This window comes from Citrus clementina, unplaced genomic scaffold, assembly GCF_000493195.1.
Source record: "Citrus clementina cultivar Clemenules unplaced genomic scaffold, Citrus_clementina_v1.0 scaffold_2, whole genome shotgun sequence".
Classification (NCBI taxonomy): domain Eukaryota; kingdom Viridiplantae; phylum Streptophyta; class Magnoliopsida; order Sapindales; family Rutaceae; genus Citrus; species Citrus x clementina.
In genome coordinates this window covers 27,072,656-27,142,357 of record NW_006262688.1, presented here as the reverse complement: position 1 = coordinate 27,142,357, position 69,702 = coordinate 27,072,656, and the positions used below count along the sequence as shown (strand labels likewise).

At 34.5% G+C, this 69,702-nt stretch overlaps 8 protein-coding genes and 1 pseudogene across 13 annotated transcripts; 3 read left to right on the top strand and 6 right to left on the bottom strand.

Moving 5' to 3' along the window:
- Nucleotides 1–447: 447 nt before the first annotated feature.
- On the top strand, nt 448–1,322 carry LOC18052368. The gene has a single exon (XM_006448111.2). It carries the CDS (start codon nt 561–563, stop codon nt 894–896), a length of 336 nt encoding a protein of 111 aa, XP_006448174.1. The 5' UTR covers nt 448–560; the 3' UTR covers nt 897–1,322.
- Nucleotides 1,323–1,749: 427 nt separating this feature from the next.
- Nucleotides 1,750–5,313, bottom strand: LOC18052367 (histone-lysine N-methyltransferase setd3). The gene is made up of 5 exons (XM_006448107.2): nt 4,992–5,313; nt 3,799–3,965; nt 3,179–3,472; nt 2,789–3,052; nt 1,750–2,466 (listed from the first exon to the last, which is right to left on the bottom strand). The coding sequence occupies exons 1-5, from the start codon at nt 5,311–5,313 to the stop codon at nt 2,089–2,091; spliced, it is 1,425 nt and encodes a 474-aa protein (XP_006448170.1). The 3' UTR covers nt 1,750–2,088.
- A 3,408-nt stretch (nt 5,314–8,721) lies between these two features.
- On the bottom strand, nt 8,722–9,741 carry LOC112101135 (probable calcium-binding protein CML25). The gene has a single exon (XM_024191512.1). The coding sequence runs from the start codon at nt 9,557–9,559 to the stop codon at nt 8,921–8,923; it is 639 nt and encodes a 212-aa protein (XP_024047280.1). The 5' UTR covers nt 9,560–9,741; the 3' UTR covers nt 8,722–8,920.
- Nucleotides 9,742–13,384: 3,643 nt separating this feature from the next.
- Nucleotides 13,385–17,096, top strand: LOC18052365 (ankyrin repeat-containing protein At2g01680). Its single transcript, XM_006448104.2, has 3 exons — nt 13,385–14,032; nt 15,028–15,437; nt 15,926–17,096. The coding sequence occupies exons 1-3, from the start codon at nt 13,717–13,719 to the stop codon at nt 16,802–16,804; spliced, it is 1,605 nt and encodes a 534-aa protein (XP_006448167.1). The 5' UTR covers nt 13,385–13,716; the 3' UTR covers nt 16,805–17,096.
- A 688-nt stretch (nt 17,097–17,784) lies between these two features.
- LOC112101024 lies at nt 17,785–18,000 on the bottom strand (annotated as a pseudogene).
- A 3,606-nt stretch (nt 18,001–21,606) lies between these two features.
- Nucleotides 21,607–30,019, bottom strand: LOC18052364 (protein VAC14 homolog). Of its 3 annotated transcripts, none has more exons than XM_024190325.1 (20): nt 29,562–30,019; nt 29,360–29,473; nt 29,201–29,266; nt 27,369–27,458; nt 27,165–27,284; nt 27,050–27,078; nt 26,781–26,923; nt 26,571–26,665; nt 26,218–26,304; nt 25,957–26,064; nt 25,764–25,855; nt 25,486–25,567; nt 25,177–25,242; nt 24,000–24,115; nt 23,723–23,876; nt 23,334–23,495; nt 23,029–23,157; nt 22,784–22,852; nt 22,386–22,682; nt 21,607–21,950 (listed from the first exon to the last, which is right to left on the bottom strand). In XM_024190325.1, the coding sequence occupies exons 1-20, from the start codon at nt 29,649–29,651 to the stop codon at nt 21,834–21,836; spliced, it is 2,226 nt and encodes a 741-aa protein (XP_024046093.1). In that variant the 5' UTR covers nt 29,652–30,019; the 3' UTR covers nt 21,607–21,833. The 3 variants fall into 3 exon arrangements, with proteins under 3 accessions (XP_024046093.1, XP_024046094.1, XP_024046095.1); XM_024190326.1 differs by having other exon boundaries at nt 21,607–21,935; XM_024190327.1 differs by having other exon boundaries at nt 23,756–23,876.
- Nucleotides 30,020–34,802: 4,783 nt separating this feature from the next.
- LOC18052363 (nuclear pore complex protein NUP155) lies at nt 34,803–44,943 on the bottom strand. 2 transcript variants are annotated; one of them, XM_006448102.2, is made up of 13 exons: nt 44,494–44,943; nt 44,000–44,169; nt 43,508–43,634; nt 43,134–43,396; nt 41,182–42,835; nt 40,889–41,101; nt 40,473–40,720; nt 39,970–40,384; nt 39,517–39,722; nt 38,568–38,925; nt 36,209–36,427; nt 35,633–35,961; nt 34,803–35,076 (listed from the first exon to the last, which is right to left on the bottom strand). In XM_006448102.2, exons 1-13 carry the CDS (start codon nt 44,650–44,652, stop codon nt 34,959–34,961), a joined length of 4,479 nt encoding a protein of 1,492 aa, XP_006448165.1. In that variant the 5' UTR covers nt 44,653–44,943; the 3' UTR covers nt 34,803–34,958. The 2 variants fall into 2 exon arrangements, with proteins under 2 accessions (XP_006448165.1, XP_024046388.1); XM_024190620.1 differs by lacking the exon at nt 43,508–43,634 and having other exon boundaries at nt 43,134–43,383; nt 44,494–44,584.
- A 4,408-nt stretch (nt 44,944–49,351) lies between these two features.
- On the top strand, nt 49,352–53,174 carry LOC18052362 (probable UDP-3-O-acyl-N-acetylglucosamine deacetylase 2, mitochondrial). Of its 3 annotated transcripts, none has more exons than XM_006448101.2 (8): nt 49,352–49,458; nt 49,559–49,873; nt 50,020–50,226; nt 50,418–50,519; nt 50,864–50,928; nt 51,639–51,783; nt 52,626–52,675; nt 53,011–53,174. In XM_006448101.2, exons 1-8 carry the CDS (start codon nt 49,399–49,401, stop codon nt 53,030–53,032), a joined length of 966 nt encoding a protein of 321 aa, XP_006448164.2. In that variant the 5' UTR covers nt 49,352–49,398; the 3' UTR covers nt 53,033–53,174. The 3 variants fall into 3 exon arrangements, with proteins under 3 accessions (XP_006448164.2, XP_024047205.1, XP_024047206.1); XM_024191437.1 differs by lacking the exon at nt 53,011–53,174 and adding an exon at nt 52,751–52,764; XM_024191438.1 differs by lacking the exons at nt 52,626–52,675; nt 53,011–53,174 and having other exon boundaries at nt 50,418–50,565; nt 51,639–51,692.
- Nucleotides 53,175–53,337: 163 nt separating this feature from the next.
- Nucleotides 53,338–68,154, bottom strand: LOC18052913 (cleavage and polyadenylation specificity factor subunit 3-II). The gene is made up of 19 exons (XM_006448096.2): nt 68,096–68,154; nt 67,795–67,972; nt 67,616–67,688; nt 67,141–67,258; nt 66,468–66,541; nt 65,626–65,762; nt 64,066–64,129; nt 62,875–62,940; nt 61,817–61,886; nt 61,200–61,295; nt 59,834–59,975; nt 59,616–59,706; nt 58,556–59,359; nt 57,676–58,043; nt 57,005–57,178; nt 55,251–55,370; nt 54,604–54,736; nt 54,341–54,499; nt 53,338–53,960 (listed from the first exon to the last, which is right to left on the bottom strand). The coding sequence occupies exons 1-19, from the start codon at nt 68,118–68,120 to the stop codon at nt 53,799–53,801; spliced, it is 3,054 nt and encodes a 1,017-aa protein (XP_006448159.2). The 5' UTR covers nt 68,121–68,154; the 3' UTR covers nt 53,338–53,798.
- Nucleotides 68,155–69,702: the final 1,548 nt, after the last annotated feature.

The following is a 69,702-nucleotide window of genomic DNA, read 5'->3' as shown; positions in this document are numbered from 1 at the left end:
TACATAACTTATAAAATGTATTAATTATATATTTAATACTACAAGTATCAACACATCTAGTGTATGCAATGTAATGATGATGCCCTAAGAATAAGATTATAGCCATTTGGTAAGCGAAGTGATAAGAGATTAGAGAGCAGTCAAATAAAGGAATCCATGTAATCTGGCAGTTGGCCGGCAACTAACATTACATTATGATTCTTATCGAAGCAACTGACCAAAAGTCAATATAGTGACTCTATAAATTTATAAATTTATAAATATAACTATATAATTTTATTTTATTTTTAAAAAAAAGTTTAAATAAAATAAAAAGGGTGGGATTTTATTAAATTATTAAATTATAGGTCTAAAACTGTTGGTATCAGAAGACACGGTTCTGAAGTCTTGAAGAGTCGTCTCAAATTGAACTATATAACAGACGTACATAAACAAACAAATAGAATTTTATTTCAAAAAACGGAGTCTTTTTCATCATATAAATACTCATCAATCGGCTAACTATTACCATTCCTTCACACATACACACATACAGAGACACATCACACAGAGAACCAAAAATGGAGCAGAAGAAGAACAACAATATTATGATCATCATCAATAACAAGAACAAGAAAGACGGAAGCGGCGATGACTATCATCATCATCATCATCATCATCAGGAGAGTGATGAAGATGAAAACGGGCAGATTGGGAGGTATTTGCCAATCCACAGCCAAGTCATGAAGATAAAGAAAGAGTTTGAGAAGGTTAAGCATCCGTCGCTGCAGCAGCCTGAGATGAGAAGAGTGCTTCATGGTCTCAACAGGCAGCGCCGCTCTCGTTCTCCGCTTGGCTTGCCTGATCATCATAGGCCTATTTCCGTTGCTGTTGATAGAAACACCTGCCGTGTCTGATCGCACACATGCTGTCTTGTTTTTCAAGATTTTAGTTCTCACCAGTTTCTGTGTTCTTCTTGTTCTTACTTTTTTTTTTTTCTTTTACCTCTGCCTTTCTTTTTAATTTTTATATTTTGCTACGGTTGTACATATTCTTGGAGTAGTAGGATAAGGAGGAGGAGACTTCTGGGATATTATTAAACCCTTTTCTCTTTTATTTTTATTTTTATTTTCTTGTTTGCTTTCCGGGTAAATATAACAGTTTCATAGATACGGAAATAACTTGAAGAAAAGTAAGCACCCTTTGAAGCAGGTGCTTCTGTTTCTTTGCTGTTAAGTTTTAAAGACTGGGATGGAATACAAAAGTCTTTGTATGAACAGACCACATCACCATCTGAATTCTCATCTGAGCCCTGAGCATGTTAATTGTCAGTATTAATTTAATTGTCTTTCTGGAAGAGATTTTATCTTTGAATATGACAAAATCGGGTTACCCTTCTCTTCTGGACTTCCACTCAAAAGAATCAAAACTTTCCAGCGAAGTAAGTGATGCGGAGAAGCAAAGATTGGTAAAAGATGGAGAATTAAAGTTTTTGAATAACTGAAATATTATTGAAGTTCTGTCTCTCACAGAAAAGGCTGATAATAAATTTTGTTTTTGTTTTATGTTTGGTGTCTCACAGAAAAGGTTAATAATAATTCGTCATAATTTAGTTCTCAATGACGTATTATGTACGGCTTAAATACAAAGAAATAGTCCTTAAAGAGCGAATACCATGATTGGTTGTAAGCCTGGCGAAATTGTGCTCATCCCTTCTAAAAGAAACTCTAAAGAAACTCATCCTGATTCCTGATTCTAAATGAATATACGAAACGAATAAATTTGCATCCACTTGCAAACTCAAATTATACAATTCACTCGCAAACTTAAATTGTACAATTTGTTTAGTCGATTCAGGGTAATTCACATGGAGAACTATAAATAACATGATGGAATGCAAATTTTCCATCAGTATGTTGCCAAATATCAATGAAAAGATAAGCTGAATAAAAGTTCAACTGTGAAAAAGGAATCTAAAAATCCATTGCACAGAGGCTGTCCCTTCCAGTAAACCAGTCAAAATTTTCAAGGTGCATAGCAAAACATGGGGATAATGGGAGATCAAAACATACATGATGAGCAGAGTAATGACCCACCAGCCATCAAATATCAGCCTTGAGTAGCGGTTGTCTCCTTTGATGATAGTAATTTCACCCGCCTCGAGAGATTTCTCATAATATCTATAATCAGAGTTTTCTTCTGGATTCTGAACTGGATGGCCAAAACAGTAGAAGCTGAAACTCCCTGCTCCAGTAAAGATTCATCTTCCATTATTTTTGTCGGAAAATGTTCTAGTGCAATTGCACATAGGGCAATAATCGTGCGAAAAACAGCAACTTCATTTGTGATTCCAAGAGGAGCTTCAGCTGATAAAGATTGGAGTGTGTTCAAATCATGCTTCTGTACAGTTTCTGAGTCACTTGCAAGTAGTACTCTTAAGGCTGCCAACAAGCGTCCCTCTACTAATTCGGGACCTCCTAAGCTAACCTGTTGAGAGTTAAACAGGTCACTAGTAATATTCATGGCTTCTATGAAGCTGCTGGTGGCTGATGCCTAAAAGGCTTGAAAACAAGATGGAAGTTATAACTGCAAATATAAGGAGGTGGATTACAAATTTTTTACCAAGGCTAAATTCTTATAAATAACCAAAGATAACACAAGTATCTTGGCCATAATTGGGAAGGCACAAAATAGAAACTAAAGCTACCATCACGGAACTCATCCTGGAAAAACGTGTGTGTCCTCCAATTTGTTGAAAGCAATTCAAAAAGATAAATAATTAATTAACCAGATGAGAGTAAGCTGAGACCTTGACAATTGCAGTTTCTCCAACCAAATTTAACTGGGATAAAATTTGCTGCTGCCAAGCAGCTGGTGAAGAGAAGTTTGGTGAAGACACCCCAGCAGCCATACTAGCAGCATCCATAAGTGCTCCCTCATACTTGAGCTCAATGGTGTCATAGGGATTTGAAGGCATTACGAATCCATAATCCAGTAAGAAGAGATCATTGCTTAGGCACCCATAATTAAGAAGTAAAGAATCATTTTGTTTAATCTCTGTCTCTGCAACAACCTGACTTCAGGGAAAAAGAGAGAGAGAGAGATTGACATTAACCTTAACACAGCAAAGAAAACAAGGGATATTTCTTTTCAGAAAATAAAAGGAGTCAAAGAATAAAAGCAAAAGATTAGGACCTGCCTTTATCAGAAGTTGCGAATCATCTTCTTCCTGGATAATTTGGGCATTCGGATTGAAGCTATGGTTGCACATATCAATGAGAGGAAGCATCATAGGGACCTCATTGCGTGTCCCAGCTGCTAGCTTTTTCCCATGCAAACGAAATGCCCGAGATGAGACGGCTGACATTGCCCATCCAAGAGATGATGCATTTAATTCCTGTCCTCCAAAAGGGTGATCATTTGGTTTCACACTTGCAAGAGCATGTCTGACCTCTTGATCAAAATCAAGAAGAAAACGGCAACGTTTGTTTACCTGTTTTTATAAAATAGAATTAAACAGATCATTATTACCTTTGAAGCCATGTATATCTAAGGCTGTTGAAGAATCTAAACAAGAACATGTTTTGCCTTCGCCTAGCCAGCGCACGAGCCAACCAACAATATTATAACATCAGCCATTTGCAGAGGTCTTAGAGCACAAGAAATAATAATTGTAATAACAATAATTCTTAGTTTAGTGTCAGAATCATGCAGGCAGAAGGAATTTCTAAATTTCCAGCACAACCTCAAAAGTTTGAACCCAAAACCCATTTTTGTTTAGTGGGTGATATTTGCTTTTGAGTTGGTTAAATGGTATACCTGGTACAGAAGTGGCGCATATTGCAAGTTCTTAATGTCCTCCCCTTGAAAGAAGATTGGCACACTGTAAGTTTCAGGAAGATTGCTAATATATGGCCACCAGAAGCTTCCCAACCTCGCTCTTTCTTGCAGCAGCTTCAAACCCAATTTCATCGCCCATAGTTCCTCTGCCAAATGCTCCCACAATGTCCAGTTTACTCATATTCAAAACTCTAAACAGCCTAATTTACAGAACTTGAAGTTACTAGCCTATATTGAATAAAATATATTTATGTGACATCAGACAACAGCAGAATTTTACTTGATCAAAGATTCACACAAACTTTTTATAGCCACACATACCCCATGAACACAACTAATGGGCATGCTCAAACTGAATAAAACAGAATTTCTATCTATAGTATTCTTCCCATTCCCTAAAACCATAAGAAAAGTTGGACACAAGTTCAAGCACTCCCAAAATTGAGCGTGCCTATACGAATGAAATGCTTTTCATGTCCTCTTTCCTCTCTACTCCTCAACCACCTTCCAATTCACTCCTTAATCCATTGCCAATTTGCCGTGACATATCAAAATACACTGTCGTGAGATTATAAAATAATAATGTCATGACCAGTCACCATAAGAAAATGTTGACTTAAGATGCCTTCATGTATTTCCAAATTATAGTAACAAGAACCTAATCTGGTCGTTTTTAGTTGGCAACAGAGTCTATGCATCTTTCAGGTGGTCTATCACACAATGAAGTCCTAGACTTGTAACTTAAAGTCCTAAATATTATTCGTATTAACAAGGAAAAATATTGGAATAGTAGCATTTGAATAACATGGAAAATATACAAAATGAGCTTAAAATCCTAGAAATAACCTTATTTGACATTACAAAATCAAAACTTTTGCATTGAATTGCATTCAGGGAGAAAGATTTTCCATTTCCTTCAAATGAACACTAGTTATCTACAGCTACAAGAACATTCAAAATAAATCCTTTCTTCACCCATTTTCTCTGCTCAGATAAACTCAAAACACAGCCCAATTAGCAATGTCACCATATATCCAGTCAAGCATCTACTCTTCCAAGAAAAAAAAAAAAATTTGGTGGGGGGGGGGGGGGGGGGGGGGGGTGGTTGGCGGGGGTTGGGGTGGTGGTTGTGCGGTTGTGTTTCAGTTGGAGTAGAACCGAAAAGCACATACCAGGAACTTGGGAAGCCAAATCAACTAAGACAGAATCAGCCCCATCTCCAGCGTCGGATTCAAACTTCAACGGTATATGATCAGGAAGAGCAATGAGAAGTGACCCTTTTGGAATATCTTGTGAGGCGACCAATCCAAGACCGTAAGTTTCATTATCTTCTTGAGGAAATAACTTGACCGCTTGGTGCACGAACCCGCCTTCTTTCTTGACCCACTTGACCAAGTCCGGTGGGTGAGGTACCAGCCGTGTATGGTAAGAAGCAGCGCACGTTATCGGGCGGATGTGGATTAGGGACGATAGTACAATCTTTGAGACTGCCATGGTTACACTCTACTAACTGTGTCAGCTGCTTTTCAACAATTAAAGAAAAAGCTTTTCCTGGAAGGCTCCTGGACTGGGCCGGACCCACCACGCCTATGAGTCCATTAAGGGCTTGGCTGCTTTTCACCGAAACTCCGACCAGCCCGATTATGCCTATGAGTCCGCGTGGGCTTAACTGATTCAGCTAGGCTAGCCAGTAGATACCTCCATTTGTGGGCTTCTTTTTTTCTCCTTTCTGCTGCTACAATTTTTATTTTGTTTTGTTTTAATTTTTAAGAACCGGGAAATGTTATTATAAAAAATGGTAATCCCTATCTTACATACATGTAAGATACATCCCTCTCACATGAATAGTATATGGGTCCCTATAAAAAATATATCGTATTAGTATGGACATAATTGTTCACAAAATGATGTGTGTATCTCTTCGGTAATTATCATTTTTATTAATTTATTATTCCTCGGATTTAGGATTTAGATCCTCTTCTAATCTAAATTTTTTCTAATTTTTTTTGAGATCTCACTACATGTGGCAATTTTATGATGAATGATCTAAATTTATTTCTTTTTTTTTTCATAAATTGATATATTACTATATTGATATTTTTTGTCTTCCCTAATTTTAAAAGATCGAGTATAATTAAACAATATCAATCATAATGGTTTTGTAAAATCGCTTTTGTATTCTTTATGGATCTTCTAATCAAATTAGCTGGGAAGAAGAAACAGCCCGATAAATGTATTAGAAATCGAATTTTGAAGTAAATCAAAAGAAAAGCAGCAAAATTGCACAATCAAATAACAACAAAGTGAGTTTATAGTTGGTGGGAGATTTACACACAATAAACTATTCTTGTATGACCTTTTTTTTCATATTTCTTTATTTATTTTTAGATTAATTTCAAGTTCCCAATAAATTTGTTCTGTTTGATGGATTTTCTATTAGTTTGGAGAAAAGGGTTCATGAAAGAATTTGAAGAAGAAGATGATAGACATTACGAGGGAAAATAATCATTTTGAAATAATTTGAAGAAGAAGATGATAGACATTAGGAGAGAAAATGATCATTTATGGAAAATAAAAATTAAATAAATTTTGTCTATGGAATACAAAACTGCTACATGTATAGAGATCTCCAAAAGATTAGAAAAAGATTAGATTAAAAGAAAATTCGAATCCAAAAGGACAAAAGAAAATGATGGCATTATGAAATGATATGATAAAGATTTATCAGTCATCAAACACTTATAGACTAACGAATACTACTATATATATATTTATTATATAAAAAAAGTTGTGAATTTTAAAACTTTCAAAGTTTCTAATTTTCATAGTTCTCAAAAACTCCTATATCATCTCATCCTTCCACATTTTTTTATTTCCGAAGTATACCTTTTTCGGTGATGAGTTGAGAGTTGGGTGACAAAAATTTAGATGATAACGTGCATTACAAAGACAACACCCAAAGGCTTCACCTTAGTTTGGGTGATTTTTCAGTTGAGTCCTCATGATTTCTAGAAAAATATTCAAGAAACCAGAAGTTTATAAAATGAATCAATTAATCCATTTAAATTCAAATTTATATTATATCAATTTCTTGACTTATTTCGTCCATCAGAAAAGTTAGTAAACATTTTTTTTTTGTATACGTTAGTAAATATGTTAACTTATACATAAAAAGATAACTATACGCCCATAATATTAGAAAATTATAATAACATCTAGTAAAAATGAAATAAAAAATAGTTAAGTAAATTATATTCAAACTAACAGACACCTAAGAATATTAAGATAAATTAAAATTCAAACACAAGAAATAACTTCTTTTGTTGAGATTGACAAAAAACGATCGATATTATTGAAAATACATTTGAATTCATACTGCAACTTAGTGAATGGCTTTTAAAGTTGGATTCGGACACAGTCCAATTTGTAATCAGGTAGAACTTAAAGATTGTGCAAGTGTTCAATTTAGTTTATGATTACTTTATAGACTTCATGAAAACTGAATCTTTTCACCTTTAGACCAATTTTGGATGTGTTGATGAAAATCAAGATATATTATATCAATTCATTGACCTAAGAATATCAAGATACACACACACACACACTAAAACAGATTTTCAAGTTATACCTTTGTAGTTCTTGTAAATTGGGACAGCCCCTTTGGTTGTGTTCAAGACACTTACAAGCAATACATCTGATGCTAAATTTTTTATCTGTTAGTTTGGCCTCACCAGGTAGCTTTCTTCTAGATCTCCCGTCCTATATATACAAAGAATGCAGGCAGTTTTTGAAGCATTAACCTAAGTTAATTACTAGTTGAGTTAATATAAAAACATTAATTAGTAGGTATAAACTATTTGATGCCTGTCAAAAACAAAATAAAGAATAAGGAGGTGGCTCAATTGTTTTTGGTAAAAATGCCCTTAGCACGATTAACTCTTTTAACGGGAGAATTAAATTAAGGACGTGAATGACATAAATTCTGAATTTGAAAGAATTTAATTGGTTCATTTTACAAACTTCTGGTCTCTGAATTTCTTTTTTTTTTCTTTCCCACAATTAGTGATTCAACTAAAAATTATCGCTTAATTCACTTAGTAACTGAACTAAAAATTACCTCTTAATTTTTAATTTAAGGGCACAAAACTCCACAAATTTGAAATCTTTCATCTAAAGTCTTTTGTAGTTTGGCCTTCACAATAAAATTATAAGATACAAATGAATGAATTCGTATAAATTTTGATAATCAGACTAAACATTGATAGTTCATGATACTATGATAGTATCCTTATACCTTAGGCAAAAAAAGATGAGGATTAATTACAATAGGATCCATGGAAGTACAGTAAACAAAATAACCCAATTGCATGTATCCTGAGCGTCACCATAATTGAGATTTTGAGACTTAACTAGTGTTCGCATTAGATTATTAAAGATTTAAAAATTTTCAGTCACTTTTCTTATGTATAATCCTCTTCCCGCTCAGCCCTTTCTCCTCCTCGTCCGTAGAGACAAGCAAAATGTAAGGTGGAAAAGGAATTTAATTTCTAATCATTCTATATATGCTTATAAAAAAAAAACAAAATTCTAAAACGTACTTTTGAATTAGGACTGTTAAAATCGAATCAAAATTCCTTTTGTCTGAGTTTTTACTAGATGATGAATCAAGACGTATTTACAGTAGTATTTCAAATAATAAAATCTCCTACAATGTCAAATCTCCTACAATGTCGTTCATATAAGTAGGGGGGAGATTCTATTTCCATAATTAGATTTCCATTTTTTTTTCATAATTAAGACTCGTTAATGATAATGGATAAAATGATCAATAACTGTATATATAAAACCAAAAAAAAAAAAAATCACAGAAAATATATACGTAGTAATCATGAAATGCTCTCATAACCAAATAAATTCATGACGAATCCGGAAAGTTAAAAAAGAAAAAAGAGGAAGAAGAAGAAGAAATATACACAGAAGAGTCAAATTCGGAAAGAAGACACGTTGGATTAATTCAGGAACACATATGAAGCAGAGGAGCACCCAGAAAGAAATTAACGCTAACAATTTGGTTTGTTTTGTTTTGTTTTGTTTCGGGAAGCTAGACAGCGACTTGTCCTTGGACGGGATCAGCAAATTCATACCTAGAACCCGCCGTCATCATAACCTTAAACTCCTCGAAATCAATGGTGCCATCGCCGTCACAGTCGACGCCGCGTATCATTCTCCTGCACTCAGCGAGGGTACAGTCGTCCCCCAGGCTCCTCAACACCTGGTGCAGTTCCTCGGCGGTAATGGATCCGTTCCCGTCAATGTCGTACACCGAAAACGCATCTTTCAGATTCTCCATCACCTCCGCGGAATCAACGCCCTTGGTGTTCAGCTCCACGAACTCGTCGAAGTCGACGAACCCGTCCCCGTCCGCGTCTATCTCCCTCACCATCTTCTGCAGCTCCTCCTCCGTGGCAGCGTGTCCCAGGCTGGTCAGGATGGACCCCAGCTCCGACGCCGAGATCTTGCCGTCTCCGTTCGCATCGAATTTGTTGAAAACCTGTCGGAGTTCATGCACGTCCGGGATGATCACATTATTATTATTATTACTACTGCTGTTGCTCCTGTTGCTGTTGCAAGCAGCGGAGGTTGCCGTTATCAGAGGATGCGGAGAATGCTGAGATCCATTAGGTGACATCGAGGGGAACGAAGATTTCTTCTTCAGGTGGAAAATGGAACCCAAACCCATGTAATATATATGTAAAGGTCGGTTTCAGGGATGTTATACGGAGAGCGAGAGATTTGATATTTGATGGGAGGCGGTGGCAGAGGAATCTTTAGATCGAAAAATCGGAGGATTTATAGTGGTTGTTGTTGGCGTTTGGAAGAAAAAGGACGATGTGTTAATAAAAATTGGGAGTAAAAATTAAGGCGGGGGGGTTATATATATTTTGGGTGGTTTACGGAGAAAGTTAAGGCGTGATTGGCTGACTGCATTCCCCCAACAACGGGAGAAGAGGGTTGGCCGCATGATTTCTAATTACAGTTGGTCTAACTAGCTACCCTGCCTCGTACTGCTGTCACGTTTCCCATTTTTAATCAAGTCTTCTTCTTTTTTTTCTTTTTTTCTTCAGTTTTAATTTGAATTCATCTTTCATGATTGATACGGCAGTGTACCACCGGTTTTGACTAATGTTTAATTAATTACGCTTGTTTTAATAAATATTAGACGCGTACAAATTTTGTTGTACACAATACGAGGGAAATGCCAAAATAAGTACGTACTTGGAAGGACATATGCTTTTGAATGTATTTGAGTTGTGAATTATTGGAGTATATAAGGATAAATTTTAGAATATATCTGAGGTACCATGTTACCCATACAACAAGCAATGATGTCATGACATGTGTAGATTTATTTTAAACCACTATCATACAAGTGGTGATTATATTTTAGAATTTCTGCTATACAAGATATTTGGAATCCTTGACATTATCGTGTTTTAAATCTTCGAAAACAGTTTCGTTATCTCCTTTTATCTCTTTAATTTATTATCGGTACGCAACTTTCAAAATATAGACGAACCTAAGCGTAATCACAACCGTATATCACGAAAACATCATCTATAGATAAGGTAATGGATATGGAAATAAAAAATTGAACACATAAAGTGGGAGGCACGTCCTCACTTTATTCTTAAAGTTAAGGAATTTTTATTATAAAGAAGTTAATTTTTTTTTTTTTCTAAATATTTGCAAGTATATCCAATATATTTTTGGTCCAATTATTGAGATTGCATCATCCAACGAAGAAAGAAATCGATTTTGTTGTATAAACAAGTAGGGAACTTCGAGAGTTCTCTTTGCGTTTATCGCCAAAAAGACCCATTACCTATGGACTAAAGTGCACCTGAAGCAGGTTTTTTTCTTTCCCTTTTGTTAGCTCCAAAATGACTCACTCTCGAGCCATTATGAATACAAAATGACCCTTAAAATTATTATTTCCCTATTTTTTTAGTCATCAATGTGATATAATTTTTGTCTTTAGTTGAGTACTATAGATTGAAAAAAACATAAACACCTATGTCATGTTATTTATTTAATTTAATTTTTTTTGGGAACATTGATATTATAATAAGAGGATTGGTGATATTTATTATTAAACAATTACTAGAGGTAATCGAAATTAAACTTATGAAACGCAATTTAAATTTTTCTCTCACTGATATTCAAAAAGATATTTACCACGGACCTTTGCATGTTTAATTTGTTAACAACATATAAATAACAAACTTGGTCTTCTATTTTTTGTTCATATTTTACTGTAGCACCAGCTAAGTAAATTAATCAGATGTGATGCATGGATTGCTGTTTTGGAATTTATGTCGATTAACTTATTTAATAATTTTGACCGAAGCATAACAAAACGCTCACGGTCACAGTCACTTTGAAGATCATGTGAAAGCTTTGTATTTTAATAAATGGCGTGGAAAATGGTAACGAGAGCTCACGGGCAACCCCAAAACAACAAGTGAAAGAGCGCCTCGTGATATTGATTCACGGCCCTCAAGAAACTCGCCTTCGACCCCTCTCGTGATTTAATCAAAATTTGGACTCACGCTACAGTGAAATGTAATTAACAAAGTTTATCAATAAAATCGCCAGAAAATTCTCAATTATTTTATTTTTAGTGATTAGGTGTCGGGTTGACATCAGGCCCAATGGAAGCCTTTGACCTGAAGGGCTTTCTATGATGTGAACTGAGTGGCATGAGGCCCATTCTAGAGTAAGCCCTTGAGCTGAGCCCAAATGGGATGACCTTGCATCTCTTCAGTCAGAATGACAAATCACAAATGGAGTGGTGCTTGCTGCTCAATCCATATCTAGTACTGTGCTCGTGTCTATTTGTTCATTGCTCGCCGACGCTAACTAGGCCAACTTTAATCAGACTGCAATAGAATGGACCAACAAACATGATGTAAATCCTTGTGCTGATTAATTATTATTAGTTATATTTATAAATAAGCAAAACGAGAGATGCAAGGAGTGAGAGTAATACTATATTCATTGAAAATTGCATAAAATTTGATATAAAAAATACAAAAGACAACATTATTGAATAATTAAAGTTTGAAATTTTAAATTGTTCTATCTCTTGGGTAGTTAAGTGGGAAGGAAGGATTTTATCAAGTGTGTCAAACAAATAAAATTTAACTCTTAAGAAATCATAAGTTTAGTAAGTTTATATTACAAGTCTATGTAATACTACCCCTGACATTAGTAATCGAATAATTTGGTCACTGGATGTTTAAAATTAGGATCTTGTGTATATAACGATGAAGAATGATGTGATCATCCCCAAAAAAAAAAAAAAAGTTTATTGTAACCCACTTCACTTGTATCAAATTTATTTGTGGCTTGCCAGTTGCTAAATCACTTGTGGTTTGGGAGTACGTTAGTGAAAATTAAGTAGGTAAACTAAGCTGGGTTTATAGTCATTTTAATCTTCTTCTTTTTTTTTTTAATTTAATATCGGTGCTCATTATCGTACTAGTATATTATAACGCTTCACCAAGAAAACAAATTTATCTTAGGTTGATGAGTAGTGCAAGAACCCACTCTGTGTATTGAGAGATTTTTTTTTTTAATTTTTTTTTTAAGAGGGCGTGGCGGCGTGCGGTGCGAAATTATTGCACACAAATGTGAGGGGACGACTGATGCAAAATGGATCCCCGTTTGATGTAAGTTACATCTGTCCTGTACAATTTCATTCAGCTCTCTATATTCTATATTATTTACAATTAATTTATAAGTATTAAATAACTTTCTACATTATAAAAATTAATTAAGAATTTTGTAGTAATTTGTTACAATTTAACTCATTCTGATTTTGATTATAAGACAAAGTAAACACATAAATGGTAATACAACTCATTCTAATTATGATTCCTGTAGTTCAAGTAAATAAATTATTTTGATTCCAATTCTAGTTATTTCGATTCTAACTTATTATGTTTTTAGATAATTTCGATTCCTATTTAGTGAACGCACTATACAATTGTAAACTATTCTATATTCAATTAGACTACTCTATATTATTTACAATTTATTCATAGATATTATGAATTTAATAGTGCATTCACTATAAAATTATAGGGGACGAATTAGTACTGTAAAGATTTTAATGAAATAAAACAAAGCACAAGGGACTTAATGAAATTTTTATAATGCAGAAAATTTTTTAATACTTAAGAATAAATTATAAATAATATAGAGCATAGGGGCTGAATAAAATTTTATAGGACAGCAACAACTTACCTCAGCTGTAAAACTTAGGCGGACCCATGTAAAATAAGGACACGGCTAACTCCGTGAAATAAATCCATATACAAACTCAGACACATTGCTCAAGTAACTGCTGTCAAAGTACTGCAATACTGGAATCTAGTAAATCTAGGCAGCGCATAGGCACACTACTCACAAGACTAAAAGTCTTATGTACAAATTAGCTGGCTGCATACAAAACAAAACAGCATTGCCACTGTGAATTTGTTTTGTTTTGTTTTGTGTTAAAAGAAAAACAAAATGGAATTCTATGAAAGAGTCAACCCAACACCCCCCACATGGTGTTTTGCTGTCAAAAGCGAGTAGACTGTAGACCCAATTAATTGTTAATGAAAAACTTTCAAGAAATTCAAGGCCACCCACTCAATCAATCCACCAATTAGTCATATCCAAGAAGAGAGAAACGATACATGTGTCCCTTTATATCATCAAATCCTTCTCGCATCTTATTAAGTCTTCTCTTCATTGACAAAGAAGAAAGAAAACACAAAGTGTACTATAGAAGAAGAAGATCATTTTTATTATGCTTGTAAATTGGATTTCAGTTCTTCAAGTCTTCTGATGGATTCATTAAAGTCATTCAGGTTCATTACCCACCAATCTTTTTTCTCTGCCGTTCGATCTGGGGACCTGGAAACCATCAAGAATATTATTGATAATTTGACAAAGGATGAAGCTCCTGATGGTTCTTCTTTGGTATCTGAGCTAATGGCTATGCAGAATGATACAGGGGAGACTGCCCTGTACATCTCTGCAGCTAATAATTTTCAGGATATTTTCAGTTGCTTGCTTAAGTTTTGTGATGTTGAGATTGTCAAAATCAGGTCCCGGTCTGATATGAACACGTTTCATGTTGCCGCTAAGAAAGGCCACTTGGGTATGATTTTGGCTCTCTGAATTTCTGTCCCTTTTTATCTTTTCTGAGTTGTGTTTAGTTTGATCGTTTATAATTTAGCCGTTGATCGTTGATTCGGATAGTGATTTTGCATTCAGATGAGAGCCTTATATTTGTTAAATATATCTGGAATTGCTATTGCATTTGCTGCTCCTGATTTTTATGGATTGGATTAATTGGATGCATAAAGGATATTCACACGCGCTCAGATTTTGAGCTCTTACTGGGTTTTTGGCTGTGGGAGTACCACTGTATCTTGTTGATCCTGAATGAATATAAATACATGAAATTGAAACTTGAAATCATTTACTATTTGTAATTTCGGATCACTAAGCTGGCTTCCACCTTAAATGTACTCCGAAGTTTTTACTTCTATCATTCAGTACTTTTTTATGTTCACAACTCGTAACTGTGTTTAATTTGCTGTATTCGGGGGTATCATGGTGATACACTTGAATTTTGGTTTCAAGAGCATTCTATAATTGGTGTAGCTGATCATTATATTAACATGCTGGTGGATTTATCGTTGCTTATGTTTATGGTAGAAACAAATTTTGATGAACTGTTCGGGATGATATAATCACCAGCAGATTTTATTTTCATGATTCAGTCATGTGCGAATAGAAAATCTTTCTAGAAAGGTTTATGACTATACATCCTTTATTTAACAATATACTAGTTTGTACTTGCTCAATATCTACTATCTTACAGGGCAAGGCCAGAAATAATAACTTATTTGCTTTGGTTTCTTTGAGTCATTGCAGACCATTTATGTCAACTGCTTCCTGTATATTGTAGAGGCCAGCACAACTAATAGAGGGTTGTATGTAAATTAGAGAACTATGAGATCTTGGTATTGAATTTTGAGCTTTTGTCCTAGAGTCTTTATTGAAAGTTGTACTTATGAACACATCTTGCCACCTGTACTTTGTCTTTTAGAGCTTACCCAGTTTTGAACTTTACATTATTTTGTTCAGGGATCGCAAAGGAGCTTGTGAGCATTTGGCCTGAGCTATGTAAGTCCTGTGACTCCTCAAATACTAGCCCACTTTATTCGGCAGCTGTACAAGATCATTTGGATGTGGTGAATACCATCTTGGATGCTGATGTCAGCTGCACGAGAATAGTTAGAAAAAATGGAAAAACAGCGCTGCATACTGCTGCGAGGTATGGTCTCATTAATATAGTTACAGCTCTTATAGTCCGGGATCCAGAAATTGTCACAATTAAAGATAAGAAAGGTCAAACTGCACTCCATATGGCTGTAAAGGGTCAGTGTCCTTCAGTGGTAGAGGATATATTATCTGCTGATCATTTAATACTAAATGAGCGTGACAAGAAGGGCAATACAGCGGTGCATATAGCTACAAGGAAATGCCGTCCTCAGGTATCCTTAACTGATGTTTTGTTTTCTCATGAACTTCTTGTCATTGATGATATTTCTTTTTGTTGTTCTTTCATATACTTTTGGACTTTTCAATCAGTTTTAGCCCTAACAGTGAAATTATGAACTTCTGACACGGAAAGGGAAGATTAACATTGCACTACCCTAGAGTATCTGATTCATAGCATGAAAATGAAACAATTCCTTCTTGGTTGATCTTTGTCTCAAATTTGAAGAATCCATTTAGAAACATGGACCTTGGAATTATCCTGTCTCAAATACATAAATCTAGCATTGTAAAAATGTGAATCTATATACATAAAAGGTTGTGAATTCCAATGTAGCAGATAAAGGCATAAGCTTAATTAAGGTGCTAATGCCTCCAAAGAATAATGGTGCATGTTGCTGTAGTTTCTACATTAAGATTAGCTACAGATAAGGAAAGTTCATTTTTACTTATGTTTGTGTTACCGACATTTTGCAAATTTCAGATAGTATCCCTATTGCTAAGTTATACATCCATTGATGTCAACGCCATCAATAATCAGCGAGAAACTGCAATGGATTTAGCAGACAAACTCCAGTATGGAGATTCTACACTGGAAATTAAGGAAGCTCTTGCAGAGGCTGGTGCCAAGCATGCAAGATATGTTGGCCAGGTTGATGAAGCAATGGAACTTAAGAGGACTGTGAGTGACATTAAGCATGAAGTTAGTGCACAACTCATACAAAATGAAAAAACCAACAGAAGAGTTTCTGGCATCGCCAAGGAACTGAGGAAACTTCACAGAGAAGCTGTCCAAAACACCACCAATTCTATCACAGTTGTTGCTGTTCTTTTTGCCTCAATAGCTTTCTTGGCTTTGTTCAACTTGCCAGGCCAATATTTAATGCATGGACCAGAAGTAGGAAAGGCTAACATTGCTGACAAAGTAGGTTTCCGCGTGTTCTGCCTTTTAAATGCAACGTCTCTTTTCATATCTCTAGCTGTTGTAGTGGTTCAGATCACTCTGGTAGCCTGGGATACTACCGCTCAGAAGCAGGTTGTATCAGTAGTGAACAAGTTAATGTGGACAGCATGCGCTTGCACTTGTGCAGCATTTCTGTCTATAGCTTTTATGGTCGTGGGAAACGGACATTCATGGATGGCTATCACCATAACCCTAATGGGAGCGCCGATTCTTGTTGGGACACTTGCAAGTATGTGTTATTTTGTTTTCCGACAACGTTTTGGGCTTTTCCGCAACGATTCTCAGAGACGCATTAGAAGGGCAAGTGGAAGTAAGTCATTCTCATGGTCAGTATACTCCGCAAATATGTCAGACGTTGATGAGTATAACTCTGACATGGAGAAAATATATGCTCTGTAAACACACTACCCTATGGCTAGATGCTAGAAAAAGCTGGTTCAGCTGCACAAGTTTTATGTTGTTGGTGTTTGCTCTGTGTAACTGTTGTTCACCGGGATTAACCACTATTATAAAGCTTATTATGTATGCGCCTTTGAGCTTCAATGTTATGTAAAGAGGAAGTTCCACGATTTTCTTCTGCTTGAAATATAATTGACAAACAGAAGAGAGGAATGTAGATTCATGTATAAATTAGTCATGTTTTGGGGCATTTAATGATGGAATAAATTATCTAGGCATATTGATTTCTTCATATTTCGACTTCTATGAAGTTTCTTTTTTTGCTACAGCTGATAAAAATTGTTTTTGCACGATGCATATATAGAAAGCCCATTTTTTTTTCTAGTATTTATTAGTGTATTTGCTTTTTACCCCGCTTTCTTTTTTTATTTTTCTTTTTTGTTTCTATAGTAGAGATAGTTGTATCTAATGATAGATCACAACCATATTATTAAAAACTTGTGGTAAGAACGGATTTTGTTCTAGTGTCCAAAAATAATAGTCTAAAGCTTTTGTATGTTCTCCGCTACTTGTGTGGATAAGGCCTATGTTATAGAGTTTATAGCTTCGATCGTAAGGATCAATTTCTAGTTGTATAGCTTCATAATAATTATATAAAGCTTAGCATAATTCCCTTCAAATTGAGCTGACATCCGTTACGGTCGTCATTCAATTCAAAAAATTCTCCGTTTCAAAACCGTACATGAGATGAAAATCTCATACGGCTCCTCCTTTATGTGCGTAATGAGAATAATCCATCAAATAAAAAAAGATGAAATATTCTCATTATGAACTAAGTGGAGCTAGTGTTTTTACAAGAAATCTCTAGCTAACCTTCCTGCAAAAGCTTTTTTCTTAATATCACGCGTGTTTGTACTAGATAAAACTGTAAACTCCAACAATTTCTTTGTTCTCAATGCCCCTTGATTTATATGAATTAATCACTTCAATAGTTTTCGATGGTTACACGGGTATCCACAATACGAATGAGATGGATGTTAGTCATCCCAACCATTCTTCTTAGTCCTGATCCCGCTAAGAAATGGGGTAGTTTATAACAAAGTTTTTGTGTTGCTGATTCTTAGACGTAGCGCGTCTTCCCCTATGCTGCCTATTAGTACTAGTGTAGAGGGGTTGACTTGCAATACAGAACCCATCGGTGTAACCTTTCACTCAATACTAGAATTGACAATTAAAGCATAGATTTCTTCAATAATCTTTTTTTTTTGTTCTTTTCTATTCCAACTCGTCTTTCTTTCTTCTAAGACTAAAAGCAGTAAATGCCTCTTTTTCTCCTACAATTGTTGGAATTATTCGTAATAATATATTGGCTACAATCGAAAAGGTCTTATCAATCAAATTTTCATTTTTCCGCGATCTAGGCATAGGTAAAAATCCATTCTATAATTTGTTTCATTACCTCTTGTGAGAAAATGATCCCATGAACGAAGGAATTGTATAGTATAAAATAACATAAATGTAAATGCATTAAAAAAATAGATTGATCCGTTGATTCGTTCCAACTCATTGATTAAATCAGGTAGAAATATTAAAAAAAAGGAGCATCATCTTCGCAAACAAGATATATAGTCTTATCGTTTTCAACAATTCCCTCACCAAAAAAAAAAAGTTATCCTTTTCCCTAGACTCAAAGGAAGAATTTTTTCTTTGTTGAAATGGTTTTTACTTTTCTGGTTGGAACATATTCAATTGTCTGTACCCATCTACCAATCGAATTTGAACAACTCGCTATTCACGCAGGTTCTCGGTCATAATCATTGTGTAAGAGAGATGGCTAAGTGTTTCAAGGTATGGCATTGGAACTACTATGTAGACTTTTGTTTATCGAGTGTTTGAATCCCTCTCTTTCTATACCTTGACCTAATTCATCAATGTTACCGACCGAAATGTGTCTAAGCAAAAAAGAATGAATAGCGAGCAGTCATACCTTTTTGAGCTAGATTCTTAATTCATATGGAAAACAAAGGAAATAAAGGGAAAGTGCATGCGGGGGATAAAAATCTACCCTTGGATATATGATACATGAATGGGATTAAAAAAAAAAAAACTCTACCAATCAAACTCCTTACCTTGTATCCCTTTCCTTAAGTTAGGTAAAATGGGAAATTTGTACGAGCCCGTTACTTTAGTTAGGTTTAAGTTTGATGAGAATAATATTCTACGACAAGCAATTCATTTATTTTCAAACCAACCCATTGACTATCTATTATTTGAGTATATTAGAATTCGTGAAGAGTCAAATGCTTTGGAAATTCCTCATGGTGGGATGAATCAAGATAATTTTGAACCAAAGATCTAGATTTTGGGTCATACCTTACTGTAATAATATCTCAAGGTTTGCAACAATAACTTAGTATATCGACTATACGACCATTAACTAAAATATGTCAATGGTTAACCAATTGGCGGGCTTGAGGAATAGTTTAAACCATACTCAATCAAAAAAGAATGTTATCCAAATGCATTTCAATTACTTGAAATAAAACCAGACCGATTGACCCTTTGGCTTTTTTGGCAATACGAATATATTTAAGTAATTGTCATTCTATGAGACCATAATGAAAACACAATTTTTGTTTTTCTTCTAAACAAATTCGATATTGAGATTTTTTCACAGAGCACGATTGGTTTCTAAAATCACTTCCGGCTGTAGGCCTTTTACTCATTATTCCCGGCAAAGCCCCCAAACAGCGTTTTTTTTTTTAAACGAGGCCCTCGATAATGTGACATAAAGACTTCTTATTTTATTGAATTTCATAAACCTAAAATAAAATTGAGTTAAGTGATAAATGAAGCGAAATCCGATGAAGTATTGTACTACAAAGAATATTAAGATGATTTGTATCAAATTTCATACCCCTTTTTGTATTATATATGCATATAGAAATATAAATTAAAAGGGGGTTCCTTTTCTTGATTTATTCTGCCGAAATCGAACTTCCTCCAACTTTTATTCATAATTGGAAGCTCCTACAACATATTGGATCGATGATCCTTGGAAGACGCCTTTCCAATGTTCTTTTCTTTCAAAAAGACATTATGAATCATGTAAAAAATCAAGCAAATAGAGAAAAGCCGGCTAACATAATCGAACCGATGACCATTGCATTACAAATACATGCTCTAACTTCTGAACTAAGCGGGCTTGAATAAGAGAAATTGTATGTGTGTAGGGATCCTAGGATTTTATCTATTAACCTTTTATTCTTAGCTATTCATAAAGAATAAAATAGAGAGTTGAATTTCAAAAAAATGTTGAATACTATCGATACAGAAGATAACGATTAATCTAACAATTAAGAAAATCTAGCGATGATATATTAGTGAATTTGAATTTTTTTTTCTCAATTCTATATTTATCAACAATAAATATCTTACTCTTAATTAGATAATAAAATAAGATTTTTTTTTTATTTTTGAATTCAAGACATTTAAAATGCTTTTTTTGTTTCTAACCTAAGATTATTAATATATTCTATATTATAGAATATACATAATATTCTATTATTATTCTATATTCTATATATATTTAATTATTCTAAATAGAATATTATATTCGATTCTTATTATCCATTTTCAAAATTCTACATTTGCTGTCATCTAATTCAAAATAATTAGGTTTTAGACTAAATAATTAGAATTATCTTTGAATTCTTATTTAATTGACTGAGTAGTTATAGCTATTCTATTGATTAGGTCTAGCTATTATATTCTAAATAATTAATAGAAATGATTTATTTTTATTTAATAAATTGGAATTTGAGTTATTTTTAGTTATGTTATATAGGGTAAATAATCGCAAAAATCCAAACATTTATCTATCGAACTATAGGGTAAATCAACTGCCAATCCTCCGATACGAAAATAATTATGCATCATTCTTATACCAGTGGCAACTTCAAATAGATCATATACTAATTCTCTTCTTTTGAAAATAATTTTATCCTATAGTTTGTTATTGTAATGTCTTTTACCTGTGATCAAGTTGGGCAACTAGCAATTTGCATTTTCTGTAAGTTTATCTATCCATTATTTCATCAATAATGATAAAACCACAAATAGTTTTATATAAACTAGTGTACACAAAATTGATGTAGCATGAAGAGATTAACTGAAATGTAACAATTATTTTATTACCCACGTTTGATTTCACTACCATAGACGTGAATCAATTGGCATATACTCAAATCCATCGACGAACAATAAACCCATTGAATGTATATCATCCATAACATCACAAGTCTTTTTATATGACGGAATCAATTCATCACTGCAAAATATTGTGAAATGTCTGATTTCCGACGAGAGTATATGAATTTGGTTAGAAATGATCACAACAGCATAACGTTCAACTTCTGGCCATGCACCAATCTCCAGCCGGCCGGTGATCAACTTGTCCCACATAATCAATTTCAACCATATGCACACTCTGGACTAGTGGGAACAATAGGCAAACAAGACTCGCGAGAGCCACATTATTGAGTGCAGGCACATGCAAACCACAGAGAGAGCAAAACAAACAACTCTGCTCAAATAATACAATGAACACAACAATACTGTAGTTGAAACATAAGCAAATCAATAAATAAAAGATGCATAATTTTTCCAAGGTCAATGTGTACATGAATTAGTTGACTCCTTATTTTTATATAATTGCTGTAACAGATTTAACAGTAAAAAGAAAAAGGAAATTAAAAGAACAAACTGCATTTCTAAATTATATATATCTCTAGCCCATATGGTTCCCAATAAAAAATAACACAACCACATGGGCAAGTCCCTAATACATCAGGAAAAAAAGAATAGCTCAAGGGGAACCCCCCGAGCATCACCTTAATTCAAAACCCATTTTTCACCATCCCAGCCTCCAGATGATCCACAAAAACAATCTACTAAAAATATACAATTTTACAATTTATACCAGATCTCATTTGTTGCTAACACTTGATGAGATCAGCAGCAACACTAATTAAAGTTGTAACTGCCCCGGAGCTTTCCTTGATGATCTTGATGATGGCCTACTTATGTCCGATGGAGGAGGTCGATGTTGCTCTTGGGGTCTTTGCACCTCCTGCACATCCAGCAACTGATGTTGTAATCCGAAGGTTATTGGTGGACAATGAGCAATGTAGATTAAAAGTTGAAACATCAGTAGACAACTTATGGAAAAACTAGTAGAATTTAATATTATATGAACAGGATACAGACTTCTCCACTTCATCAATGCATCCCAAAAAAGATTAGATTACAATTAAGGCATACCAATTTTCATCTCTTCTTACTAATGATGCCTTGGTTCCAGTCCCTATGCCTCGTGTTCTTCTAAGTTTTTGAAAAAAAATTCACAAAATCTCCAGCCAATTCATCAATATCTACAATTTCTTTATTTTTTTATTCATTTATTTTGGGGTGGGTGGTGAAAAGGGCAGGACTAGCAAGCAACTGAAGAACGAACAATAAATGAAGCAGAGGACAAAGCTCAACAGAAATAGAAATAACATGAACAAGGAGATCCATTAACCTTTGATGATGAAGTCGAACTACTCCGCAACTGAGCTTGAGCTTTTCCATGTATCCGATGCTGGTGCTGCATCTGCTCAAACTGTTGCAGCCTCGAAGCAAAGTTAATCCCACCGTGTGAACTGCCCGCATCTGAATTTACATCTCCATCTTCACTGAATTGAGATCCACTTGGCATGCTATGTAGAATCTGAGAGTAAGGGTTCCCAGAAGACGTTCGCTTAATTTGTTCTCCATTGAAAGAGAATGAAGGTACCGTCTTCAAACGGGTCCGCAATATCTTAAAGGCTGCACTTTGCTGCATCAATGTGTCACGTGAAAGATTAAACATGAAACTATGTAATTCTAGCAAAAATACACAGAATAATTGCGCTGAATTTTTAAATAAAGCATGGATACCTGGGGAAGTAGCATCAGAAGACCATACAAGGCTTTTAGTAACCATGTATACCTTCCTGGTTCAAGAAGCTGCAAATGACAAATTGCTCAGCGACTCCAAATATGTATTAAATCTTAGACAAACAGAAATATTTCCCAAGTCAAGGCTTCATTATAGAACGGTTTTCCAATATAGTAGGTATCAAGAAACCAGTAAGACCAAATAGTAAGGCAAATAAGTAGTCTTCAGTCCTCAGCTTAAGCACCTGCAATCTAAGGTAAGCGAAGATTGGAGTTTCCAGCAATCGAATCAATTTATCCAGCTGGACCAAAAATTTGACATTAATATCTTCCTCCACCAGAGACTGAATCACAGCACTTGCATGATGGTATGTCTGTCAAACAAGAAATCAGTGTGATAAAAAACATTCCATAAAATGACCATGAAATGTGGAGGTGGTTTGCTTAGAGGAAAATAGTAAAAAACATTCATAAAATGATCATGAAAAGTGGAGGTGGTTTGCTTAGAGGAAAATAGTAACAAAACTACAAATAGACAGCTATATCTTACCTGAGCTAATAAGCAAAGACTTATGATTGCCATGGGTGAGTGACACCATGAAGCGTACAGGGAAACAAATAAGTCTTTTCCAGCGGGGTTAACCAGTGATTTTTTTAAAAGATCTCGTAACTCAGATAATTCGGAGGAAGTAAGTAAAATCAAATTCAAAGCCTGAAAAAGAATAAAAAAAGATTCGGCAATAGTTAAAAAGATGAATAAAAAACTACTTAAGCAAAGGAATGAACGAAAAATCAACATTTTGAAACTGTTTCAATGAATATTTTGCCTATTCTACATCTCAGTTATCTCACAAGCCATAAGCACACACTCAAGACTTTCTATGTCTACCAAACACAATCATGCCCGAGTGATCATAGTTTCATGGCTCAATACTAAACTACTGCTTTGTTTGTTCTGAAATTAAGGACAACCTGGACCATGGTACATGCAAAATCCAGATCTGCTTCTCCCTCAAGAATTGTTGAGAGTTCCCGATAGACCCTTTCAGCATCTAAAAGTACACAAAGTCGGCGGATTATCAAAGCACCACGCCTAAGGAAACAAGAGCATAGTTTGCAAAAGAAAGTAAAGTTACAATAAATTGAGAGAGTCAGCAAGCATACTACTTGCCAGCTAACTTACAAGGCAAGAAACAGAAGAAAGAAAGAGACTCACTTCTCAAGAAGAGAATTATCAACTCGGAAATTATGGACAAGGAAAACAACAAGCTGGCGGAAGTGTTGCAGATCTTTTGCAATACATGCATGAACCTCAAGAACCAAAAGTACTACCTGAGGGAAAAGCAAATTCCATATTTAGACGCAAAAAACAAGCAGAAACTATGGAATCAGTATTTCACAGCCATGTGAAAACAGAAAAAGCACTGTTAAGCATTAAAAGAAAGTATGAAATTCAAGCCAGTAGCAAAGTCAGAGCAGAAAATTCTTGTATCCATAGTGAAAGAAATAACAACGAAATTTCACCAAATGATATTTTTGGGAATCAAATTTAAGACATTGTCATATTCAAAGAAAATTTTGACCATTCCACGTATACTACTTCAGATTGTAGTCAGAGCGCAAGATATTTGTCGCACCTCAGATAAAAAGGACGGCATTGCATACATGAAACAACATTCATGTACCAACCAACAAGAAGTCAATTTCGAAAGAAAAAAAGTCCAAAGAGATACCCCATTCAAAAACAAATGACCAAGGAAATATTACCCAGTTTAACACAACTATCAATCATTGAACCATTCGAATCTCATTTATACCTTTCATATTTATGCCGTCTGAACTAAAATATGTCAGCATGCAAGAGACAGCTAGCTACCCTATGCCCAAAAAGTAGATTGGGATCTGTTCGAAGGAAACTGCACAATTATTGACCAACCACAACTAAAGCCAATGGTCAGACCTCTTACCATTAACATTTTTCAACTTTTACCGGGGAGGCGGACTCTCAAAAACATTCTCAATGATCTACAGTACTCTTAGATTCTCTTGAGATAGTGCAAGAAATTAAACAACAGTTTCAATTTTTCTGTTCGTTTTTTCCCCTATTTCTTCAATAATAGCTTTATGTTTCTGTTATAGCCCAGTGCCCAGACATTCATCTAATCATAACTTAAACCAAAATACTGCTGGTATTCTACCCTAACAGTAGAGACCAATAGATGGGTTGTTAATACAGCACAATGAGATGAAAGAAGACTAAATACAACAGTTATCACATACATATAAAAGAACCATGCTCCATATTAATAACTGCCAAACAAAAAACTTAATAATAATGAAATAAAATTAGAGAAATGAAGCTGAAGGAAGTACTTCCAAAGGAACAAACGTACCTCATCAGAAGGATCAGACAGTGCTTTTAAAAGCGTATCAAAAATGTCATTCAGAAAATGTAAGACCTGTTTCAGAAAGAAATTGCAACTATGCGCGATCAATGCAATTAAGGCTAATACCCAGAAGGAAAAAAGAAAATAAAACGCAAAAAGTTGTGTTATGATAGCTGGATTGGGGTTTATGCGGACAAAAAAAAAGAATCAAGCCAAAAGGCCAGAAGAAAGTGTGTAAATGCAATATCAGCTAAACTAACAAGAAAAATATAAAAATTAAGCAGGGCTTATAAGTTCACCAATGGTTCTCATTACCTCAGTCCGATGCCGGTTTAAAAGGGTTGATATCCAGTGCAATGCTTCAATTCGCGTTGCCTCCCATTCACTAGATAGTTGCCTGACCAGTTAAAAGTATCAGCAATCACCAACTAATCATTTGTAGTTGAACGTCATAACTAACTCAAACAAGAGATCCTTGTAAGCACTTTTTCCAGCGCTCTTCAAGTGCATGAAGTGCTATGTATACCCATAAAGGTGCAAACTACTATCAATATTTCAAACCTAGACCTTTTCGATGGTAACAAAAACTACACCTTGTTGCAATAGAAAGTATTGGTCCTACATCAAATCCGTCTGCTGGATCAGCTTTGATGGCACGAAGCTCTTCATTGGTCTCACGAGCAACCTAATTCACAAACAAAAGAGAAGAATAAAATCAATCCCAAGTGCTCAAAGAAACTTCAAACTGTTCTTCAAAATAAGAAATGGTCACGTAAATTGTCTTACCACTCTGATTTTTTCTTCCTTATCAGAAATGCAAGGCAGAATAGCTCCCAATATATCAGCATAGTAAGGAACTAGCTGGTCCCCTCCAAGTTTTACAAATTCATTTATCTGTTGAATCAAGAAATAGGAAACATTATCTATGTTAAATACAATTACAATTTAACATTGACTTGTCTAAAATTCAAGAACCAGCAGCCAATATTCAGTCTACTAATGTTAAAAAAGGGAAAAAGATTGGCAGAAAAGCAGCTTCAACTTTACCCAAGTGATGGCTGTCAACCGAGTAAACTCATCTGGAGAAGCTGCCCTCTGCACCAGTATTTCAGCCATGCGACCATAATCTACAGACTTCAAGAGTAGCACTGCTCGAGTCAGAAAATTACAAATGAACAAAAGAATTCATTTTCATGACAAAAAATACATCAGGCAGATGATGCAATCAACAGCTATTGTCCGATATAAATCGTAATGCAAAATACACAAATTCTAGGATCACAAAGCTGATACAGAAAAAGAAATAACACCAGCACAAGCTTTCCAAGGAGATAATCAAGCACCAGATACCACAGCCATGAATAGTAAAGTCACCAGTTTGAAGTTCTTAGAAGTCTTACTGGGGAGTTCTTAATCTCTTGAAGAAATTCCCATAGAGCTGAATCAGCTTGTTGACGAATTTCATGACTAGAATCACTTAACATGTTAAACAAACCTGAAATTTATCAAGACTTTCTGAGTTGAAGGTTATATAGCACAACAGAACAACACTTGAACAAAACAACAAAGGACGAAAGCTTTTCAATTTAAAGATAGTGAATATCAGTTACCATCAAGAAAATCAGGAAGAAAACCCAGCATGTCAATATCTGGAACACTGTCCAAAACAGTGATCCATCCTACCAAAAATTGCCGGACATAAGGATTTAACACATTCATGCGCTCTCTCAACAGGGGTATAAATTCTTCTATGCTGGGGGAAAAAACCACATACAACAAAGAGTTACAAAATAAAAGCAGATGAAAAATTCTTGTCCCAGTGTTTGCCTTTTGAAATATAAGAGATTCCTATCTGGAACTGGAATAGAAGATTGCGCACCTGAACTGATCACTTTCAGTGACAATGTCCTGTTTCACATAGTACAATCAAAGAATTAGTCCAACAAAAAGGAATTCTTATCTTCAGATTATTATCAGAAAGAGAGAGTATTCACCTTTACAAGACGATCTAAAAGATGTGCAGCACTTTGTACATTGGCATCTGAATCAGCCGAAAGCTTACATAGTGCATCAAATATTTGATTAAAGAATATGATAAAATCTCCCCTTACAACCTGTGTAGCAGTAAAAGCTAACATATCAATCTCAGTACAGAGTATGAAGGAAAAAAAAAGTAAAATCAGCCAAACCAACCTTACCTTTGCAATGTTATATAGAGCTTCACAGGCATAATAACGAACTCTACTATCTTGGTCAGAAAAAGAATTAAGCACAGGTGGTACAATTTGCTGGAGGATTGTTTCAGAATAGAAAAATAAATCAGCATATAGAAGAAATTGTTCAACAATAATTTCAAACAAAAAAGAATACCATTTATGCATATTAAAGCCTAGAATGATAAGTGGTCAACCTAGTCCATGGATAACATGGTTCTAGAAGTTGATAGCACAACAATAATACCTCTTTCCACTGTTTGAGGGATAAGATAATTCTTTTCGTGAAAAAATGAACATTTACTAATACACCATTATGTCAACTACGCGTGATTTGTCAACCAAACACCATCTACTCACTCATAATTCTTCTGATGAAGCATGCTGTCCTTAAACAACCCCAAAGAGAGAGACTGAACAGGAATTCTGTCCTTCTGCTCATTGTTCTGTGAAATAAGTCTTAAACTACCCACAGAAACCCAATCACAAACAAATAATTTTCAAAATGATGCTGAAGTTAAGTCTCCCCCGTACGAATACTGGTATGAATGATAGAATGTATGAGTGAGTACGAAGATTCAAAAGAAGTTTGAGAGATAGGGAAATTCAACCATTCGCTTCTCTAATCGAATTGTCAGACAATGTAGTTATTGATGCTTTCAAGAAGAGTACAATAGCTTGGGTTGGCCAACATGAGGATCTATTCAAGTAAATCTTATCTTGAGTGGTTCTTTGGCTAAATTCAAACCCTTTAAAACAATTTGAAAGCCTGCAATACCTTCTAAAATTAAAGTATTTGTTTGGACATTGGAACATGGAAGTAATAATATCAAGAATACTTTTCTTGAACTAATGGAACAGGCCGATACAAAAGGAATTCAAGTACAAATTGCAGAGCATTTTTCAAGAAAGGTATCAAGGACAAAACCATTTGTAAATGCACTGTTTCAACTCTATTTCGAGTGATTCAGCAGAAACAAAATAATTGCATAGTTCACAGGGGCAAAAAAAAAAAAACATTGTCTGATAGGTTGCAAGGTAGGGATCTTCCTTTGCCTTTTCTTTGGGCTTTGGTCTCTGAATAGTTCCAAGATACTTCTTTTTTCTTCATTCATCTAAATTAGGTGAGAGGCTGATTCAGCTATGTAGAGAGGTGGCTGAGTTTGCATTGTAAACCTCATTAGAAGATTTTTGCAAAAATGTTTTGGTTATTCCATAGGTTATTTTCATGATATTGTAGATAACACAACAAAGAGAGGAACATTTCATCCAAGAACCACTTATATGAAAAGAATGCCCAACTTAATTATTTGAAACGGTAATTCTTTTCCATAATATTTCAAAAGAGATCATTAGAAGTGGTACAGTACCTATAAATGTGATTGGCCATGGAAGATGCATCCTCGTCTAGCTACACATCTAAAACATACTAATGTACTAAAAAAGTCCTATAGCTAAGAAAAAGAAAAAGAAAATTAAACAATATGATACCAAAATCATCATGCCAATTGCCCAAACCAGTGTCACAAGGATAACAAATTTAAAACATAAGCCTAAAGGTATTCTCTGGTCAGCGTAAAAGCTTAAAATCTTTTGTGGGAATTACGTATAGACATGGATTTTAAGACAGTATAGAAAACACTTCAAGCCAACCTCAAGTAGTGCAGATTCTAAATGTCAAAGAGATAACTCAAAATGCTTGCCATAATAATGAACACTAACAGCGACTACAAAAACACTAGTGATTAAAAGAAACTTAATCAACCTACTTCCAAAACATTACAACAGACACAACTATCATTCCATCCATAGCTTACCTCGAGATGCTGAGCTGCTTCACTAGTCAACCCAACAGTAGCTGCCGCTAGCCCAATCAATCCTCCCTATAAATTAATTACACACAAAAAGAAATTATTTACAAACAAAATACTAGACAAAAATCCTCAGTTCTCAACAAAACTAAAACAATCAAAAACCTTTCGGTGATTGGCTTGGGGGGAGTAAGTGAACTCCGTGGTCAACAAATTGATCACCGCCGATATCTTTTCATGATCCCCCGCCGCAGCCAATTGCTTCACTATACCCTCAACCTACACAAGAACGAAAAAGAAAAAAAATCACAAATAAACAAAAACCAAGCACAAAACCCTAAAAAGACGACGAATTGGGGATACACACCTCGAGTGCGGCATTCTTACGCTTCTCATAGAGCTTATCGGCGAGATTACGCAGCACCGCTGATGGAATCACAGAAAGCGCGTCGGCCATGTAATTTAAAACCAAAACCAAAACCCTAGCAATTTCAATTCTTCAAATTCAAGCGATTGAACAAATCGATCATTTTCATCCTTGAAATGCGAACACACATCAATCTTTATATTGGTTCAAATTTTCTTAATTTGGAAATTTGAAAACTTTCAGATCTGGTGAAATTTGGAAATTCAAATCGAATCCGAATCGGTGGCTACTTATTTTATTTATTTTAATTGAAAAGAATATTTATGTATGACTTTTTTTTTCTTTTTTTTTTAGGGTTTGATGAGTCTTATTTTCCTTTGAGTTTCCAAACTGACGCAATTTTGGGGTGCTTTGTGTACGATCCAGTACTAGGAAAAGAGCGAACAGAGAGAGAGAGATGCAGGTTGGATGGGAAATTACTAAATACCCTTATTATTAATATTTATTATATTCATTGATTCGGATAATACATCTCACTGCCAGACCGCCACGTCATTGTAAGGTGTGGGAATTTTATTAGTTTTTTTTTGTATTTCAATTAAAAGTATTTTCTACAACAAATTGAAGTATTTTGTGAAAAAAAAATACAAATTATTATTTAAGAGAAAGCTAAATAAAAGTTTGTTTATTTTCTATTTAATGTTAGTCTAAAGAGAAAAGCACCCTTTAAAACGTTTCTCTTTAAAGTGATCTTGGCATTTCCTTTTACTAGGACATGTTTGTATATTTAAGCCAAATAAAGCAATATTAACTTAATTACGCTTTTACCGTATGAGTTAAGGATCGATTTAGGGTGCATCAAATATTTTTTATCTAAAAAAAAAAAAAACCAATTTGTCTTAAAGTATACGAAAACTAGCCAACCCATTTTTCAACTTTTTAACTTAGTGTTCTTATGGGAAAAAAAAATTCCTATCAATTTTCCCTAATATGATATGATTTTTTTATTTAGTTTTTCTTATTTATTTTACCTTGTAAAATAATGTTTTTGTTTTAATATCTCTTTTAAAGGTAATGGGTGGAAAAAATCTAAATTTATTTTTTAGTCTCTTACCTCTCCAAAAATTTAAACCTGGATGACTAATCAAATAAAGTTATTTAAAAACCATTTAACTACATTAGGACAATAAAATTATAGGGAAAAAAAACTCTTTTCACTCCCAGAGTTTGATGCAATAACTCATTTTATCTTTGTTATATAGACAATAACACATTTTATTTTTACTTTTTAAACAATAGCCCAAATTACCCTTCCGTTATTTTACCGTTAATTTACTATGTAAATTATTGAGGGCGAAATATAATTTTTCAATTAAGGATATACAAACTATTTTAAAATAAAACTCTCAACACAATTAAATAACATATGACTTTGTACATAAATTTAAAATTTAACTTACTGGATAAACAATAATAACACTAAATAATATTTAAAATAAATATTTAGGACAAAATAAAAAATAGATTTCATAAGCACTAGATTGTTTTCTTTTAATTCTTTAACTTGTTTTGACTTTAACACAATCAAAATATATAAATAAATAATCAATCAATACTATTATTTTACGAAAAGTAAATACAAACTTTTTCATTTACTTAAAAGAAAAAATACACTAAAGATATAAAAACACATATTTAAAACACTACATAATAATTTAATGAACACACACTCACACATATATAATTTTTTGTAAAAAGTCATATGTTAATGTGTGTGTATACGTGTAGTTTCGTTTTAAAATAGTTTATATATCCTCAATTAGAAAATTCTATTTTGTCTTCAATGAATTAATTAGTAAACTAACGGTAAATTAATAGAAAGCTGTTTTGAGTTATTATTTGCAAAGTAAGAATGAAATGGGTTATTATTAAAAAATAAAGATTCAAATAAGCTATTGCATCAAATCTAAAAGTAAAAAAAGGGTTTTTTTTTCCTAAAATTATATTTCTTATTCTGTTGCTTTTCTTTACCATTTGCCTTTGCATACCTATATATATATATATTACTGTTAGTTTATAAGTTAGTTTTAATTCTAATCAATTAAATCAACAATGATCACATGTGTGTAATTTCTTTGAATTTGATAGTTGTAATCTGCAATAATCGCTAGCACATTATTGTGCCGTGCTAAATTATAAAATGTTATAAAAGCTACTTCTCAATAATCATAAAAAAAATTTTTAAACATCCATAAAAACTTTAAAAATTTTCATCTGAAAATCAGTATTAATTATCAACAAAATAACGTTTTCCCTCTAAAAATTGAGGAGAAATAAAAATTATAACGACTATATTAAGTAATTTTACAAAAAAAAAATCAATAATAAAATAAAACGGACAATACTTTTATTAGATATAATAAAAGGTTGGAAGAGACCGAGCTTAATAAATTTAATAAGGAATAATGTAAATTGTAACAAAACATACACCAACTAAAATTAACGAGTGAAATAAATACGATTAGGACTTTATAATTATAATTAAGATGTCTACCTCTTGAAAAAACTAATAATGATATCTGGATGAATTGCTATAAGATAAAAAGGATATTAATAATAAATAAATAATTTAGTAAGTTGAAACATAAAATTTGTAGAATATGTTTGGATTTAAGGTGCGTTTAGGATTGATGTTGGACAGAAAGTTACAGCACTAAAATATTTGGTAAACATTAGCTGCTGTAGTTTGAAAACTATGTTGATATGATTTTTCATTTGTATAATAGAAAATTTATTATATATTTAATAATTTATCAAAATTGTTATTTAAAATTTATATTTACTACATATTATTAATTTTTATTTAATAATTATAGTTTTTTTCCACAGCAACTGTAACTTAAAAGTTAAAACACTTCTATCCCAAACAAGACCTTAAAAGTTAAATGTCATATTTTACATTTACAAATTCTATGCTACAGGCGGTAAAAATGACATATAATAAGCAATATTAGTATATTTTACAATACTATGGTACTCTGAATATCATATCAATATAGTAAAAAATCATATCAACATAATTTTAAAAAATTCATTTCCGGATGACAACACAGCATTGGACAGAATATCTTGAAATGTTGTGGGAATAAATCACAGCCCTTTTTCTTGATATTAAATGAGTCCTCCTTTTTATTACGTTCTGCTGTGTGTGCACAAAGTCTTATTGGTCTTCATTTTCAACTCCCGAACAACACTTCCGCCACAACATTGCCAGAGCTTTCAATCTACAGAAACTTTCCGTTTTAAAGTAATAACACATCATTATCATTAAAACAAATTGGGGGCGGACCCAGCTAATAATACATCCAAGTAAGAGAGTTAAAAATAAAAAATAAAAAGAAATTAACCACATTTTAAATAAATTAAAATATCTATAGTCTAGTGGTAAGAGTGTCATTCAATAATTTTGAAGACTTATTCAAATTCTAATAGTTACATATTTTTATTTTTTAGATATTTGGATAAATTTCACAAGTATGACTATAATGGAGATTTAAAATAAATAATTTATTAATATTTTTTAAATTTTATAGGAAAAGAATAGAATTTGGGGTTTTGAGACTTTAAATTTTTTAAGTGAACAATTAAAAAAAATTCAAGCCCCTTAAATTGAATTAATTTTTTGTAAACTAAACCCCCTTAATTTAAGTGTCCGGATCCACCCTTGTAAACAAGCCTTTAAATTTGATTTTGATGGTTATTAAAAGTTTGACCATGTGATTCATGCATTATGTGTGGTGACTAAAAGTTTAGCTTCGCAAAGTCTAATTAAGGAATTAGTTTTTTGTTAGGGAATAATCAAATGATATGATAGGGAAATTATGGGCTTATTTGGGATTGCGGTTGAAATTTAATAAATTGTTTATTTCATGATTTTTTATAAAAATATTATTTGATAAATTTTGTAAAATTAGCTAATTTCATAATTTTCTTCGTTTTATTAGCAACTTTTAAAAGCAGATAGGGGGTTACTTTTCATAAGCAACTTATTTAATAAGTTACCACACCTTTTTAAAATTCCTATTATAACCATATATTTTAATAACACTCAAGAAGAGTGTCACAATTCTAATGGCTCTAGATCCCAAGAAATGAAAAATCCGAAGAACTTTATTGCAAAAAATTCATTGTGAATGTAATATATATTACTTTTTATTTTATTTGGATTATGTGTGAGTATGAATTTTGATCATGTTTTATGTAACAAATTATAAAGTTCTTTAGATTTTTTTTACTTGAGTTCTTTTAATGTAATTTTACATATTTAAGAAAAAAAAAGATATGTCTAAACAATTTATTAAACATAGTCTAAAAATGACAAGCAATTAAAACTTATGTCTATTTTGATCATTATATAATAAAATAACACTTTCATAATAAAATTTACCCAACACATGTACTATATATTTCAAAGTCACAGCATCCGCAACAACATAATTTACCAAATACCAAACTACTTTTTTAATCAGCAGCTTATTTCATTTGCACAATACAAACAATTTATTTCATCAACTGCCACAATCCCAAACTAGCCCTATGTCTAATTACAACTATATTGTTTAACCCTAACCATTCATGTCCAAACTGAACTAGAATTTCCTGAGCTAAAAACAAATTTAGAAAATTGAATAGTACTAGAAGCCAAAGACATATCAAGTATTAAAATTAGGACACAAACTTAAAAAAATCTTGGTAAAATGATTTAATTGTTTTTTGATTTACAAGGTCAATACCATCACAAAATGCCGATCCTGTTATTATTCAAGGGGAAAGTTTTTGGAAAAAGATTTTTGTTTTAACAAAAATATTAAGAACTTAATAAAAACTTTTGTTGATTTTCTAAAAACTTATTTTAAACATGTCTCCGTTAGCCCAATTTTACCCATAACATATATTTAAAACTTTAAATCCTTTTAGCCCAACTTTTAATGCCCAATCTAATAAAAACAAAATTTTATATTATAAATTTATAAAATACAATGAAATTTTTTTCTGAAAAATACAACACATAAATTCAGATGTTAAGGCCTGATCCAAAGAAACCCAAACCAATCCGACCGTAGACGTGCTTGGCCCGGACAAAGGTTTTTGCCAAGCCCAACTTCAAGAAGTTATTCTTCACTTTGAAGGATGAATACCTGTCATTCATAATACAGACATGAGATGCTCATTTCTCAGAACTGAAAATAAATGGGGGCCGCTTTCACATTTGAATTGATTACAGTTAAGCATGATGTTGTTACATGAACGTCTCAATGCTGAACTTTTATGTTCTTATTTGCAAAACTAATGCTACAAGAAAAAATTCATTAACATAATACATGAAACAAGAAACACTCAAAATCGATCCAAAGGAAAGGGACTTATTAGGGACTCTTCGAGTTCTCGAAATCCTCGGTAAACAGCCCCTGTCTGGCTCTGTGGCAAAGGCAACCTACGCACCTCCGTCATATACCTGCCATCCCAAATCAAGGAGGATGTCACTAATAAAATCTTCACCTCAGAACATGATCTGTGTTCACATATGATACTAATTCATGAATATGAGCAACAATTTTGTTCACCCAAGTTAGATCATCACCACACTGCAATAGCTAAACAAATCCTCAGGATTTCAAAAAGGAAACGAGAGAGAGATAGAGAGTGAAAAAAGACGAAAAACAACATCATCTACACATACGGTCACCGTACCAAACCAACATGCTATTCATTTTACACACATCAGGTTATCAGGTCCCATTTACAATTTACAATTTTATTTGCCCGTTATCCTAAATTGAAGCCATTAACTGTTTAAAATAGCATAGTAAGGTTATCTGTTAAGAAATTTAAAACTCTTGAGACTTTGCATGCATGTAACAAAACTACATTTACAACTTGTTAATTTAAACCAGACCATAAGCCAATCTTGCACCTTCCACAGGAACACTTCATTCAATCTTTGATAAAAAAGAAACATACATTGCAAGCTTGATGAAACCCAAAAATGGATGAAAAAAGTATAAGTTAACCTGTTTGCAGCACTGGTGATCTTATCTCGAATCCCTTGGTTAATGACTGTTGTTTGATCCGCTGAAAATGTTCCACCTAATATTAAAGATGCTCCTGTAGCGCTTGTACCCATTCTTTTTGCAAATACAGACATTGCCCACTCTCTAAGTACCACGAGCACTGATCGAAGAACGCGTAACCTGAGGTTTGGTGACGGCAAAATAGCTCCACTGGATAATAACTGATCATAAGTGTTCAAAACAGGTTCTGCGGCTCCTTTACAAGCAGCCAGAAGAGCCCTTGCTATATCTTCATCTCCAACAGATTCAACCTGTGAATCTAATCTCTCCTGCACAAAGAGTTGTAATTTTGAAAGGAAAGAAAAAAAGGTAATCATCAGAAAAAGTGTAATGCACAAAAGCAAACATACTCAACTGCAAACCAAGCAATACTCTTACAGCCATAAACACAAAAAGGGTAATCTTTTTCTCCTTTTTGTGAAGGCAAAACAAGTAATCATTAATTAAATAAACCAGTTTGCCATAAACACATACAAGACAAAGTGTGCTTAAATATGCATAAAGGGAGAAATGTACCAGTGCAGCCTTTTCAAGGTGAAGGCATAGAGTATCCAGAGGTAAAACGGCTCCATCCCCAGGATACATATGGGAACCAACCCTCTTCAGTACAGAACACGCTTCAGCAATGCCACCCTTTGAAAGAGCCTGATCAATTAGTCTAGCCCAAGTTTCTCTAATAATACTACTATCAGCATCCCCAGTATAGTTTGCAAAGTATAGCATTTCCAGACATATCTGAAAGCAGTGCAAAAAGGAAAGAAATTTATGCCATGAAATTTAGATTCAAAAGTATGTTTAAAGTAGTATAACAGTACATCTCAGAAGATTAGAAAATACAAAAAAAAAGAAATCAATGGACCTCCTTTGCCATGAAATAGGCAAAGGAGGTCCATTTGTCAAACCATATATGTGGGACCTGATAATTACTGCAACATACAAAGAAATTGGCATGACAACAACAACGCCAAAGAGGCAACAAATGCTATGGTACCATAACTCTATTTCTTACACCAAATGTAGAACCTTCTAGTATAATAAAAAAAATGGAAAAGGTTCCACCAATATCAATCAGGTTTCCCGTAATGCCTATTCCATAACCCATAACAATAGCACTATCAAGAAAAAATGGTCAATATTTTCCACTAACTTCTTTCACATAATACAGAAATGAAAAGACAAGTAAACAAAGGTCCTTATTCAGTTATTCTGCAATATAACACAAGTATGAACCCTCCTTGCGGTAAACTGCAGGATAAAACTTGGTTTTTACAAGGCAATTCTACTTCTCAAATCATATCTACACTTGAGCAAAAGAAGGGAAAGTCAGATCATCAACTAAGCAAATTAAAAAGATTCAATACAACAATAAAGAGACCAGCAAATAAAAGGCCTTAGACTGCACTATAACACAAGTATTATCCCTCCTTGTGGTAAACTCCAGGATAAAACTTCGTTTTTACAAGGCAATTCAACTTTCCAAAACATCTATCCTTGGACACAAGAAGGAAAAATCAGATCATCAACTAAAATAAATAAATAAATGAACGTTCACCAGAGATTCACGAATCCAAACTCTATAATCCTTCCAGAGGCAGTTCAAAGAAATGCTTACAATCAATGACAATAAGAAGCATATCAACCAACCTCTTTGTCATCCACATTTTTAATAGAGTTAAAACTCAATCTTGCTCAAGAGAAATCCAATTCTTCTCATGAGCACATTATGAGAGGAAAGAATCTACAAAGAAGAGAGAAAAAACAAACAGAAAAATAAACCTCCTATTATCACCTCCCTATCACGCACATTAAGCTACTAAAGGGAGGAAAAAACACTGCAGAGTGCCCCGCAGATATCTCGTTGAGCATCTTACAAATCCAAAATCCTCCTATTAGATTGTATCCTTATTTACTTCTCACCATGACATTCCAGAGGAAACTTCTTGAAAAGGAACATTCACTGTCATTTACCAATTAACACCACTCAAAAACTGCCTTTTGTTTTAGATCAGAACAGTTACAACAGTAAGGTGAGAATAAAAATGGTAGCAACAGCTCAGGAACAAAGATAAGTTCAATCACTTGAGGGATAATTATCCAACCACTACTGCTCCAAAAGCTTGAGTGAGCAAGCAAATGCACTTCAAAGTAGTTAGAAACTCCTCTAGCTTGATTCATAGACCTTACTCACTTCAATTTACTAAGTGCCGGCCAATTATCACTTCATTCTTCATTTATTTACTCATTGATAAGATTATTATCACTTCTTGCACCATGTTTGAGGAAAACCCAAGCCATTTCTTTAAAAAAAGACCTTTATCTGAACCAACTAAATAAATGTCTTCATCATAATTTAATCATGCACAAATAAGACGACCATGAGATTCCACCTTCAGCAATTTGTACATAAACATATGTTTGAACGGGAGAAATGCAAAATTTTTTTATGCAACTTAAATTTAGAAAGTAAACAGTAATTCAAGCCAAAAATTCATTGTTGTGACATAACAAATGAAAAAAAATCATAACACAAAGTACTTTATAATAATATTGAAGATTCCATAAATTTATACTAAGTTATACAAAAATAATAATAGAATTCAGACAAAGGAAATCATGAGTCTCCTAGCAGGATAAACCTCTGGATGGAATAACAGGAGTTATCGTACTTATTATACATAGAAAACAAACTAATTCACACAATAGGTACAGAACTATGGTAAAACTTTAAACAGAAATCCAGTTTTCCAGTAAGCCATCCATTAACTGAAGCTCAAGGGACCAGAAAGAAAAAAGACAGACAGGAGCAACTTAAATGCTATAAGTTCATCTTGTATTTATTTATTAAAATGAGAATAGATAGAGAAACAAGGAGTACCTCCCAAAGTTCAAATGGCACTGCATATTCATTATACAGTTGAGTGATGCTCTTTAAATCTAATGACAGCTCTTTGGCTTTCTCTCGCACAATTTTTGCATAGTTAGCATCAGTTGTTGAACTGCTATCAGGGGCTGATCCATTTTGAGTAGACTCAGACATATCAACTGAGGTTTCTAAACTGGAAGCTATAGCCTCCAGTTCCTCTTTGATTTTTGTTTGGAACCGAAGGACAGCAAGCTTCCCTTCAAGTAAATCTAACAATCCATTATCAAAAGCACCCCGAGTTGAACCCACCAGACTGTCACTGTTGGTTGCATTCTTGGCCTGTAAAATGGCATTGCTTAGGTATTGACGCCTGCCAGTGACAAGAAGAGAACAACTATCAGATGATAAGCATGCTGGGGCAAGAGATGGAAATTTGAACTGGGCAACCGAGGAAACAACCACATGCAACCTAGTATAAATTTGGTTAGCAGTTTATCTTGACAAATAAATCTAATAATGGGATCAGAAATCAGAAACTTAAATTGAGTGATCATGGGTCCTACGTGTGTTAGTCTCAAAATGAGATTCTTAGGTATACATGTATACTCAATCTATAAAAGTTTCTCACACTTTTACTTATCCACGAGAACAATACAAGCACTCAACTGATCAAATCTGGCCAGCACAGGTTAAATGAGGCCAGGGAAAAAAACTAGTTTAAAAATCAATCTCCCCTCCCAACCTAACTCCATCTATTTATTGGATATCTTGAAATAGTTGTCTAATTCTGGATAGTTAAAAACCAAGAATCGCATTCATTTTTGAATTGATGCCATCTCGGCCCTACCCAAAGCAAGTTTCAATACTGAATCGAGCATCAATTGCCCAGAAAAACACAAGACCCATGGGAATTTTAGAAACATAATAAAGAGTATAACAGGCAAAAGAAGAAACTGTAGACCTCTGATCAAGAGTAGGAGCATCTTTCTCGTCAGTTGATCTTCTCTCAGCAAGCCTTAGCAACACATGAGCTGCAAGTAAATGTTGTCGTTTCAAGACATAATATCGTGCCAAAAGATCAAAGTATTTGGCTTCATTAGATGGGATAGGTGTTCCTGTTTGACCCATCAAAGAAGCTGCTGATGTTATTCCAGAGACAGCTCGAACCTGAGACAGATAACAGAAAAATGCAAATAGGAATAAATGAAAACTTCAGTTGATATGCCTGCTTAAAATTTCAAATAGGTAACCAACTTTAGGTGCAAAGGTTTTGGTGCAAAATAACTAGAGTAATTTTTTTTTTTTTTTGATAAAGAATAAAATCAATATTTGACATCTTAAGGTGACTTTATCACGTTTCATCTCTTTAAGTAAAAACCAATATGGGAAAATCCAAAATTGAAATAGTTAAAACCTCTTGTATGGGCTCGCGACCAGCACTTTGCAGAAAAGGCACCAAATCAGGACCTCCGTACTCCAACAGTTCATTTTCAAGGCCCAAATCAATCATTGTTCGATAAAGGTACTCATGAAATATTCTATCAGGTGACTGGACACCAAGCTGAACAATCTGGCATATATATTTCTTCCGTGAAGCTGGATCAAGGGCAGACCGTGGTCCAGCAGGTCTAACAGGAGACCCGAATTCCCTCTGTGAAGAGTCACCTTTCAGAGATCGCAAAGCACTGGTTATTATCTCATAGCATTGTTGACGCTGAACAAGTGCATATTCTCGAGTTGCTGCATCAATTTGATCATTGAAAGCATCACCAGCTGGGTCAAGAGCCTGTGCCTTTTGCAGAGGTAAGCGAACCACAGCCTCATAAAATCTGCAGTGATCAAAGACAATGATCTGATTCAGGCATACACAAGTTAAAGAGCAGTACCTCTAGCCTTGAATTTGATATTTAAACCGACCTTAAGTCCTCAAACCGTCTGCAAACAGTTCGTAAATCTGCAGACTCAGGGACCTTACTCAAGAAATTGAAGGCCTCTCTAGCAAGATTCTCCTTCTCCTCAGAGTCTGACGTTACAGCTGCCCTTTCAAGACATTCCACCGCTAAAAAGAACTTGTAATCAGATTCCTTGAAATAGCTTGGACACCCCTCTCTAAGTCGCCCACTAATATCATCTACTGTGCCCCTTCCATCAGGATCAGTATAATACTGGAGAAATGAATGACAAAAATGACATCTGTTAAGGAATTTATGCAGAATGGAGATGGCGATGGCAGCTAAAACCACAGCAGTTAAGAACACCTAGGTGAAACAGATGAAGGTTTTGAGCCTAAATAAAAGTCAACTCTAACAATGTTTAATGTAAACACGCATTACCTCCATCAAAGCAGAAATAAGCCTTGTAGCAAGACGGTCACCCTCCTCCGAACAAACTAGTTGACAAAATGTCAGTTGAACCAATTCCTGCCGCAAATTAGCATCAAACCCTTGAACCAACCGCGTCACATGATGCTGAGAAAGAAGCTGGAGCAAAAACAAAGCTTCAGCAGATCTAAGAAGCAACTGCCTGATGCATTCCATTGCCCTCACCTGTTCGCAGAACAGACCTGTAAGTCTTCAAAACAAATGAAAAGTACAAAAACAAGAATGCTTCAGATTTTTTATCACACCTCTATTGCAGCCAATTCAGCAGGACTATATGGTAATCTTTGTCTTTTAGTTGATGTCCCAGCACCATTCGAGTCAGCATTTCGTGAGTAACTACCAAATAAATTTCTAATTAGACTCTGATCACCAGCAACTGAATCTGCACCAGTTCCATACAGAATAGAACCACTCAAGTCCCCCATACCGGCTACGTAGCCATAAAGTCCCCTTCTCTGGTTCCTTATACACCTTAAAAACTTCTCCAAAGAACGAATCTTGTTTTCAAGCACTTGCATAGCCCCAGAAGAAAGTCTACATACAACGACCCCGTTTTCAGATATGGCATCTCCTTTCATGACCATTACAGGAAGTTCCCAAAGAGGAAATAGCAGCCTTGACGCACACAGGCAGAGCCCTTCATATGCACCTGAAAATACAGGCTCAGCTTCTTGAACAACCTGCCCCATGCTGAATCCCCCTGCTGCTGTCCTAGTGTTTGCCAATGCATTACTACCTTCAAGTTGTGGCATCCCAACAAGCCTTGGGTCAACAAAAGCTTCGGCAGCCTTCTCGGCAACGGCATTGCTTATAAGATTTTCAGAATGAACTATCCTAGCAGCTAACATCAAACACATTGCAGCTGCCTCGCCAGCTCCAAAACGATTAAAAAAGTCTTCTAAAATTGATCTTGGAGAGTTCAACTCAAACAATCTTCTCAGAATATCAACAGGCCTGTTGAATACTACTTCCATCATGCCCATAGTACTAAAAACAACAATTCTCCTCCTTGGAAGTATATGTTGGGTTGAAAGGTCACCTCTAGCCCAAAGTTTTCCAGATGACTTTTCACAGGACTCCCCGGAGATTTCAAATCCACAAAATTCAAGTTCTGAGTATAGAGATTGAACAGTGGTAGCTGTGTCCGGTAAGGGTAGAATATCTGTCACAGAAAGCATTCGGCCTTCAACAGGTAAAGAAGTCACAGATTCCCTAAGCGCACGAGAAATCCTAGCACTTGTCCCTAAACTACCTGTCGGATATGACTGTGAACTGGGGTCCTTGCTGACAATTATAAGAGAAGACATGGTTGGTGGTGATGCATCAGAAAGGACAAGGGTTCCAGCTGAATAATATGCAGTTTCAACCTTTAAGGAGATATCATCACTCTGATTTCTGCCAGCTAGAGATATAGCTCCAAAGCCAAGCCCTCCACCAACCCCTAAGGGTGGAGAAGGCCTAGTAGTTACAACTTTTAAACAGCTTGGCCTAAAATGGTGATTGTTGAATCCACCCACACCACCAACAGTGCCACTGTTACCACTAGATGCAGAAGTGGAAAGGTACATCCTTCTTCCATCTGACAAAACAGCAACAAGGTGCAGCCACTTCGATTCAAGAGTGGACAAAGGTGAAATGGATACTACAGATGGCTTGGTTGACCGATGGGGGGCTCTTTGTCCCGTTGTTTGTCTACCTCCATGATGGGTATCTCTCTGATTGAACAGGTTCCTTTCTTCAGCCACCTTCTTCAGGGGACCATCTCCATTTGGGCCCAAAACAAAAACCTGAAGTTTCATCTCCTCAGTTCGTGCATACAGAAGCTGTCTTTCATTGTCAAAAACCAGTTCAACAATGGGGTCAACAGCTCCAAATCTAAATACATTTGGCACAATCCACCTGGAAACATCATTGAGCATGTTTTTTAACATAGTGTAAAAAGGAAATCAGTTTTATAACATTTCACCAAGGATAAGTGGGATAACCAACCCCCAAGTAAATTACACATTAAAATAAATGAAACTAGAAAACCAAAATGTATTGATTCACTGTCACAAACAAATTCAATTGAACAAAAATGAAATACAATCTTGTGAATTTAAAGCAGCTAAATCATAAAGAAGCTTAAATCATCAGTATAAGATAATAACAGCGTGAATGGCATGTTTCAATCTGTGGCATCTACTCATAAAACTACCTTGAGATGACATTTCCAACACCTGCAGTATGGCAAACTTTACGGCAACGCTTATACCAGCCTGAACCAGTGGTGTACAGCAACTCATAAATGTTGCCATCACGGCCGGCTAGGAGAATACGCCCCTTATCAGAGCATGTTACACAAGTCATGGTGACCCCATCTGATGGTACTGTGTATTCAGGCAAAGGCTGCAGTGAAATCTCCGCATAAGGATCTGTACCATCACCTGCTCCTGAGCAGCATACTCCTACAAGAATCAACTGATAAAAAGAATAGGAGGAACATTATTATAGCATAATAACTATGCTTAATTACTACTAACATAGCTCACTGTCAGAAGGGGGAGGAAAAAAAAAGGTTAGGGCAACAACCTCAACTGGTGTTGCTAAAATTAAAAGGTATTGGATAACTTCTACAAAAATGCCAGGTTTAGATTTGGCGAGACCAACGGCACAAATAACTTGTTCCTCCCCAGTATATTCAGGACATTGACCATCCCTAACAATAAAAATGATGTTAGAGAAGATATCACTATGTAGAAAATAAGATGAGAACAAACCATAGTAGCAAGATGAATACCACTAAGTAAAAATTTCCTCCTTAAGGATAATACTAGTGTCTTTCAAAAGCCAATAGTTGATCTAGAAATGAAAGAAAAGGCAATAAACTTGCAAAAAAAGAATTCATAGAGAACAAACCCATATGCAGATTCGAGAACTGAAGTGCTATATACCCTATTTTCTTCGTTTAGATGAATTTGAAGCCTTATCAATATTGTTACTATTTTCAGAGACCCATGACCAACAACTAGTAACACAACATCAGCATGCTGAACTATTGCAAAGGTAATAAGATAATCTTACCACTTGTCAAAACGCCAAAGAAACAAAGAATTATCCACTGATGCCCACGCCCTGTGTATCTCCGGAAATATTCCACATAAAGCATTTCCTTCACCACCAGCCGCATTATACCTCTCAACAAGCACAGTAGGCAAGTCCCATGTATCTACCACCTCAACTAAAGGAGGCCACTGCAATAAAATTATTAACCGTAAAAAATGAGCTGCTTCTTCAGTACTCACTGGGGATGCATTAAAATTGCCTCTTTTTTTTTTTAGGAATTACTTCCAAGAAGAAGCATCTGCACGTTCTCCACCCACCCCCCGGCCACCGGGCATGATTAAATATTCCCCCCTATTCTAACTAATGGCTTTGAAACACAAACTGATAGATCCATATTCAAATAAAAACTAACTCAAACTACCATAAGGCTGACATGGCACCAATTTTCTTATAAAACAAACTAACTCAAGTAAATATGAAAGTATGAATTGAATTTTTGACCAACAATGTACCTCTCTAGGGTGAGTCGTGTAGGGGTGGCTGGCGTATCTGGAAGCTTCCAGAGCCTCTTCCACATCAAGCTGAGACGCAACTTCCCGTCCAATGCGGTCGCTCACAACGAGGCCCGCATTCGTCACGTCGCGCATCAGAATCTCCTCCTCTGACGACATGTCGTTCGAAATGTAAAGCCCCGGAATCAAGAATCAATGCCGGAGACCAATAGAATCGGTCTCCGAAATACAAAAATTAAAATGCTAGGGTTTTATCGCAGTTTCGCGGGAACCAAAACGGGGGAGGATTTGATTTAGATTGAGAGAAAAATTTAAATTGGGAAAGAGAGAGAGTGTGGCGGGTTTTGAAGAGAGTGTCGTGGTCGTGTGAATTTCACACGAGTAAAACAAATGGGGGTTTTTAGGAGGGTTTTCTCTGTCAGTGGCGGGCAAATTAAGCTCGATTTGGAGGTGGTCTCTAATCTCATTTAATAAAAAAAAAACTTTTTTTTTAAGAAATAAAAAATATGTATCGATTATGGCAGCAAAACAAAAGTAATGCATTGTTTGTACTTTGGAAGTGACTTTATGTGTTTCTTTTTTTTATATATTCGCTTACAAAATTTTATTTAACAGACATTTCAAATATTTTACTAAAAAATTAATGGGAAAAACTGTCGAATATTTCTCCATAATTATTATTTTTTACTTTTTTTAATTCTCAAATTTCATTGGACGGACTGTTTAGACCCAGGAACTACTATTGGAATTTAAATATTCAAATTTTACTGTGCAAATCCACCCAATCCACCAGTGATACTCGAGAATCCATGATAAATTATTGAAAGTTTGTGCGAAAAAAAAAGCCTAAAAAAATAAAATTGTAATATTTTAACAAATAACAAGTCCATTGATAGTTTTTGATTCTTTACTTTAAAAAAAATCACTCTATGTTAGTTAAACGTAACATACACACACTCACAACAATAATAACATATTCCATTATTAATACTATTACTATAAGTGTGTGTATATTACGTTTATCGTAACATATTACTTGTCCTTTAAAAAATCGCAAACATTAATAACAAACCCTAACATATTTATACGCACCAAACACGCCCGGGGTACTCGTGACTGATGGTAAATCAACATCGTGTGAATATGGTTTTTGTCGTGACACGTGACTAGGGTATAATTGGCATTGCGTGTACCATGTTATCGGGGGTAGCAGTGGAAAGACGGACCAACGATCGGGGGTAGAGGTGGAAAGAAACGTAGGTAATAATTGGCATTATTGACACATGGGTCAGGGTGTAATTGGCAATGTGAGCACAAAAGCCAAAACCGTAGGGTATAATCGGCAATGTCTTGGTGCTTTTTGAACTTGTTAATTCTCAGTCTGGAAGCTTTTCCAACTGCTATCATCAGTTTCGCCGACCAACAACAACACGCAGAAGCAGAGCAGCCTTCTGGACTTGCAGTTGAGTTTGTTGACATTGAATTCAAAGTCAAGCCTGGATTACAATAACATTTCGCAGCTATATATGATTCATCTCTTACCAATTTTTTTTTTTTAATTTCCTACTGTTGTCGTAATGTCTCAGAATTTAGAAATGTGGATCCCTTACGTTAAGTTAATAGTAACGTACATCCACATACAACAACAGTACTGACGGTGGAATCCGTTATTGTTACTGTGTGCGGCGTAACATAGCAGTGGCCTATAAATGTTTTGTGTTGCAAGCCGTGTACTCTACGTCTCGGAATAGATGATACTCTTTTCTCCACAAAATTTTATACAAATTTTTATGTCATAACATAATTGGTTGAATGAAACAAAAACACACCAAAAACTATGCTCTTTTTTGGTAAATTAAAAAAATTATAACTTACTTCCGGTGTAACTTCGTTTTGTGTGTGATTTTTAGGAATTTTTTTCATAATTTAATTAAAGCAATCGTTGGTTTAATTAAATTATGAATCAATGTCAGCTTGGATAAATTTTATTTGAAATATTTACTTTTTGCATAATATGAATATATGTCGACAGATAAATCATTTATAAAATTGAAAATCGAAAGACTACTAGTTAAAGGAAAGTAAAATTCAAGGTAGCCCATTTGTTGAAATGCTCTCGTTTTTTTTTAAGAAAAAAAATTGAAAAGGAGGAACACCTTATCTTTGTTTTCTATTTTTCTTTTTTCAAACAAAATACTATTGTAAAATTTCACATTAGGCATAACAAGTCATCCATTTTTCAACAACATTACATCTAATATTTGAAAATTGAATTTGCAGGCAAGTCCCAAATCACACTTCATTTGACGTTTCATTAAGGAACGACGGGATGTTCAATGGCATCTGGCGCATGTTGTCTGTTGGGTTTTCGTTGGAAATGGCATGTCGTTTTTGTGTTCTAAAGAAAAATGTCATGAGATTTGTATGTTTCACTACACAACGACACATTATCTATTAAGCTAAATTCCACGTGATTTTTATAAAAGTAAATGGTCATTGTTTTTTTAACAATTAATTAGAGTAATAAATTGTTTCAATTATTCATATATTAAATAAAAGCATTTTGGAATAAATGAGCAACCTTCGATTTCTTTTTGGTTCAGGCAATGGTGGTTTGATTTTTTAAGTTTAGTTTTGTAATTGTCTCTTTATCGACATATGAATATTATTTAAGATTTCCTTACAATACTTCAGATTCATGTCATTCAATAGGGGATAATAAGAAAATCTAACATAATATAAACTATATCAATTTACAACATTCACGGTAAATTTATGAATATTGTAAACTCAGGAAATCTTATTATACCCATATTTTACCTAATCTGATTCGATGACATAAAAAAATCGTCTCCTATGCTTGAGAACCAACATCCAATACCATTTTATAATCTAAACATAATAAAATAATACTAATTTTAATCATATAATATGTTGCACTCTGAATAATAATCTCATGTAATAAAAAAAATGACGCGATTCAGTTTTTTCTCCTACATCTCGTGGTCGCTATATACGGCCTTTTGACTCAAGTAAAATAGTATTATATGACATCATTACATATATGCTGTGTTTACTTGCTGGAGTGGGAGTAAGGAGTGTGGATTCCTCCCACTCAAGCGTTTACTTGCTTAAAATGGCCACGGATTGGGAATCCCACTCCGTGGGCCCACTCATTTTTTGAGTGGGGAGTGGGAGTGGGACTCCCATTGGGGGAGGTGGGAGTGGGAATCCACTCCCACCTCTCTCCTTTTTACCCTTTCATTTTTAATTTAATTTAATTTAATATTTTATAATTAATAAAATAAAATAAATAATATTTATTTGAATAATAATATTATATTTAACTAAATAATAATTTACATTGATTCTAAGTTAAAATTATTTTAAAATAATATTATTATATTAATAGAGAATTAATAAATATAATATTATTATATTTATTTTTAAAATAGTAGTACTATACTTATTTAATATTAATAATAATAAATAGTTTATTCTAAGAAAATATTAATTTTGTACTAAATAATATTATATTATTATTTTATATAATAATAAATTTAATATAATTATATTAAATAAAATAAAATAAGGTTTCATTTTATATTAAAATTAAAATTAATAATTTATTGTTCATAATTAAGAATATTAATAATTATAATAAATTTACAAATATAATAAAATAAATATTATTCATTAAATATATTTTTTATTAGTTTTGTAATTAAAAACTATAATTCTTTAAATAATGATAAAATTATAATTTAAAACTATTTACTCCCAATCCAAGACAAAGTAAACACATAAATTGGATTCTGATCTCTATTCCATGTTTCCATTTCAGTATAAGTAAACAACCTACTCTCACTCCCACTCCACACTCCCAATCCTAAGATTCCCACCCTTCAGGATTCCCAATCTAATCTAAAAAGTAAACGCTACCATAATTATTTAAAAGCAAAAAGTTGCACAATACGAACATTGTTTCAAGGCATCTGAGTGGAAAGGGAATGAGCAAACTACAATATTAAACGTATTAAATAATAATGAATCCAGCATGCTTGCATTGATGCAAATTAAAATTAAGAATACTGATATTTGAATGCGAGCAAGATGGAAAATGATTACTGTTTAAGTTACTGTATTATTGCAGTACATAAAGCGATAACACTATCCGTACTACAGTGCTATCAATTCTATTATGGTGATATTTTATTGGTGACTAAATTATCAAATTTTTTTTTTTTAAAAAAATAATGATTTAAAAAGAAATTTATTTTGGCGAAAGAAGCAATCCACAACACTCAAGAGTCTGAGACTTTGTGCAGGGGAAATGAACACCATCGAAATGGATTACAGTTCATGCTACAGTTTATTGTAGCATACAAAGTGATAACATTGTTCATGTCACAGTGCTATCGTTTCTATTATGGTAATATTTTATTGGTGACTAAGTTTTACCCTTTTTTTTAAAAAAAAAATTAACGATTTAAAAAGAAATTTACTTTGGCGGGAGAACCGAAGAAGCAATGCACAACGCTGCGAGTTTGTGCAAGGAAAATGAAACAAAATGTTGAGTTTAAGTTGTCTTTTGCTGGAGTTCAAGCCATGTTTCGTTAAAAGTCATTTTTCGCATATGGCCTTTTGGGATTTTAATTTTATTAGAGCCATTAAAATAATTTTTTTTTTTTTTAAGTGATCACAATTTCAATAAGTGAGGTTTTCAATACATCAAAAACAACACGCTCCCGCCAAAAATGAAGAAATTAAAAAAAAAAAAAAAAAGGTTGCTCACCCTTCAGTGTTACTTTGATCTGTTTAAAACGACAGAACGACATCGTTTGACTACTGACTGATGCAGAACCAAAGCCATTCGAAATTCTTTGGCACAGCAGATTCACTCCGATGACTCTCTCCGCCACCTTCAATGCGATCAAGTCTTCAAACGTCATCTCCTGGAAATCCGTACGCTCTCGCTCCCTCTCTCTTTCTCTTCCTCTGTTTCGTGATTCCATTGCATTTTGTTTGGCGACAGAATTGAACAAAAACACAATTTTGGTGACAGACGGGTAGGCTTCAGCAAACCCTAGCGGGATTTATAGAGAAGACCGGCAAGACTCTGCACTCCGGCAACGTTTCAACGGTCAGATTGTGTCCGGAGTTTGCTGGTAAAGGAAGGTACTTTGAGTTTCGATCCAGGTTGATTCCTGCTTCCATTGATTTCGCCAAAGAGTCTCCCTTGTGTACTACGCTTTTTAAAGACGGAGTTCAAATTCGTACTGTTGAGCACTTGCTCTCCGCTTTGGAGGCTAAGGGTGTTGATAATTGCAAGATCGAAATTCATAATATGGTTGCTGACGATCAGGATGTCGAGGCTGAGGTTGGTGGCTTGGTGCTATTGCTTATTTTTAGTTAAAGGCACATCCGTGTGCAAAATTTTAAAGTTCAATTTTATGAACGTTGATAGTATTTTTTCAATGAATGCCGATGGTTAATATTGATAATCCCAACAATTAACTGAGACAGGTTCCTATTTTTGATGGGTCAGCAAGTGTATGGGCAGAGGCAATAGAACAAGTTGGTTTAAAGGAGGCCTTGGATTGTCATGGAAACAATGCTGAAAAGGTTGCACCATTTTTAAATCAATCAATCTACGTGCAGAGGGAGGATTCTTTTGTGGCTGCTTTCCCTTCTCAGAAGGTTCAGATATCTTATGGAATTGACTTCCCCCAGGTAGGTTGCTGCATTTGTTATTTGCTTGGTGTGGCTTTATGCTTACATACAGTACTCATTGTTTTTTGTTTTGATTTGCTATGTTGTATTTTGTTATTTATTTCTATATTTTTTTTTCTTTTTTTCTTTTTTATACTTGAGGCACAAAGACTCTCTCGTGATCCGTCTAAAGTCCCAGTTTGTTGTTTCAGGTTCCTGCTATAGGCTGCCAATGGTTTTCCACAACTCCCTTGGAAGGCACTTGCTATGCAATGCATATTGCATCTTCTAGAACTTTTTGCATTTATGAGGAGGTCTTTTTCTTTCTCTCAAGCTGTAGCCTTGCACCACTCAACAGGGGTATCATTTTTACCATTTTTAGTATCATACTGTGCTCTAAAATGGAGTGTACATAATCTTTGTAAGAGAAAGGGCTGTGATACTAGTTTTTAGATTAATTATTTTCTAACAGTGGTAGCATGACTAATTTGTACTTTTTCCTAAATAAGGAACAGTAGAACTGTTAAGCTAAGTATATTTTCACCATATAAATAGAATTGCTTAAATTGAAAAGTCATTTTTCTTAAAAAAATTTTAATTGGCCTATGTTCTAATCTTTCGCTGCTAATGCTGAATGTCTGTGGGAAAATTCTTTCAGGTGGAGCGTATGTGCAATGCTGGATTAATTAAAGGGGGCTCATTAGACAATGCCATTGTTTGTAGGTGAGTAATAAATGTCCACAGATGCAAATCAGTTGGACTGGGGGGAGTGCCAACATGTCTGTTGGCATTAAAAAGAGTGAGCATTCTTTAAATGACGAGTGCTTTACTGCTTTTTCATATTAATAGTAATGCCCAGGCCTCTTAAACAATTTGTGAGAACCAGGGTTAATGTTATGAGTTGACTCCTAAACAATGAATTCAAAATGTTAATGGTAATTTGTTTGTTTTGAGGCCTTAGTACAGAGAAAAATGGTTGCCAGTGAGCTTTCCCAGTGGTTTTGGAAAATTGTCATTTCTTGTAAATAGGATAATCACATGTACTATGAATGTAACTCAAATTTATACAACTTGTGCTGGGTTTAAATGGAACCTGACTGTCTGATTTACATAATATGGATTTCATAGAACTTCTATCTCAAATGTATCATATGCTAGACTGACATGAAACCTAGGATTCAGTTTAGGCAAGTTATCAGTGCTAACTTGGCATAATTATAAAGTGTGTTCAATTTCTTCTTCTTCACTAAAAATTTTAAAAAAGAATGATAAACATGGAGGTTGAAAGCTTTAGATGAAAGCATTAAATGATTATATCAAATTTTCTTCTTGTAATGAGCCTACATGTTGATGATAAGAGCCCAAACCTTTGTTATATTCCTTGCATTTTCATAGTTTCATTAAATACTTTATTGGTTCTTTTTCTTCTGCAGTGCCAGTGAAGGTTGGTTAAACCCCCCATTGCGATTCCCTGATGAACCTTGTCGCCATAAGCTGTTAGATTTTGTTGGTGACTTATCCCTCTTTGCAAGGAATGGTAGTCAAGGGCTTCCTGTGGCACACATGGTTGCTTTCAAGGCATGTGTCTTTGCTTTCTCAATTTTCCCCATGATGTATAATCTCTATGGCAGAAAATTATTGATAGTGGATCATTGATGTGTGAACTTAGACAAAAGTACTCTGCTTTAATTTGAAGACGATTTGATGTTAGTTTGTGGTTGTCCAAGATGTACAGAAAATTATGTAACTAATATCTATCATTATGCATCCTTTTAACCAGAAATTAAACCAAACATTTCATACAGTTTGCTCTTACGAACTAACCCAAATATGAATAAATCACATCCACTGTCAATCATTGTGGCTTGCTTCTTAGCATAATTAAAATGGGTCCCAGATCTCCCCAGTTTTCTGTTGAAATTTTTGAACTGTGTTGACACTTGAGTGTGAAAATTTGATTCACATGAAGAGTTTGTTCTGTTTGCATTTTCATAAGCAGTGGTCTTTTCACCCTTGCATTCAGATTCTGTACACCTTCTGAAGTTGGGTAAAATGGAATTGCCCTTAATTGTCTTTACGCTTCTGATGTTTCTTCTGTTTGAAAAGATAAGTTGTGTAGTATGAGTAAGGAATGAAAGCAATAATTCAGCATTTCTGGAACATTGACAAAATGACCGATTACCACAAGTCATGGATAAATGAAGGACTTAGGGTGCTTTTAGTGACCAATTTTTTGAAAGATTCAGGTGCATTCATTTGGATGTATTTTGCTATAGTTAACTCAATAAAGATTTCATATTGTTGTAGTAATTAATAATAATTATAATTTTTTATTTTCTCTCAAGCCTGAATGAATATGATTGCTCATTTAATCTTGGTCTCTTACCATTTGGCTAACAATAGCTTTGTATCCACTGCAGGGGGGCCATGCATTGCATGTTGATTTTGCACGCCGCCTATCTGGCGTTATGTAAGTGTAAACATTTGACTTTGTACATTTTCTAGTTGGAGACATGGTGGCGAATGCTGATTCATTTTTATGCAGCTAAGCATCTTTCAACTTCATGAAAACTGATGCTAGAATTGTGAACATGTTAGGATGTTGTGTGCAACATTTAATTCTTGAAGTTCTAGATTCACTACCACATAGACTAGGTTTCAAGTTGTGATGGATTGAAGAATTAGGTCAGACAATTCAAGTTTTGTGTTAAGGGTTTTCAAGTTACGTTTTCAAGTCTCTTCGTGTTAAGTGGCTTCCAGGTTAGAATTTGAATTTTAACAAGGTGTGTTGTTGAATGACTGCAGTAATAATTATACACAACGTTGAAGGAAATCTCTCACACACACTCTCTATTGACGTCTGATAGGCTTTGAGATATCAAATATCAGATTAGCCCGTCCTTGGCTGCCAATTCCCTTGTATTTCCATCAGATTGTACTGCATCCTTTCCAATTTTTATCTACATAATCCTAACTATCAATTTATTATCCATCTCAGAGTTGCAGTTGAATGATAAATACAACTTGTTCTACAAATTTGCAAATACAGATTTGTCATTGGTAGTTGACTTAACAACGATGGAATATATTCGTGTCAAAACTACTTTAGAGGAAGTTCAAAATCCCACAGAAAATCAAATACCATCTCAATCAAATTAATCAGATCGGGGAGGAAAGAATTGCAAGACAGCATCTGTTTCATTACACCTATAGTGACAATATACGGGTACATTGTGTATATATTATAATAGTATAGTTGATATGAAATACATCAAACATGAGTTCTCAACCTGTGAATAACTACAAAAGAGGGCAAAAAAAGAAAACTGTAAATAGAAAACCTGCAGACCAATTGCTCCAGTTTTGCACAAGCGCCTGAAATCCATACAGAGGCAAGAAAGAATAAACAAACACCTAGAGGCCAGTAAAACATAAAGAGAAGCTCAAATGCCAAATATTGTATATTTGCATAGCTCATATCCTAAAAAAGACTTTGGAGAAGCTTCGTTCTTTCTGCCTTGTATTCTTCTGTACATACAGATGGTATTGAGGGAATGAACTTGGTCATTGGGGAATTCCTCTATTCCCTTTCTTCATACCTGTTCATTTCCCTTGAGAATGTTGTACTTGCAGAGAGGACATGTTGCATTCATCTTAAGCCATTTCACAATGCATGTAGAATGGAAATGATGGTTGCAGGGTAGAGCATGGAGCTCTGTTCCATCCTCATATGAGCTGAGACATATGCAGCATTCCTACAAAAAAAAAAAATATTGGTGGAATCAATCACCATACACAATCTTTTACACAAATAAGTTGCCACACAAATGCCCTTGAAAAAGTAATCTGAATTGGATGCTCCATCACACCATACACGACTTTCAAGCATTCAAATCCCATTTTTCTTTTCTTTGTTCATGCATGGAGTGCCATAACAAAAATAGATATATTAAGACATAGATATAAAAATGCAGTGGGAAAATGAGGAAACAAATGGGATTGAGCCATCCCATTTTATCCAAATAGGAAAAGGCAGCAGTTCTCATGTGATATAAACATGATATAACACCAAAACAACAGGCATTAATTAAAATTCTGCAAAATAAGTATTTTCAATATAAAAGAATTAACGTACTGCATCCTCAGGTAAAAGTATACGCTCATTTGCCACGTATCCACCGTTTGTCTCTATAGGAACCATTTTCCCTGCTCCCACACCAAGCTTTTCATCATTGTTTTGCACTTCAAATCTGTATTTCGGTAGGATACTTAGATCTGCCTCTGATGCACCTTCCTAATCAGTCATTTTAGAAAAGAAAACCCAAGTGAGTGGTTTCTCGACCCTTCATTTGTTTAAGATAATAGTATCAGTTATAATTCTTAATTCTTTCTTCATACCTGTCCTGCAACAGCATAAAGAATGGCAATAATGCATGGCAAACAGCAACAGAGAGCAATCCCGATCAAACATGCCAAAACAACACAAAAGATGGCAAAGAACACATCAAATGCCAGAAATACCACAGCCAACCTGCAAATATGAAGAATTAGAGATCCCAGCACAAAACATTAACATAAGAAATACATTATAATCTATCTGCAAGGATTACAGTCACTTGAGTTAGTGTAAGAAAGCTATCTGTTGCCGACAAACTAAATTTATGTGCATGCCAAGTAGGCAATCAGAACAAGAAGATAATGACTGAATGCTTGGAGATTGCATTTGCGTATATAAAGAGAACAATAAAATGTTTCAATGTGGCGTTTTAACCTTTTCTGAATAAATAAGAAAATTAATACATAGGAATCACCGTGTGGTACAAATTCCAAAGCCTAAATCCAAGGGCTGAAAATATAAATAACAAAATATAGACAAGCAAACCTAACTACTTGAGTTTTAAGACAAGAACGGCTAGGAAATTAGAAATTTGAGGACAAATAAAGGATTAAAATTTTTTGTTGGGAAAGAAAACAAGAAAGGAGACAACAATAAATTGCATATACAATGAAAGGAAAAACGCTGTCAAGAAACAGAACTTCCATACCAGTACAAACGAGGAGCATCTTGCAGAAGTAGATCGCCACCGGAGACTACCCAATAAAATCCAACTATCCACCAGAGAAATGATGCCATTGTATTGATTGATTCACATCGTTTAGTAAAACTGAGTCATTTGATCATCAAATCAGTAAAGGAGAACATAAACTTAAAAAACAAAAAAAAAAACTCTGGTTAGTTAATAAAGGAGTGTGTAACAATTAAAACAATTGAATATGAGCCTACAGTTACAAACACATGGTGGGCACTAAATTGACGACAAGACTCCAAATGGCAGTAGAGTAGCATACTTTGCAGCACATTCAAACAGTTCCATTGATACATTATGAAGCAAGTTATGCTTAAAGCTTTTTCAAGTTAATATCGCATGGGTATGAGCAATGAACATATAGATACCAAAGCGAACTGTCCAGAGCACATTTATGGTTAAATAATGAAAGATCTTATGCTGAGCATTTTCCCAACAATAGCCTACCAAAGGCCACATTCATATCTATCATTCTTAAACTAGCACTTTTTGGACACTAATATAATCATGATGAGATCTAATCAAATCAATAATCTAGACTAATTGGTTGACAAACATTTTAGCATCTTGCCAGCCATTATTAGAGCATATGACCTTACAATAACCATGGCCTTGATTAGCATTTTATTACAGCCAGATATGAGCATATGATATTCCCTTACCCAGTTAGAGTGCTGCATAAAGTAACTGACCGCAATCATGAAAGACTTACAAAGTTAATTTGAGTAATTAAATTCAGTTTTTTTTTTTCAGATAAGAATTCTTTTATCAAGGTAATTCAGACCAAATCAACACATTAACCCACTTGCTCCTAGTTTCTTGTTTAAATATTTTACGACTTTTGTTTTTTCTTTTGTTAGGCCCTTCTCATTCTTGTACTCACAATTATTCATATCCCTGGACCTCCTGCATCTTGTACTCCCTCATTTTCTTCTTGCTGGGGCCTCTTGTACTCCACCCACACATCCATACACCATGCACAGCACAACATAAGAAGTGCTGTATCTTCTGTCGCAAGCTCTTTAATATTATTGTTATAACTTATATGCCCAAAATTCATCATCCCCTACAAATACAACGGTACAACAGCATATACTCCAAGCAAATCACTTGCTTGTTGCACGAAATTTCTCTACTCTTATCCAATTGACCATCTTCCAGACAATTCACAGTAATTATTTTGTTAATGTTCTGTTGCTGCCACCTCTGATGTGAAACTGATTCTCTCAGCTATCTCTCAAACCCGCATTTCAATCAAGCCCCTAGTTCACACACTTATATCAGCACAGATATCAACAGACGTTCCAGGTTATGCCACCAAACGTTTCCCATCAGGATTCCGAATAAGATCAATGAGTAAAAACTAACACTAAGAAGTAGATTCTTATTTATACGACAACATATACTATATCTAACACAAAACCCTTTGAATAATTATGAAAATTCCATGAATCAAAAAGTTAAACTAGGAAGAAAAAATCGAACTCAAACACAAAGCCACTTAAGCTCAAAAACCAAAATCAAGTATCCAAATTCAAAGTCAACACAAAATTAATTACAAATCAGTAAAAACACAAATTGAAGATAAGCCACAAGCCATTTAACTCAAAACATTAGAATTATAAACTTAATTAATCAAATTCTAATCAACAAAATATATACAGTTAACATAAACCCACATCAGTTTAGCTCAAAGTCAAGCTGAATCTCACCTTGTTCGAGTAGAAGTGCGGTATACAATTCCATCCTCCTCCTCATCCTCACTATCATTATTCACATCTCGAACATCTTCACCACCCATCTCATCATCCCTAACTCTCCTTGTGTTCCTTCTCCTGTACTCCATCCACACCAACACCACATGCACCAAACACTGCAGAGCATACCTATCAAATAAAAGGATTTCAAACTTTTAACTAGCTTACTTACACAATTTAAGAAAATGGGAATATTATCCAGGAAAAATAATTAAAATAAATAAATAAAGAACAAGATCATAGAACTCTCCCAATTCTAGACTAAGGGTATGCTAGGGATCGAAAGAGTCCTAATCCACATCCACACAAGAATATAAAGTACTGACCGACAGGATGAGTGAATGTTAAATTCCAAGTTAAAAGTGGGTGTTTACCAATCATTTTTGAAAACCCATTCTCGTCTAAAATCCCTGATGGGGACATTTTCTAACGAATTTCAGAAATTAAGGGCGATATGATTCTCTTTCTCCTAGTGTCTTTATCTATTAGCTTACAACTGAATTTGCATTCAAATAGGCTTCCGATCACAGTATGTGTACAGAGTTATTATAAACGGGTCTATGTGTGTTTAAGCTTACAGTGTCTATTAAATTATTCCTTGGGACAAAAAAAAAAGCGAAATTTACCCGCAGATCCATAACCTAATGCGAGTACTAGGTCTCTCATTGATAGTAATAATCAACATCGCGGCCGAAACAATCACGAAGGCAGAGTTCCACATAATGTCTAGGGCAACAACAGGCTTCGAGTAACCCCAGTCAGCGCGTCGCTCTTCGAGCTCACGCGCGGCAGTTTCACGGACCAACATAGAGGGACCATGCCCACGGCCGGTGGCGCGGCCGAGGAGAAGAGCAAGAGTAGCGGGACGGGCGGCGTTAGGAGAGACGGAAGGATCCCGAGGGCGAAGGAGCGGCGCGTGGGAATCGGACCGCGCCGCGGCATCAGACGACGATGACATGGAGGCGAAAGTAAAGTAGAGGTGGCTCCACTGAGTGTGTTTTTAGCGAGAGACGAAGATGGGCATGACTAATTAATTTGATTGAATTTAAAATTTTCGATTAAATGGGAATGAGTAATCAATAATTCAATATCGATACTCGATAGAAGAAATGGAAGCGTGTCAAAGTGTGTAGAGAGAAACAGTGAGAGGGAACGTGTTCAGTTTTGATTTGATTTGTTTGGTGCGTCGGAAGTTTTGAATGGTAGATGATTGATTGAATGTTTTTTTTTTTCTTTTCTGGATTTTGTCGTGGTCTTTTTGTTTTTGCCGCTGAATTTTACCAAGTCAGCCACGATATAGTGTTAGTGACCGTATAAAATACATTTTTTTTATTAAGATAATAAAAATAATCATAGGCTTCTCTAGTATCTATCTCGGCTTTGTTCATTTTAATTAGGTGACATTCATTTACTTCTTAAACAGTGGGGTAAAATATCAAACGAGCCAATGCCGTCTCAAGACTTCAATGGAAATTTTGAGATAACACTTGACAGTGTTACACATTAGGTTTCAACTAAATCCCGGTTCTCCATTGCTGAAATAATTTTCCGCGCAAGCTTGTCATCTGCTGCTGACCAAGTGCAGCAAACGAACGCTGTTCTTGGTTTATCTTCAAGACCATTAGTTATTCTGTAAGGGCAGGTATCCTTCAAACAAACGGACAGATGAAATGACTCCACCTGGAGATGTTCACCGAAGTCTTGAATGTTGCCTTCAGAAAGTTTTCTTGACAGTTTTGCGACTAATAGTCGGATCAAGGAGCTTTTGTTAGGATCCCGTAGCATTCTAGCTGTCGGAGTAAGACTTGTGGTCGTAAACTTCTCCAATTCATCAACATTTACAGGGCAACAATAGGCAAACTGAACCTCGTGTCTCTTTTCTCCCAACATCAGCAGAAGCTCATCCTGGTGTACGACCTTTGCCTTCTCACTTTTCTCTAAAACTAGGATCCCTTCGGCAACTCTCTCATCTTTTATCCACAGGGGCAATGTGCCCTCTGTGCACTTTGAACCAGATACAGATTTCTCTTCTGAACCGCTTTTCAAGAACTGGAAGTTTGGATTCATGCAGCTTCGGATGAATGCATCAGAAGCACCTGCTTTCACATAGTGAGTTGAAGGAATGCACATAGATTCATTATTGGCAGGATCATAACATTTAATTCCTAATTCAGACTGTATCCTTTCTTTGAGAGTAGCCATCTTCGGTTTCTCGCCATGAACTAGTATCACATGCTGTGGGGAGAGAAATTTGACAAGATCCATAATTCCTTTTCCATCTGTGTGAGGACTGAAAGCTAATTGATGAATCTGACAATGTAAAATGCATAATCAGGAAACTCACAGAGAATGAATGTACATGAAAACCAAAAGTATTTATGGGTCTGTCAAGAGACCCTAGAGAGAGAGAGAGAGAGAGAGAGAGAGAAGAACTGCTGGAAGAATGTGTCAATTTAAGGGGTGAAAGGGACTCAGATTTTATAGACAGGCACATTAATAGAGGTTCAATATGCTCAAAAATTATGTGGAAAATAGATTATCAAAGAGAACGGAGATGATTGTGAACCTGGCATCGCACATCAATTTTGGTGCCCTCCAACTCAATGGTGGGATTTCCCGACATTAATTTATTGCCTATGGTTCCTGCCAGACAATACCTAAAAGGAGTAACAAATATTCAGAAAATGATACGGTATAACTGAAATAGTGTTTGCCTTCATGCTTTATAGGTTTTCGGTTTCAACCACAGATCACATTTACAGGTTAATAAACGAGTATCAGTACCCAGGCAATGTAATGAGATTCATTTCAGAAGGAGCCCAATGCTTAAAAACCTCAAGCGAAAAACCACCAGTAAGCATCCCAGGAGTGGCAAATAGAACACAAGGTCCAGGAGCATCGATCAGAGAACGGTCGAAATTGTGAACTGCAACATTCAAACCCATATAAGAAAGAGAAATAACCATTCAGACAATGACTATTATGCAGTGATAAACTAATTCCAGATAGTTGCTATTATTCATCCTGCGTGAGTTAAGAGTACTGCTTCATTCCCAACAATGTGATAAGTTAGTGAGACATGTTTCACAAATTGAAATGTTCATAGGTTATAATCAATTTCAGAGAAGATATATATCAAGAAGCTTTAGGACATTGTTCTGTGAGAGAAAAACTAATGGACTTTAAAGATTGAAGATCATGAGGAACAATTTCAGAGTTTTTTAATAAAATTTTGAAGCCTTTTAGATATGTTTATATCATGGATTAATGGAAAACATGGGAACTCATTATAATCTTATTTTTGTTGAAATCCAAGCAAAAGGTTCTTTTGGTAATTTAAGAGGAAATCATATAGTTTTCCACGGACTGTGTATCAAGAAACAAACAAAATTCCGCATGTACTTTCATTTGAATTGGTGGCATGCCAAATACAATTTATCATATGCAAAAGGAAATTGGTTCAATTTGAATCAATTTTCACCAAATGCAGTGGCGAAGCTAACAACATTTTTTTGGGTGTGCTGAATTTTTTTCCCCTAATTTAATGTTTTTCTATTATAGGAGAGAACTTTCTTAATATATAAGAAATTAAAGATACACTTAATAAAAGAAGACATAATGAGCCATACCCCTTAAATTTAAATAGTTGTCTAAACATCATTTGAGATTCCTTAAATGATGAACTTGGACAAAAATTTGATAATAGTTGAAGAGACGATATAACTAATAAATATAAAAATTCTTATATGATTTTCAATAAGGGTAATTTTATAATTAAATAAAAAAATTTCTGAGACTACATCTTTGATGTTCAGAAATGCATAACTACAGTAAGGAGGAACCAGCATGACCAAAGATAAATCATCTAAGGGTCATGAATTCGTCTAGCATTTCTTAAAAATTAAACACATCTAAAGCAGCAACATTAAAATATTACTATTGTAAGGGCATGGTTTCAGAGACATAAATTTTGAGAATTTGAAATTTAATGTTATCTCTAAAGATCTTATGAAATAAAAGTGTAAGAGATCAACAGATGTAAGAGGTTCAGAGGAAAATTGCCAACTAATTACAATCTCCGTATTATTTATGCTACGCAGTCATGCTGAGCTTCGGTCCCCTCAGAAAAAATAACAAAACATATACATACCATTTTTAAAATCAAATGCATTATATGTTTCTTTGACCTTCTGGCTCGTCCAACTAATAAGCATTTTATAGTACATATTGGCTTGAATAGTCAAACCTGAAAAAAAGAATCAAAAGAGCAGCTGAAATATTACAGCCTTCCATAAACTAGTGAATGTCTAAATCAAGTAATTAGCCACTTTCAATGCATGCAAATTATGCATGAAATTACTGCAAATATTTGACAGGTTTCATCAGTATATAAAATTTAGTTCCTTGTTCTATAAGAAATATCACCATAGAGAACTTATGTGCTCCATGATACTGATGGAAACTTTGCAGTTCTTTATGTTCAATGCAGTTCTTTATGTTCAATCTAGTGGTAATAGTCATTATAGCTACTTCTCAGATATAATTCTTAAGCATTTCACTCAACCTCTAAGTAATTGCTAGCCTTTCCAGTGCCATGGATAAATTGCTCCCTATTAAAAACCATTAAAGTATGTATACTTCTTTACAAGTTGTTAACATCAGGATACATCTTGATAATAAGCCAAATAAACCAAGTATTTCATGGCTGATTGACAAACAATCATGAACACATATTATTAAACAGAAAGAAGAACAGAAGGCGCAAACCTGCTGAAAAGTAAATAGGCACTCTTAGATTCATGCGCTCCCAGTAATCATCCAAAAGTATACAGAGTTCCTACATTATAATAAAGAGTATTGTCCCATATAAAGACTGTAAGGGCTTGTTCAACTGTTCCATACTAATATTCTACACCTTAAAGTCCACTAAAAAATCATAACCAATATCTCAATGACTGCTCTTGAAGCATTGAACAGGGACGCAAGTCAATTAATCTGTGGATGTACGAAAGAGGAGGGGAAAAAAACTATGGTATGCATTAAACCCTATCGAAGCAAAATCTTACACCGCATGAGGTCATAAGTCTAATATAAATTTCTAGGGAGAAAGTCTCACTTCGCTTAGGGCAGGCAAAAATAATCTTAAATGTCAGATTTTGAATATATTGAAATATACGTACAAAAGATTGAAGAGGTAATCAGAATCTATATAGAAAAATGTTGAAGCGGAAAAGTGAGACAAAAAGTAAAAAATGTTGAGACACCATTTTGATGTTTTCAACTTGTTAAAAAAACTATTGTCTATGAATAATCTTCATAAAACACCTTACCCAACATGTTGCCATCACTTTTGTTTCTCTGAAAAAGAAAAGGAAAAAAGGGGGGCCATTGAATATCAATACTCAAAAGCCTCAAAAATTCATGATTTTTTGTTTTTTCTACGTCCAATCAATTTGAAGTTCGCCTATTCACTAGTTTTTCTTCTTTAAAGCTAAGAAAGGTGGAAACCATTTCCATTAGATTGGGTGATAATGAAAGATAAATTAATTACCTTTTGGCAGAATGGAACAGAATAAAAGATAACTAGGTATACAAATTGAAGGCCACACAAATAAACAAGCACACTACAACCATGCAGAATTTTACAAAAATCACTAGTTTTGTAAATGCTATAACTGTATAGTGTAATAGGATAGCTACGTGTTTGTTAATCTCCAAAGTCCAAATATCTGACAACAACTAAACCAACCATAAAGCTTTACCCAAATTCAAAGAAATTACGATGTTACGTAAAATAAAACAAAAGTTTCATGTGATGGCAGTACCTGTGCTCTTCCCAGAGCAAATGCAGGAATAAGCACCTTTCCTCCACCAGCAACACATTTATGAACCTAATAAGATATTTCAAAAAAGAAGTTACTTTGGATGTCCATCCTTCCACAAAGACATAAATGCATGTTAAGCAGACAACATCGATAATGGCTTCAGAAGTCTTACTATTATGAACATAGACTAATGGACCAACAAGAAAATATTTTACTAGCATCTATTTCATAAGATTGTATTTTTTTTGCCATTACCTTTAGAAGATTTCGTAAAATTTAGCCAAACAAGAAAATTATATGTTATGTGATGTTCAAATTTTAGATTTTTGCAGGTCATTAAGCTTTGGAGGAGCATATGGTTGAAGTAAAATTATTCTCAAACATCTTAATCTATAATATTCAAGATACTCGCTTTATCAAACTTATTAGATCAAGGGCTAGTCTTGGATTCTAGATTGGCAATTTTTCAACTTCTCCCACAGAGTGCTATATAGGAAGGAAATTAAGGATTAGGGAACATTAGCCAAACATGATTGTTCTATCACACAAGTTGTATCTAATTTGGACAAACATAAATAAAGTACAGATAATGTGTGGGAAATAATATCTACAGATTGACATTGGAGCTGCATATGTGGGAACTAATGATTGTTATGCAATATAACATGAAAAGAAACTCTACATTTAACTGATAGCAACTTCATACATTTAATTAAATATGAATAGCAAGAGCAAGAAGTTAAAATCACCAGAGCGCGCGTGCATAAGATTCTCTAAATACCCCTTCAGAGTCATCAAAGAAGGAATATTCATGAAAAGAGTAGAAGACAATCTAACAGTTCTCAGATGCTTACAACAATTATAACAACAAAAGACAAAATTGATGCCACTGCCGTATGTAAAACTGAAGAAGCAGTCTGGGTTGTAAATAAAGTACGCATAAGCTCATAAATAAATCAAACACATCCTTGTAATTAACAATTGAAACACAGAGCTTCCTGGCTCCAGCAGTGCAGGCTAGCAAATTTCTCTGACTATTGACTTAATTCCAAGGATAAAGAAATTTCTACTAGACAACAACAGTTAATTATGTAGAAAAAATGTAAGAGAAAAAGAAACAAGAATTCTAGCAACAAAAATACAACACACTGATGAGCAATGGAGGGTTGGACAGTGGTGTCATTTACATACAGCTTTTAGAAATTCCCTCTCTCGAGCATATTTTGAATCTCGTACAGTTGTTGCATATGTAGACCTGATGCAGAAATCTTATCAGGCAAAGATAATGAAAATATCATCCCACCAAAACCTGTTTGATAGTCTAGCATACAATTGAGTGTAACCAAGAAAACATGCTTAAGCATTAATCAGTGAATGATAATCAAAAGCAATAACATTTAGTACAAGATAATAAAAAACAATAACATTTAGTACATCAAACCTTGATAGAACATTGTGATTCTGAATATATTTCCCATTTCAGCACTTACGAAAATCATCTTTAAAGATCAACTTCATTTTAAAGAGCTAAACAGAGCGTATAAGAGAGAGAAACCAATATAAAACATAATCATATTTTCACCTTGGTTTACTTGGACATACTTGGACAAATAGAAGAAAGATAAAGGTCATTAAGCAAATGTTTTCAGTTGAAAGCGGAAATGGGGAATTACATTAATTTAAAGTAAGGGGCCTCCCACTCCCATCCCACTTCCAAACCCAAAAAAATTATGAACAATGAGATAGCTAAACTTGTTGCAAAAGTATTTGCATAACCTACAGTAATTGTTGAAGATTCAACAGAACAAGGTGCTTCCGAACAGCATTTTAACCTTTTAAAGGAACTCCCTAGAGAACCAGTTTTTGCTTCAGGAAAAAGGTTCTCTTTTGGTTCATTGGCTTTAGGCCTATAGGAAGAGGCATAATCATATAATACCCTTAAATCCAAAAGCCAAAGCTTCCATTTCTGGACAAGGTAATGTAATGAGATAGGAAACGATTATGTAATCCACTGTGTCTCCTCATTCCACACAGAAAAGTAATGAAGTCCCAGCTAACACTCCTACATCCAGGATGAAATGATTATTGAAAAGAGGATCAAACTCCCTATGACTGACAGACATAAATTTGACTTAAACTGATGTAAAAATTAAATCCCAGAGCAGAAAGATGAGTTATTCATCAAAATTCAGAGTTCAAACTCAAGGTTTTCCCTAAGAAGCAATTTAAGAGTTGCAGAAACTGACACCTATGTGAGAGTTTCAATGAACAACCAGAAGTAAGCACTATATACTAAATTAAATCTCCAAATCATTGTGCAAGAATAGAATAGAACTAGAAGTGGCTTACCGCTTACTGCAGCAGCATAATCAATAAATAAGGAATTGTGGTACTCAATCTCTGAATTATAGCATTTACAAAAAGTAAACTGAAACACCAAGCAAATTCCATGGAAGTCAAAAGCTAAGGCAAAAGAGTCACATCTATGAAGATAGTAGGAACATTACTGGCTTTCTAAGAATACTTGATGAGAGTGAAAACACTCTACCCTGGCCGGACAAAGTCCAAACTGTATTCGGATGGCACAAGAGTTAATGCATGACATAAGACTATAGCATTCTACCGAAGACAAACCAAAACACATGAATTCAAGGTTTTCTTTCTCCACTCCCTTGAAGCGTACAGTTTTTCCATACAGTGCTAATGGGATTGCGCAGAGAACCTAACAATGTATAGACATTGGTTCCTTACTCAGTTATAAGAAGGTCAAGCTGTAGTCGATCAATTCGAGCAGCTCCAAGATGTCTATCTGGTGTCATATTATAGTCTCCAGTGTACACCATAGCAGAGTCCCCCACCTTTGCATAAAACATTGCTGCTCCAAGAACCTAAAACACCACAAACATGGAGTGCAAAATTGACAACATGGAAAAACACAGTATATGTGAACAACATCAACTACATTCTAAAATTTAATATAGAAGATTGACATAATGGATAATGGAAATATCATGTCAGAGAAATTAACACTTTAGAATTCGTAAAAAATGTATCTACACAACCTATAGACATTTCTTACAAGCAGATCTAAGAAAATAGGAGATGAACATGCTTTCTCATAAGATATAGATTCTACTCCTCATAATACTTTTGATGCATAATTTTTAGAAAATATGCGAAGATAAACAGTTAGACTCTTGAGCATACCACGCATTACAAAAATAGTAGTTTACACCATAAACTGTTCAGCAGCCTGACTCTACTGTTCATCTAGATGCTTGTACCTGGCTATTTAATCTAATAATAATAAAAGGGAAACTAATCAAATTGGTTCTTCAAGATCTGGCACTATGTTAATCTATTGCTCCTAAAATTTGCAAGGAGCTAGACAGCTCAACAAAAAACTAAAGGCCCCAGGTTTACATAAAAGCAAGCGCTGAGCTGCCAAGGGCCATCACATGCCTCCAGCATTGCATAAGCACGTGTCACCCAAATAAGGTGGAAGACTGATCCACAGCCCTTTATAGAAAAATATGGAAATTTTATAAGATTCTAACACATCACATGCCTAGATAATAAGTTTGAAACCTTACATGCCCTGCGTAGTAGGCACGGATCTGAAGGTCTTTGTCAACCTGCACAGTCTGCTTCAGGTCCACTGCTATAACTGCAACAAGGAACTAGTCAAACCGACAGAGCTTAAGACTGGAAGGAGAATAAATATTAGTACAAATAGGGATATGTCTACAACCAATATCTACATATATCCATAATTTGCAAAGAGTAGAACCCCCTAAAGAACAGAATATTCACAAGAAGGAGAAATGTGCATCATCATTTCTGCTTTTCTGGCAAGAAAAACAATCTTCGACCTTCTCTTGGAAAAAGGATAGATGGCTGATATTTTCAAAGCTAAGTGAGTAATGTCTTCAAGTTCTTATATTAGCAGAGGATAAAAGTAAATCTGAATAGAAATCTTCGTGAAAAGATTAAAAAGCCAGGATCTACACTAGGTATCAGCTTTCAACAAAGATTCTGATGGCCCTACTAAATCAAGTCTGTCTCATGAAGCACGATGATTTACAGGTCTTGACCACAACAAACAAAGCAGCAACTTAAAATCAGCCTGGTAGAATGCAGCCAACCGACAAGCCCAAGACAATTTCTATAAATATACATCTTCTTCAAATTCATAGATACATCTAAAATAATGACTGGCCTGGCCTAGAACAAGTTACTCATATGAAAAATAGAAAATATACATACCTTTCTTCATACATTCTGCGATATGATCAGAAGTAAATTGCTCTACCTCACCCCTTCGGTCAACCAAAACCTTTCGATAATCCTCCAACATTATAGGAGCCAATGCCCTTGTCGGATACTGCAGTGAAATGGTTTTAATAACAACACGTAAATAAAATTTTTTCCAATTTCAATCATCATTGCACCAAGACGGAGAACATTACAATGTATGAGATTGGAAGCCAGCATGCAAGCCATCCAACAAGGTCAAAAGCACAAAATACTGAATTTAATTAAAGACTGCAAGAAAATCGGATTGGCGAGACACAAATAGCACATGCAGAATTAGTTCAAAATAAGCTCAAGTTAACAAACTGCAACATAAAGCTACTAAGATTCAGCAATCAACTAAAAACATGAATTGATATGCGCTTTTCCTTAAAATAAATCTAAAAAATTGAGCTAAGCATTTCATCGAACAGAGGATAGAACTTACAGTCATGTATATCGGACCATTGTACCCGCAAATTTCCGTAAAGAAAGGAAGAGCCCCGATATGATCCAAGTGACTGAGACAGGAAAAAAAATAATAAGTAAGAAAAACTCGTAAAATGAACAAGAACAGCGAATTAAAATGGGAAAACAGGCAAAACAAAGTCAAATCTAGAGCTGTACAAATGAGTGATGACGATACAGTCAATAGCATTATTAAAGTCGCAGGATTTAGAGATGCGAGAGAAATCTGGGTACTGTCGGTGATCGTTGTAGGCCATGTGCATCCCGCAATCGAACATAATTCGCTTCCCATTGATCGTCACTACAACGCAGCTCTTGCCAACTTCTTGTCCAGCTCCTTTTAAAAAACAAATAAAAAATAAAATCACAAGTAGACTTTATGATATGTTAATTTTGTAGAGCATTACAAGTATCAATCAAAGAGAGGGAGTGTGTGTTGTGTTCAGAAAAAATTGATTACCGAGGACGAGGCAATCAATGGCCATTCTCTTTCCTTTGAGAGAAAAAATCTTTGGCGCGCTTTTGTTTGATTCCTTAGGCCACGCAACGATGTCGTTTACCAAAAGCTCCTCTGAGTTCGTAACCTGCAAATACGACGGCGTCTTAACTTTGCTTATGGGCCATTGGGCCCAAGAGTGCCAAGACCCAGGATAAAAGGATTTTTATTTATTTTTTAATAGAAAATTATATTTTACTTCTTGATTGAGAACTCCATAAATTTAGCTAATGTATCTTACGCTGCACAATAGAACTAGAATAACATAGAGCAACCGATGAGCCTTTGGTCCAATGGGAGAAGCCTTACACTTATAATGTTGAGTGTAAGAGTTCGAGCCTCCATAAAAGTATTATAGAGGTTAGTTTCAGTTCTTAGTTCGAGCCTCCATAAAAGCATTATAGAGGTTAGTTTCAGTTCTTCCTCAATTATTAATTAATTGAGTGGAGACAGTCTCTCCCTTACGAAACGTGAGTGGAGCAGGCACCCCTCAAATAATAGAGAGTGTTTAAAAATATCTAAACATATACTTCAGTGTGTCAATGTATGGTGGTAGTCTCAGTTATATAGTATGATTGTAAATATTAATTGTAATGTCTGATGTAATGTCAGTGAGATAATATCTCTGTATAACAGACTTAAAAAAAAAAAAAAGAATAACAGAGAGCAAATTTTAGCTAATGTATCTTGAGATATAAATCTTGGAATGTTACAAATAATCTAAAACAATTCAGTACGAATATTTCGTTATCTTAAAATTAACAAAATGGCACGCAACAAATTTGACTCAACTATATCATAAACCAAAACATAAATATTCCGTCTCAATAATATCAACGTCGTCTGAATTAATACAAATATCAATATCTGCCATCATAACCAACCCAAAAAAGTTGAAAGAATAAAAAGCTTTAAGATAATGTAGCATAAGGCATGATTGCTGTGTAATAAAATTTTTGAACAGCGACAGAGGAGGTTAGTAGAAGCTTTGCACCATTAATCAGGACCCATTTATCATTAAATGGGAGAGGATTAATTAGTTGATGAATGGTGAACTGTTTGATGTACTTTTATTACTTTAAAAAAAAATATCCGTGTAATCATGTTTTTATTGAATTATTAATTAATTACTCTAAAAAGCCCATACTTTCGGGCTCTGCATTAAATCATCATTACATTAACAACCAACTCAATCTGATAGTGTCACTAAAATATTAAAAAAAAGTGCCGGCCAATGAAAATCAAAACTGGTGGCGTCGTAATTGCGCGACTTTTTAACATTTGTCATTCTGTTGGTTGGGTCCTCAAAATTTTTTTTTTCTCTTCTTTTCTTAATTAAGAAATATGAACAATAAAATATATTTTTTGGGCAAACGATAAGAATGGTTCCCCTTTTTTTTTTTTTTAAATTTTCCCCCCTCTTTCCTAATCTTTTGTGACGTTTAACTCGGCCGATGTATTGCATTAATGCAATAGACTGACTGTTGAAAATGACTTTGATTGTGATTTTAATCTATCACCATTAACCTAATCCACCTTGAATACAAGCTTATCAACGGATCGCGACAATA

What these genes read in the sequence shown, in the direction of transcription:
- LOC18052363 (XM_006448102.2), bottom strand. Translation starts at nt 44,652, where the DNA reads ATGTCGTCAGAGGAGGAGATTCTGATGCGCGACGTGACGAATGCGGGC. An exon ending in TTATTTCTGCTTTGATGGAG is followed by an intron (nt 40,721 to 40,888) that starts GTAATGCGTGTT and finishes TCATTTCTCCAG; the next exon opens with TATTATACTGATCCTGATGG. An exon ending in AGACGGTTTGAGGACTTAAG is followed by an intron (nt 40,385 to 40,472) that starts GTCGGTTTAAAT and finishes TGATCACTGCAG; the next exon opens with ATTTTATGAGGCTGTGGTTC.
- LOC112101135 (XM_024191512.1), bottom strand. Translation starts at nt 9,559, where the DNA reads ATGGGTTTGGGTTCCATTTTCCACCTGAAGAAGAAATCTTCGTTCCCC.
- LOC18052367 (XM_006448107.2), bottom strand. Translation starts at nt 5,313, where the DNA reads ATGGCAGTCTCAAAGATTGTACTATCGTCCCTAATCCACATCCGCCCG. An exon ending in TTTGGCTTCCCAAGTTCCTG is followed by an intron (nt 3,966 to 4,991) that starts GTATGTGCTTTT and finishes AGCATTTGGCAG; the next exon opens with AGGAACTATGGGCGATGAAA. An exon ending in GAGAAACTGCAATTGTCAAG is followed by an intron (nt 2,467 to 2,788) that starts GTCTCAGCTTAC and finishes AACTCTCAACAG; the next exon opens with GTTAGCTTAGGAGGTCCCGA.
- LOC18052364 (XM_024190325.1), bottom strand. Translation starts at nt 29,651, where the DNA reads ATGGCCGACGCGCTTTCTGTGATTCCATCAGCGGTGCTGCGTAATCTC. An exon ending in GTAAGAATGCCGCACTCGAG is followed by an intron (nt 29,474 to 29,561) that starts GTGTGTATCCCC and finishes GTTCTTGTGTAG; the next exon opens with GTTGAGGGTATAGTGAAGCA. An exon ending in CTCTATATAACATTGCAAAG is followed by an intron (nt 27,285 to 27,368) that starts GTAAGGTTGGTT and finishes ACTGCTACACAG; the next exon opens with GTTGTAAGGGGAGATTTTAT.
- LOC18052913 (XM_006448096.2), bottom strand. Translation starts at nt 68,120, where the DNA reads ATGGCCATTGATTGCCTCGTCCTCG. An exon ending in TGTATCGTCATCACTCATTT is followed by an intron (nt 67,689 to 67,794) that starts GTACAGCTCTAG and finishes TTCCTGTCTCAG; the next exon opens with TCACTTGGATCATATCGGGG. An exon ending in CGCAGAATGTATGAAGAAAG is followed by an intron (nt 66,542 to 67,140) that starts GTATGTATATTT and finishes TCCTTGTTGCAG; the next exon opens with TTATAGCAGTGGACCTGAAG.
- LOC18052362 (XM_006448101.2), top strand. Translation starts at nt 49,399, where the DNA reads ATGACTCTCTCCGCCACCTTCAATGCGATCAAGTCTTCAAACGTCATC. An exon ending in ATCAGGATGTCGAGGCTGAG is followed by an intron (nt 49,874 to 50,019) that starts GTTGGTGGCTTG and finishes TAACTGAGACAG; the next exon opens with GTTCCTATTTTTGATGGGTC. An exon ending in CGCCGCCTATCTGGCGTTAT is followed by an intron (nt 52,676 to 53,010) that starts GTAAGTGTAAAC and finishes GAATGACTGCAG; the next exon opens with TAATAATTATACACAACGTT.
- LOC18052368 (XM_006448111.2), top strand. Translation starts at nt 561, where the DNA reads ATGGAGCAGAAGAAGAACAACAATATTATGATCATCATCAATAACAAG.
- LOC18052365 (XM_006448104.2), top strand. Translation starts at nt 13,717, where the DNA reads ATGGATTCATTAAAGTCATTCAGGTTCATTACCCACCAATCTTTTTTC. An exon ending in CGCTAAGAAAGGCCACTTGG is followed by an intron (nt 14,033 to 15,027) that starts GTATGATTTTGG and finishes TATTTTGTTCAG; the next exon opens with GGATCGCAAAGGAGCTTGTG. An exon ending in CAAGGAAATGCCGTCCTCAG is followed by an intron (nt 15,438 to 15,925) that starts GTATCCTTAACT and finishes TGCAAATTTCAG; the next exon opens with ATAGTATCCCTATTGCTAAG.